General features: G+C 37.6%; 2 protein-coding genes and 1 long non-coding RNA gene across 3 annotated transcripts; 1 reads left to right on the top strand and 2 right to left on the bottom strand.

Annotated features, from left to right (window-relative positions):
* Window positions 1-11,297: 11,297 nt before the first annotated feature.
* LOC126810190 (uncharacterized) lies at window positions 11,298-17,031 on the top strand. Its single transcript, XR_007675082.2, has 3 exons — window positions 11,298-11,400; window positions 11,710-12,201; window positions 16,836-17,031. It is a non-coding gene; the product is annotated as an uncharacterized LOC126810190 (long non-coding RNA).
* Window positions 17,032-35,658: 18,627 nt separating this feature from the next.
* On the bottom strand, window positions 35,659-40,952 carry LOC126810082 (organic cation transporter protein). Its single transcript, XM_050535040.2, has 6 exons — window positions 40,818-40,952; window positions 39,844-40,059; window positions 38,480-38,706; window positions 37,802-37,983; window positions 36,879-37,036; window positions 35,659-36,080 (listed from the first exon to the last, which is right to left on the bottom strand). The coding sequence occupies exons 1-6, from the start codon at window positions 40,907-40,909 to the stop codon at window positions 35,996-35,998; spliced, it is 960 nt and encodes a 319-aa protein (XP_050390997.2). The 5' UTR covers window positions 40,910-40,952; the 3' UTR covers window positions 35,659-35,995.
* A 10,952-nt stretch (window positions 40,953-51,904) lies between these two features.
* LOC130010650 (organic cation transporter protein-like) lies at window positions 51,905-66,006 on the bottom strand. The gene is made up of 6 exons (XM_056098420.1): window positions 65,909-66,006; window positions 64,869-65,097; window positions 64,201-64,288; window positions 62,136-62,304; window positions 60,378-60,471; window positions 51,905-51,910 (listed from the first exon to the last, which is right to left on the bottom strand). The coding sequence occupies exons 1-6, from the start codon at window positions 66,004-66,006 to the stop codon at window positions 51,905-51,907; spliced, it is 684 nt and encodes a 227-aa protein (XP_055954395.1).
* Between the last annotated feature and the right edge of the window lie 6,083 nt (window positions 66,007-72,089).

Raw genomic sequence — 72,089 nt, 5'->3', positions numbered from 1 at the left:
GAACACGTCAATGATAACAAATCTTCCAGATCCTAGTGTAGTAAAGACAAGTAAAACAAAATTTTGAACTGTAAAAAACGAAACGAAATAGGATCTGTGTTTTAATCGGATTGAGAAAAAAAAGTAAAACAACACTTTTTATGAGAAAAGTGTGAAGGTCGTGTTGTGCTTTATCCTTTATCATCAGATGGTTCTAATATGACGGATGGTCGTCTGACAAGCTTAGGTCTTGGAGCTAGTTAGATATCGATGACATTATAGAACGGTTCATCATAACACATTCACTGAGTCACAATTGTGCAAAACTCTATTTTAGGCGGGGATCACGTGGCTAAGTGGGTAAGACGCTGGCTCGCTAGTCTGGAGGTTGGGTGTTCGATCCATGCATTGGCGGAGAAAGTTCATCCAGATTTTCCGGCGTGGTTCCCCCTTGTCAGTGATGCAGGACGGAGGGCCTGACAAGGACAGATGTCTAGTCGTTCGGATGCGACGAAAAACCGAGGTCCCGTGTACATATTGGCGTGCACGTAAAAGATCCCTTGGCAGTTGGAATTCGATATAAGAGTAGGCCGTAGCGCCGCTGCCCGGGCAAAATTTCCCTCATAACACACTGTATGGCGTATGCCCGTCTTCATTAGCCCAGTTTAGGAGCAGAACAGTAGGACGTTAAACCCCATTTCATTTCATTTCTATTTTAGGCTCTTATCAAGTTAACTGTGCCCCGGCCTTTTGAAAACTGTCTCTTGTCAAAATGAATATAGAGACCCTGTTTTTCTCGCAACATTTACAAGCCTCTCCCCCCCCCCCCTCGCCCCAAACCCCACTCCCCCCAGGATACACTGTCTCGAGAACCTGACCCCCCCCCCACCTGCAAAACCTCCAGGATCCGCCCCGGTATACTATTTATTTAATTGTTGAAATATGACCATTTCATTTATAACCGACACACGACAATCCCTGGGAGAAATAAAATTGATCTAGATTGAAAGGTGCAATAAATTATCTCATTATCTTGATGTGCAAGTACTTGTCTAAACTAGTGTATTACAAATTGAATTGGATATGACAAACAGTGCGTTATATAATGGTCTCTTCCATTAGTAAATTCCTAGACCTGAAGCGGGACTAACTTTAATCTAACAGTGGCGAGTCTCGTGTCTAGGACAGACTATGCGTTACATTGCGTGAAGCAAGAGTCGCAAGGTACTTCCATTTGAAGCCAAGGTCACCGGGTGGAGACTGTGGCATTTATTCTGCAAATCAAATTGATTTTTCCATTCCCAAATACCAGGACTTGAAGTTGGACTTACTGTAGTCTAGTAGTGGTTGGTGTAGTAGCTGAGGTAGGCAGTGCTAAACATGTTTGAAGCAAGAGTTATCTGGTATTGTGACAGGACTAGAAATATATGGAACTGTAACATTTTGTTCGCAGTTTAAATTCACGGAAGTAAGTAGTATAAAAAAAATGAAGCAGGGCTAAATGTAAATGTAAAATGTCTTCCGTTCACGAATAAAGGCCCTAACTAGCTTCGACTGAAGGTAGATTTACTTTTTTTGTGACGTGCGTTGCACATTTTCCAAATAGGATAGGTTTTAATTCAAATTATTTACGGTAGACAAGATCGTTGAGATATAATATATGAAGTATGTGGATATACAACGCGTGGGCATGCACTATACTGTGCAAGTAGGCGTTACATTAGAAAGAGACAGATGGGTATTAAATGGAGCTATTAAATTGCTCAGTTTCTAGTAAACGGATGTCCGTTCGATTTCTGTTATTAAACGGGTATTATAGACGCATTATGCAAGAGCATAATCTGAGAGAGAGAGAGAGAGAGAGAGAGATGGGTTTAACGTCCACTCAACACAAACTAGGTCATTTCGGGACTAACACATGGTTCAATTTTATTTCTATAATTCGCTTCGCATAGGGGTCTTTCTCAGTGGTAGGAAACCGGAGGGGCCGGAGAAAACCCACAAGGTTGGACAGGCGAATGTACTCCTTGTCACGTACAGCCGGGGAATCGAAACCACGCCAGTTGACTCAATGACAGAACTTATGTTACAGCACGCGCGTGCTAACCATTCCGCCATCCAACCCCCAGAGCCTAATCTACCTATTGCCGGGCCATGTTTCACAAAAACTTAAATATCCTTAAAATCGCCTTAAACATAAAATTCCATCCTAATAGACGAGTTTCACAAAACGATCTTACGCATATTACTAAAATTTGGTAAATATTAATCTTAACTTAAAATGTTGGTGTTTCACAAAAAAACATTTTAGGGACAAGTTTAAATAAAATCGATTTTAATTTAGGACAGTAGCATCCCTTTCCTGATTTAAAATCATTTTATTTTGGTTTCATATGTTATATGAACTATTATATAAACATTTATTCACATGACAAGCCTGTCTCTATCAACTTCCTAGTCTCTGTTACCAAGTACCGTTATTACGGTAATTTTCAATGTATTAATTTTTCATTATCTATTTTTGAACTACTATAGCATGAACAGCCAGCTTTTTATCTAAATCTTACATAATGCATCTTAAAGTTAATACAGGTAAATACCTTATTTGATTCTCGTTTTGATTAGCCTACAAAGGTGCGGCTTGATTTGTATATAGTGAAAGAGGAGACGTTAAGTTCCGGGTTATTTTTAGTTTGAGTTGGTGAAGACGGGGTGCTACCATGCGGTCCTTACTAAGGGTAGGTTGTCATTTAAATGTATTTTTCTTTATAATACAACACAACCTTGTGGATTTAATACTGCCTGGTTTATTACATGCAACGTTTCAATTCACTTACAGGTATCTTTACAAGCAATGTTCAATACTGTTGTTTTTCTTAGTGTTTAACGTCCGCTTTCAACCCCGAGGTGATATCGTGGACAAGTTGTCTTGGTTTCGTTTTTAGTATCTGTATTGGGAAACCGGAGTACCCGGAGTAAACCCACGAGTTTGAGAAGGGGCCCTTATCTCCAAGCCACATACCCTCACACCAGGGTTCGAAACCCCGACCGCAAGACACAGGTGACCTGCCAGTTAGAGCCGGACGAACGACACTCTGACCACTACCCCCCGCCCCCCCCCCCCCCCGCTCCGTTCAATAATGAATACAACCATACATTAATATTAATGGTACATCCATGATTAATACATTTATAAATCAATCAAGATAATTAATTAAGATTTAATAACAACAACAACCCCTTTCTTTAATTGAATATGAATTAATTATCTCTCATACTGATTATAAAGGTACTGAAACCACCACCATAAAGTTAAAAATACTACATACTTATCTAGTCTTTATCTGTTTACCTAATCGTAACTAATCTATGTGCAGTTATCACCAATAATTAATGTGAAACTATTATCACTGTTTAACTTATAATCGATAATTTTAAACAAACTTAACTTAACTTATACCTAACGACATGATAAGGAATATTGAAACATAGTATGTAAATAAACCAAGAAGTATTGGTTGATAAAGATACCTGTAAGAGTATTGTTATAAATCAAGAGGTAGTAAATCTATAAAGTTATGTTATTATGAATATTATACCTCTACTTCTAAATGTCATTTAAGGATATTAATGGTGTATATTTGATACTTTAATCTTTTTCCTCAACTTGACTGATCACTTACAATTATAAACATACCAAACCCAATTACTGCACTGCTCTGTGGCTAAATGGGTGCATTCGAGATTTTTAAATGTATATTTAGACAATAAAGGACGTAGTTCCGCTTTTATTGGGGGTAGGGTGGGATAAGGTTGAATGAAAGTGATAACACTTCTTATTGGGGGTGGGATGGGGAGTTAACGTGGTTGAAGATGCGTTGTGTAGAAGTTTAATCTGCCGATTGCTGATCTTTCTTTTGGCTTCAAGTGCTATATAAACTATTATTTAAACATTTATTAACACGACAATCCCATAAACCACCCCCTAGACATTGGATGACTCCGATTTAAGTCGATTACAACGTTTCGGCCATTTAAGGATTTAATTTAAAAATGGAGAAGCGAGACTAAGTCTCGAATAACAAGTACCGTTTACGATAATCTATATATATATTTGTGACTGTCGTTTGTCTGTCTGTCTGTCTGTCTGTCTGTTCGGGGTTGGCGGCTACACTAGGTCTGCCCCGAGTCCGAAATTTGGGGTAAAAGGGGTAGCACGGACCGGGGAGTAACATAGGCTAGGTGGTGTTAGTCTACCACTTCCGGTTTCGGAGTTATGACCCCCGAGCGAAGTCTGTCTGTTCGGGGTTGGCGGCTACACTAGGTCTGTCCGAGTCTGAAATTTGAGGTATAGGGGTAGGTCGGACCGGGGAGTAACATAGGCCAGGTGGCGTTAGTCTACCACTTCCGGTTTCGGAGTTATGACCCCCGAGCGAAGCCGGTCTGTTCGGGGTTGGCGGCTACACTAGGTCTGCCCCGAGTCTGAAATTTGGGGTATAGGGGTAGCTCGGACTGGGGAGTAACATAGGCCAGGTTGCGTTAGTCTACCACTTCCAGTTTCGGAGTTATGATCCCCAAGCGAAGCCGGGTATCCTGCTAGTGTTGATATAAAATGATGATCGTTATATAAATTAGTAAAACATTACATCGCTATAAACAAAGGCCTATAGATATGAGATAAAGATAAAAACGCCCAATCAATTACAAAAAATCACATTGGAACAAACATACACGAGATCACCTCTGCCTTGTTAACTACTGATTCCAAGGCGATGCGTTAAAACCCCTAAATCGAACACAATACCTTATGAAACAGAATCCTATCCTACAATGTAATTTAGAAATAAAGTACGCTCACAATAAAAAGAATATAGGAATAGAATATCTTAGATTATCTATCTATAGATGTATTTGTGACTGTCGTTTGTCTGTCTGTCTGTTCGGGGTTGGCGGCTACACTAGGTCTGCCTCGAGTCTGAAATTTGGGGTATAGGGGTAGCTCGGACCGGGGAGTAACATAGGCCAGGTGGCGTTAGTCTACCACTTCCGGTTTCGGAGTTATGACCCCCGAGCGAAGCCGGTCTGTTCGGGGTTGGCGGCTACACTAGGTCTGCCCCGAGTCTGAAATTTGGGGTATAGGGGTAGCTCGGACCGGGGAGTAACATGGGTCAGGTGGCGTTAGTCTAACACTTCCAATTTCGGTGTTATGAGCCCCGAGCGAAGCCGGGTATCTGTCTGTTCGGTGTTGGCGGCTACACTAGGTCTGCCCAGAGTCTGAAATTTGGGGTATAGGGGAAGCTCGGACCGGGGAATAACATAGACCAGGTGGCGTTAGTCTATCACTTCCGGTTTTGGAGTTATGACCCCCGAGCGAAGCCGGTCTGTTCGGGGTTGGCGGCTACACTAGGTCTGCCCCGAGTCTGAAATTTGGGGTATAGGGGTAGCTCGGACCGGGGAGTAACATAGGCCAGGTGGCGTTAGTCTACCACTTCCGGTTTCGGAGTTATGACCCCCGAGCGAAGCCGGGGATCCTGCTAGTCTTACATAAAATATCTTGAATAATTATTAATGTATCTAAAAATCTGACATACTCTATCTTGAATAATAATACCTGTGTTTATTGTATCTTGAATAATTATACCTGTGTTTATTGTATCTTGAATAATTATACCTGTGTTTATTGCATCTTGAATAATTATACCTATGTTTATTGCATCTTGAATAATTATACCTGTGTTTATTGCATCTTGAATAATTATACCTGTGTTTATTGCATCTTGAATAATTATACCTGTGTTTATTGTAGATGTTGATAACTGTAGTGTTCTTTATTATAACTTTATCACTACATACAATACAGAAAGCTACTTTTATTTGGTTACTACGGATTCATAGTCGCCGTGATATCTCCTTTGAAGCCAGGTATGATTATAATGTCTTTCTTCTAAACGGTAGATAATATTTTAATATTCGGATATTATTCCATGTGCTCTCTCTCCCTGTTCAGCATTCAGCTTCCTCATGTTTTACCAGTCAAGAGAGAGAGAGAAATGGAGTTTAACGTACAATCGACACAAACTAGGTCATTTGTAGCAATACACGTCGTAAAGCGATGCCACCAAATTGTTTACTACATTCGACGTCCGATATATTCTCTTGTAATGCATCTTGTTAGCCTTGTTATGTCCAAGCCATAAAATTCTTATATTCGTTTAACGTTATTATGCATTATAGCATAAATCTCCCAATATTATTACACATTTCGGGTATAACATAGGGGTGTATAGCGATGGGAAGAAACCGGAAAAACAGACGTCGTTTCGTGTCGGACCCTAGATTCAAATTATCGACAGTGAGTTTTGTTATATTGTGGTCCCCATTATATTTTTTCCAGTATGTTTCTTCCATTATATCCTTTTTTTTTTTGATGTTTTAAACTTTTACAGCTATGTTGCTGTTGGCAGTTCAATATTACTCCCATATATTTGGTCAGTGTTTCAAATGTACTGGAATATTCCATTTCTAACGAAGGTCGAAGGAAGTCAGCTTCCTCCATTAAAATACCTTCTACTGGTAAGACATGTTTTATATCCTTCTATATCGTTCGGAACCTGAAGGATTCGTGATCTCAGTTCCTATGTTGTTGGCTCTGAAAGTTCATCGGGATTCTCCCGCGTGATTTCCCCCCCCCCCCCGTGTCAGCGGTACAGGACGGAGGTCAAGAACAGCGTCTTAGCGCCGCTCTCTGACCAAATATGGATAGGGGGAGTGGTCTTAGCGCCGCTCTCTGACCAAATATGGATAGGGGGGAGTGGTCAAGTGGTTTAACGTGTGCGCGTGAAATGAAATCACAAGATCTGTCATTAAGTCAAGTGGCGTGGTTTCGATTTCCCTCTAGTAGACTACATGGTGTACGTCATACAGAAAAAAAGTACATTAAAGTTGCAATTTCATATTTTTAAGTTGTATTTTTAAAATGTATTAAAATAAAGCCTTAAAATAGATGGTATCTATAAACAGTCCTACCTTGTTAAAGAATAATTAATCCTATAATTCACTATTGCCAGTTGAGAAATTGACAAAAATATCATTTTCAACTTAATTCAAACGTTTGAAGATAGGTACTCCATGGTGGAGAATAGAAAACAAGAGAGGTAATTGGGGGTAATTGTGTTACTATTTCCGGTGTTAATGAGTTTTAAGTGTGAGAATGACACCTAAGATCGTATAATAGTGAGTTAACAACCTATTGAGCAAAAGACATAGAAATAATTATGTTTTGACTTTCTTAGAAAATATGAAATTGTAACGTTAAAGCCCATTTTGTTTTATTTCGTGACCCGATTTTCAAGCCAACAATATAATATGCATTTTGTAATATGTAGCTAAAGAACTGGACGTTCTTGCTTGATAGTTCCAAAACAGATAATTCAAAATTTATATATTGAAAATTCCATTCAAATTACTTTATTCTGGAGCGATGTTATCACTGTTTGAAGTTTTGATATTGATTGTTATTAACGTAACAATGTTACTTGTTAATCGAGAATGGCTTCTCCATTTTTAAATTAAATCATTAAATGGCGATGGTATTTCAAAATATTTACATCTATGCCATTCGATGATCTATAGAGTTGATTATGGGCTTGTCGTGTTAATAAATGTCTAAATAATAATTTATATAAAATTTGAAACCCAAAACAAAATTAGCTCTTACATAATGCACCTTTAGCTATCGTTTGTTATTGTGTCGGCCATTTTAGTCAATTAAATAATACCGAATATTCTACTCATAATACTTAGTTGTATATCAAATAATTATTTATTATAAATATTTATTGTATTTGTCATCGTCTACAGGGAATTATTGCTGCCATTATTGAAAGTGCTTCTGTCGTTGCTTTTACAACGGTCGTGGCCACGTCACTTCCGGTTTACGTGCTGCTTCCTGTCATGGGTGGTATTCTGTCGGTGTCTTTGTTATCCGATGCCATTGTTCGTGGAACTAAGGTAAGAATGGGTTTGTTAAACATACATTATGCAGCTCTTTATCTTATCTCTCATAAAGTATCTTTAAACATCTTGACCAAGTTGACGTTGGAAAGAATAAAATTTGTATAGATTCGTGACGCAAGGATGTCATATTCTTGATTGCAATTTGTGACCAATTTTAACGATTTAAACAATGTTCTAAATTATTCTCGCTGTAATAGTTTAAAAATAGATAATGAAAAATAAAATGAATAATTTTAAATTTTAGTCAAATTACATTATTCTGAGCTAATGTTTAATGTTTGTACAAGAATAGCGTAGTCGCAGATGTCATTGCTATGATATTAAACATTTATCACGGATTAAATGGCGCGGGATGACTAACCCACTTAATAGCACATCCATCTGATGTCTAGAGACTTGATTATTGGTATTGTCATGTGAATAAATGTCTAAATAATAATTTATAATGTACCATTTGAAGCAAGAAAACAAAAACAAAACGACCTGCAATATGCAGATTTAGCTCTGACATAATGCGTCTTTAATATGTAAGTAATAGACGGAAAAACATTCCTATCCTTTCAGACCAGTCACAATAAAAAAGTCCAACCAAAAGCAGATTCATCCCCAAATTATTAAACAAGCGTTTTTGCCGTCGGAATTAATTCGTTAAACCCCATTTCTAGTCTTTACTATAGGAAGATAAACCGAAGCTCCGTAAAAGAGCAAGCCCTTGGTAGTTAGAATTCGATATTAGAGTAGGTCGTAATGCAGCTGTCTGGGCAAAATTGTCCTCAATAGTACACTGTATGATGTATGTCTGCCTTCATTAGCCCGTGTCGGAGCAGAGCAGTAGGACGTTAAGTTCATATGCATCTATTGATTTATTTCTGCTGAAAATCATTCTTATCCATGAATATGTAACCTGGTTATCTTTTGTTTTAATTGTCCATATTAGCATTAGTGTTTTTTCCCCATTGTTTCAGGATATCAGCGTCTGCAGTCAAGCGACTTGTAGGCAGATGTACATCATTGGCGGTGTTTTAGCTGTTGTTGCTCCTGCTGGTACTGCCCTCGTACTTTGTCTGTTCAATCAAATCACTTGGTTACAAGCCTTGATCGTGTGTGTCTCGCTTGCTGCCATGGCAACCGTGTGGTCACCACGGCTACAGACACGAACTCTAATGACAACGGACGGTGTGAAAAGAATCCATGTCATCTACGGAATCCTGAAGATAATTGGTATAATAATATTCCTGGTTCTTAAGATATATATTATGAAAGATTCTGGGGAAGCAACAGAAGACATATTGATTAAATTCCAAAACAAGTGGACAGGTGCTTTCACTTGGACAATAATGACTCCCCTGATTTCCAACATATTGGCAGGACTAGCAGCAGAAGGATTTCTGTATCTTAGTATTACATATTGTGTACCCTTGGTGGGTATTTTAGCGTCCATGTTCTTAGCTACACCCATGTGTATAGTTTTGTGCATCACTGTTCTTTCACCAATGGTGTACCACGTTGACGAGCTTAAGGACTTCGGGGACTCCACCTCTTTTATCATCGTAGCTTCTATCTCGGCATTAACGTGGACTGTACCTTTTGTCCTAAAAATCTGTCAGTTGATTAAACGAAACCCGAATTATCTATTCATGCCGTATGAAACCCTATTTTTGTCCTATGGGTGGAACAATCTGTTTTTTGACCAGAAACTTCTCTTATCCTACAAAGCTGATGTCTTCAATTCAGTCGCCAGCGAGAAAGTTACAGGCCAAACTAAGAATAGTAGCTCAATATATGTGTGTACCACAATGTACCGCGAAGATGATTACGAAGTGGAACGACTGCTTCATAGTTTGCAAGGTTTATCCCAATCGACGAAACTCAAACTTGAAGACGTACACATTGAGGCGAACATTTTTATGGATAACGGTTGCAGTGGTAGGGATTTGAAAGAGTTTGCGCAGCAGCTGGTCAGTCTGCTGATTACAAGGTTTAGCATGAATCTTGTCGATTGTTCATGTTTTGAGACACCTTATGGACTGCAATTGGGGTATATTCTAGATGGAGGAATGCCTTTATTTATGCATTTTAAGGATCCCGAGAAAGTAAAGTCGAAAAAACGTTGGAGTCAATGCATGTATATGAACTACGTGTTGAAGTACAGAAGCCTAATCAACAATAATAACGGGAAGTTCGGGGACATCGTCTCATCGAACTCTGGACTTCGGGAGACTAAGATTGATTTTCCGAACGACATTCTAAACTCAGGCGATAAAATAAGTGGTACCAACATCTCTCCTCATTTGAAAAATATTGGATACCTCGAAGATGATGACGAAGGGTTTGTTTCGCGGAACTTAACTCCACCACTAAGTCATTGTAATTCAGTAGCTACACTAAAATCTTGTTACGTCAACGATGTGATTGAGAGATCGGATACGATGGCGAGTTCGGCTGCTATTAAAGTGGAAGCTGCAGTTGATGAATATCCTGGTATTATCAATATCAGTTATCTCTTTGATGAAGTTGATGATAGGCCTGCCACTGATGACTCTAATCCCGACGTACATAAGTTTAAAATACATGGATCAAACGATCTGTGGTCATCGCCAACCGGGTGCGATGATATACCCATTCAAATGAATGCTGAAGTCTACAATGACCATACATATATCCTGGCAACTGATGCAGACATGGATTTCAAGGATGATGCCGTGCTAGAACTGTTACGGATGTGTAATGATGACCAAAGGATTGGTGGTGCTTGTGGCCGAACTCACCCAGATGGCAAGCACCGAAGTCCCATAGTATGGCATCAAATATTTGAATATGCTAAAGGTAAGTAGACAAACAATAAAGTTATTCATATGGCTGGGGAACTATTTATAGTTTCTGGTAGCATTTGTTTGCAGCATGGAATATCTGATCATTTCGGACAAACCTTATACTACCTATTACAGGTCATTTTGTTGTTTCAATAAGTTATCAATTAAGCAATTATTCAACTCTCTTGACCTCTTGATGGTCGTGATATTGAATGGATTAAAGATTTAATTATAAAATGACTATCTTGTCAAAGCTTCAAATACCGATAACTTCGCTCAGAATAACGTTATTTGACTGACATTTCCAACATATTCACTTTTCATTATCTATTTTTAAACTTTTATAGCGCGAGCTGTCAGCTCTTTACTTAAAACTTACATTATGCATCTTTAACAGTTTTGTAGACTTTTCGGCTGAGTGGTTTCTATATTTCAGATTTCTGGATAATTAAGAATTCTCAGAATGTTATTGGTTCTGTGATGTGTGCTCCGGGATGTTTTAGTTTATATCGAGCCAGTGCTATCAAACAAGTTATGGATGAATACTCGAGTCCAACACTGACCCCATTGTCAGTTTACTATAAAGATACTGGTAAGAAACTAGACGAAGGGATCTTTCCCGTTTTAATTTTGTCTTCATTGACTCCTGAAAGCGTGTGGGACTACCGTCCTGCGGTATCACAAGGCGCCCAAAAGAATGTGAAATTGGGCAGAACAAGAGAACTAGCAAGCAGACACTGTTTGTTACACTATAACCACCAAAACCTGTTGCCAAATTTTGTATGTGTAAACGAACATGAAGATACCTAAAACTCGGAATGAAAGGCACAGACCACAAGACCCGTTCTAATATTGCTTGACAAGTGCACCTTTTATTAGATTTCTATTTATTTTGCTTCAGGTGAGGACCGATGGATGTCAACATTGTTGATGAACCGTGGGTGGAGACTGCGAAACTCAGCTTTCGCCGACAATACCACCTACTGCCCAGACAACATAGAGGAGTTTTTAAAACAACGCCGTCGATGGCTTCTTTCAGACATAGCAAATACATTGCATGTTGCCCAAAATCTGATCCCATTGATGAGGAACAACGACTGCTTCACAGCTGCATACGTCTTATACCTAATAAACTTGTTTATCCTCAATATCGTGAACCCTGGTACAACTATAGTAATGATTGCAGGTGCCCTTGAGGTTTCATTCGATATTCCCTACATCGCTACAGCAATTCCGCTGACTATCATGGTTTTCATCTATGCCATAATCTGTACGCAGGCTAGCAGTAGCACACAGACTAAGCTGACGACTGTTGTGGGTGCGTTGATGGGCTGTATATTTGCATCGGCAGCTGCTACTGGGTCATATTGGATAGTGGTTGATATGGTGCACGGTGAGTTGATAGCAGGGTTTACATTTAATTTCTTTGAACATATAGAAATACGTAAGACGAACGAACACATTATTCGAATTTAATGCCTAGGTCACATTGGTCATTTTTTGGCTTGGGGATGTACTACCGATGGTAATTGATGGGCCGATATGCTACCACGCAAGAGACTGGAATCTCCCAGTAAGAATATTCACCCGCTGATGTTGATTATCGGCGAAGGTACTCCGAAACTGTCCCGATTATTGGGAGCCATCCCCGATGATTCACGACAATTGTTCGGGGGACATCCCCAGAAGCTTTATGACCATAGCCGAAGCATCAGTAACTGTTCACCAGACCATCCCCGATTCCTAATAAGTGCCATTTTTCATGGAACTACTCCATTTTTTCGACAAATACATCGGGAGCCATATGACATAATCAAGGGTCATAACTCTATAAGTTATTCTTGTAATATATAGTTATTAATCGCAATAGCCGAAACGTAGATCAGAAATACAGAAATGACGACAATTCTGGGACAATGTGTGTATAGATTGCCGTAGGCTACTATGATTAAAGAATAAAATTCTTTTGATTATATTTTAATCCCAAATGGGATTTCAAATATTCCCTTTCCTTAAAGATACATTATGGGAGATTTTTATAGAGAGTTGGCCATTCTTGCTATAACAGTTCAAAAGTAGACGATGAAAGAAGAATATATTGAAAATTTCAGTCAAATTACTTTATTCTGAACAAAGTTACCATCCTTGTAATATTTGACTAGAAATGGTAGTCAAATATATCTTCACCTTGGCCGATCGTTTTATTGACAGGCGTTAACTCCACCTACATAATATCGATTATCAAGTTACGTTTTCAATGGCTTGAGACGGGATTGCAGTTCAATTCGTATCACATTTATTTTTACTACAAATTAAAAATAAGACTTTTATTATATAGATAAGAAGCGAAAGTTTGAAAGGAATGGACCAAATCAATGAGGCATAATTATAGCCGACTTCTTGTTAGCCTGCGTGTACTCTTGTACTGTAACGTGACTACGTGACTCCCGAAGCAGACAAATAGGAAACACTACAGTGATCCAATGGGGCTGCAATTCAACTGGGGTGATGTTAGCTGCGATGTTTATCAATTTTTCTGTAAACGCAAGTGACAAAAGAGCGTATAATACCAACATCCAAACTCTCATTTTAACCACAACTGAACATTATATCAAGGCCGTATATATCGAACTTTCAATCAAATTGACTGACATGAGGCATCGCTTAACAGCGGCCTCGCTTCGTACACTCTATCATTTAGCCTCGATCTAACTGATGACGTCAACGTAACGGTTAATAATCTCCGCATGGGGCGCCATTTTTGATTTAATCAATCAGTGAAATCCTATTTAAATCCAAGCTGTAGCCGAGCCATCCGTGGGTCTACAGAGTTGATTTTGGGCTTGTTGTTTAAATAAAGATCTAATTTATAATTTCTATAACATCTGAAGCCTAAATTAAGACTTGCAATAATCAGATTTAGCTCTTGCATAATGTATGTTTAAGACAAATTTACTGTGGGAGGTACAATAGTGTGAGGTATAGATTGTCGTCTACATAGTTTTTGTATTACAGTGGTAGAAATAAGCAACTTTTACAATGTTTTAAAATATCTCATCTTAGAAACAAACAAATAATCAATGTTGCCGAAGACTATCAATAAAATAAAACGAAGTACGAACAATCCAAACCATTAGGCAAAATTCGAATTCCTAAAAACACGGTATAGGCAAAATAGTGTAATAAGGCAAAATAGTGTAATCAGCATATGGACTGTTCACCGTGTACAAAATACACGATAAACAGTGGTAACAGGTGTCCGGAAGAGTAAGCTTACCCTAGAATAATAGCCGACAGAGACATGTTATATTTACCAATCAAGTCAATATGACGCCCATAAAACTTTTTAAAGGTTTTAATAAGTTTAGTTCGCAAGTATCCCTATAGTTGAAGCTTAGATGACAAATGCCTCGATCTACTTAAAGAATCAGAATAAAATGAACAATCTCTCGCGTAACGAATTAGTTGAGACACAAACACTCCATAAGCTGGTGATATTGGAATGTTACTACTAATAAATGGAAAATTAACAATCGGAAAGTCAAAGTCATCACGTTTATCGTACAATTTAACACTAAGTTTATGGCAATCGAGATGCAGATCCAAGTAGGAAGCGTAATTGTCACCGTCAGTAGTTGAACAGGTTATTTTCCTAAAATAATTTTTGAGAATCTGATTATATTAACAGGTTTATAAATAAATACATTCCTGATGACTGCGCACCTCGTAGACAGAGTTACCGTTATTGGAAATGAAATGAAATGAAATGGAGTTTAACGTCCTACTGTTCTGCTCCTATACTGGGCTAATGAAGACGGGCATACGCCATACAGTGTGCTATGAGGGAAATTTTGCCCGGGCAGCGGCACTATCGCCTACTCTTATATCGAATTCCAACTGCCAAGGGATCTTTTACGTGCATTCTAATGTATACACGGTTTTTCGTCTCATCCGAAGGACTAGACAGCTGTCCTTGTCAGGCCCTCCGTTCTGCACCACTGACAAGGGGAAACCACGTCGGAAAATCCAGATGAACTTTCTCGGCCAATGCAGGGATCGAACACCCGACCTCCAGGCTAGCGAGCCAGTGTCTTAACCAACTAGCCACCGTGGCCCCCAACCGTTATTGGAAACTAATTCGGTTATGAATTAGATTTAAAACATAGGCGAGACGGTCCGCATTTCAAAAAACGCGATCTTGTCGATAAGTATAACCAGTATTGGTTAAACGCCGCGACTGAGTGTTTACCCCTATTAACGAGGTGACGTCAGGGCTGTCGGTAATTTTTCACAGATGATTAGCAGCACTGCTAATCAAAAAGTCCAATTTTGCCAAATTTGATTAGCAAATTTAAAAATTGATTAGCAGTTTTTCAGTTTCAACATAAAACACCTAAATAACAAGATTATTTTAATTTTAATTGATAACAAATGATTAGATTTCATTTTTAAGATTTTTTTTAGAATTTTAGCACTTCTACAGGTAGCTGTGAACATTTCCGAATGAGTGTAGACTTTTGGTTAGGCCTTATGTCTGGGCAGTGACTTCTTATTTCTTCGTTAGAAAACAATTTCGTCTGCTTTTTATCGTGTGTTATTATTTTGTTCAATCGTAAGCACGCGGTATTTTACGAATAATCTCGATTAACTAGACGCACGCGATATAAACAATAATAGTTTACGGGAATTCTTACTTTGATTTCTCATTTTACAATACGTTTACACATATTTATTTTTTATATTTTATTTACAATACGTGGGGGATACATTGAATTTAATTTTTTTCAAATTGAATACTGATATAATTACTCGAAATTGACATGTCTCGCAACGTGAGTGGTACTACTTGATTCCCTATTTCCGGTTTAATAGTCCCGATTCATAGAGTTATGTCCCTGTATTATATAGCATTGTTATATAGTATAATGAATTGAGTCTGGGTAGTTCGAGAAGAAAATGTCACACGGAGAATTCCGTTTTGTTTATAAAATTTATTTGATATTTTATATACGTTGAAAGCGTTGAGAAATGTGGATAAATCTTTGTGTCAATATCCAAAATGACAGGCATGTTAATGATTCGCAGTTACTGCGAATCAAAAACGTTAGATTTTAATTTTTGATTAGCAACGGACAAAATATGTATCGCAAATTGCGCTGCGATACTGGTTGTCGGCAGCCCTGGGTGACGTACTTGAATATAATCGTTTATTTACATATCGTCGATGATTTTATTTTTCCCCAGTGGGACCTAGGCATAAGCTCGGGGATAGAAAGCGAGGTACAATTATTGGGCTTAGTGTTAGAAAGTGAGTGTATACTTGATGTAATTTGATTTAAACAATATTTAATTCATTAAATTTACCGAATTTATATGATAAATAAAGGATAGGATAACAAGCTTTCAACTTATATACAACCGCTTCCTTAGTGTAATTTAAACAAGAGGTCAGTTGCGTACAGCTGTCTTAGACATTCGGGAATGTTTAATTATTGCTCGCTCAGAATATCCTCTCTTTTAGCCCCTTTTATGGAACTGGGTGAGAGTTTTTTCCTATTTTTACGACATTTTGTTTTTTAAAAATTCAACTCACTCCCGGAAGACCAATGGGCTAGGGAAAAATATACGGGCCTGAATGCGTACTTAATACCGACTTCGTCTGAAGTAATTTCTTCTTTTGGTTGGTGTAATATATATGACACAATAGGAGGAACCACACAACAGCGCTTCGTGATTCTAAAAGATTGCAAATGACTTTTAAGTAATTTTTCTATCGGTTATCAGATTTGAACCATTGTAATTAACATAAAACTATTAATGTCGTAACATAACAGACAGCTAAGTTGATAACGGTATGAGTAATCTTATTAACACGATGCAGTCAATAAAGCTAGTAAATGTTATCCATAAATATGTCTATTATTATATATTGCTTTCACAAAATATCTTTTAAAGATATTATTAATTTCACAGTTAAATCAATGAGTCGTTTATTTTTTATTATTATTTTTTTTTGTGTTCTTTCAGATGTTTCTGTTGGTCATTTCCAATTGCACGAATATTATATCATTTTATTGATCGTTGGAAGTTTAATTTATTCAGCCCTTCTCCATCCAATTGAGAGTTATTTGATAGTTTATGCATTAGCCTACGTGTTCATATTTCCGGCTACGCACGTGCTTCTACCAATCTATAGTGTTGCCAATATCATTGACCAGAGCTGGGGAACGAGGGAGAAGGCAAGTTTTTTTTTTCTTACGACTGATAAACCGTGTCCATACTATCTCTAGCCCGATTCTACTGGGACAAAACCGCGCAATCCCTTGTCGGACTCTTTTGAGTACGGTTTATCTATTCTGACTTCACTGGTGCACTCGGGCTAGACAACACCCGATTACTAGGTTAAAACTGAATTCCGATTACAAAACTACGGAAATAATCAAATAAAAACAATTAACGCCCTAAATAATCGCCTATTTAAGTAGATATAATGATACGTATCCTTAGCCCCAAATTTTATTTTATGTTGTCAAAGTGTAACCGTATTTTGAATAATATTTCTATTATAGACAAAGGCGAAGATACCTAAGATTTCCTGTTTTCGAGGTTTAAAGCGAAAGCGTAAAAATAAGAAAGTGAAGACGCGAGACACAGGTAAATTTATTAATGGTTTATATATATACAGTATTCATATAAACAAAGAATTGTTTTTTGTATTTTGTTTCTGACTCCATACCTATTTTGACAGCATCTTGAATTTTTTTTCAGAATCATGATTCGGTTCCCAAAACTGGATTAACTCTTCCTGTTTTCTTACGGTCAAATATATATTCTTGCAATTGTTTTTCCCGGTTATATAATCATTAGGGCAGTAAACCCCATTTCATTCAATTTCTTTTAGGGTCTTATGCTGAGATTTCCGAGGTTATCAAATTCCTCGCTCGTGATATAACTGAATGCAGCGAAGAGGGCCGAATGGAAAATGTGTTCTGGGAAGATTTAAAGCGACGGCTCATCGGAAAAGACATTAACAAGGGATTGGAGGCTGTTGAATTGTCGGATCGTTTACGGTTTTTAAGGAACATGAATCTTGCCGGCTTGTTAACCGTTAACGCTCTATGGTTAATTCTGTTGTCGTTTATATATAAAGGTTTTGGCGAACAGACTTCCAGGTTAGACGTTTACGGTGTGATCGTCGGCGTTCTATACGGAATTACACTTAGTGTTCAAGTAGTGGGATTAACTATTTGTAGGGTCAATCAAGTGTTGAGACGAATTGCTCGATATGTTTACGGTGGTGAGAAAACCATGTGGGTCAATAGTAGAAATACATGTACATAGAATTTGACGATAGCAAAGATCCGTGGATTAACACGTACAACCATTGGATTGACACGCACAACCATTGGAGTGACACGCACCACCATGGATACAAATTGTTTAGTAAAGAAAACGCTGATCAGATTCATAACGACAGTGTCAGGTATCTACTGAAAACTATATTGTTTGAATAAAAACAAAACAAAACACAAAGACAAAATAGAGTGTCAAAACTTAAATAGTTTAAAGATAGAGGCTAAGAGAGAGGTTTTAATTTTATTTCAATAATTTGCTTGCGCGTAGGGGTCTTTAGCAGTGGGAGGAAACCAGGGGACCCGGAGAAAACCCACGAGGTTGGACAGGCGACCCTACTCCTTGTCACGCACAACCGGAGATTCAAAACCTAGCCAGTTGACTCAATGACAGGCCTTATGATACAGTGCGCGCATAACCATTCGGCCATTCACCCCCCCCCACCCCAACTCAGGATAGGAATACCCATGTATTAAGCCTGTTTCCATAGAAACGGTCCCATTACATTTGCATTAGACCGACATTTTCGCCGACGAAAACGCGTACTTTAAATAGATTAACAAAACAATCCTATATTGTGAATCAGTGAGTGCGACAACATGGCGTTATACATTCTCGTCAAGCCTTGGGATGTACAGATGTGTTGCAGGATCATGCAAACTTTTGAAACAGAGCAACCATTCAAGTTAAATTTTAATGAGGTGTATTATTTTGAGTAGTATATATAGTCAGGACAGGTTCTCCAATCATTGATTATTATAAAAACAACAGTTCTCGAAGGAATAAAATAAATTTGTGTCAGTCAGATAATCATTCCCAATGTCACAAAACTGTTTTAATAAATGAAACGTGCATTACAATTTCTGGAGCAAGTTGGCCTGTTGTAATGTTCTCACCTTAGTATCCTTCACCTAGCAATACAGTTCCTGATCAAGTTCCGGCGGAGAGGATGATGACAATACAATGCCAGTTTTGGGTGTTCCCGCCCTCCACCGGGTTTCAGACGTCGATTAGCTAGAACTTTGTCCATAGCAAGCTGACATAAATACAGTAGCCTGTTTAAGCACCGATTCTATTGGAACGTCTACTAATCGGACGGGTGAGAGAGAATAAATACAATCCAGCTCTCACCACTTCCAAAGCTGTTCATATCCAGTAAGAGCATGAGCTGGCAGGATTTCAATCTTTATTGACATGTGTTTCTTCGTATGTCAACGGTTGTTCTTTGATTGGTGATTTCATTGTAACGCAGTTCTTGCCAGCTTGTTATGTACAGAGCTCTTGCAAATCGATGCCCGAAACACACCAGAGGTTATAGGTATCCAAAACGTTAATGTATCCAAAACGTTAATGTATCCAAACCGTGTAGTCTTGCTCCAGCGAATGATGCATTTGCAAGGAACGTAAAAGGGTGTCATCACCAAGCTATTGTGTGGTGTTCACTGGAAGGCCATAATCCGTTGGAACGTTCTCCTGAACTGTGCTGCTGGGCTAAGGATATTAAACTGAGAACATTACAACCGACCAACATACTCCGGCGCCTGTCGTGTTGCTCATCAGATGTGGATACGAGAGTGACACCCCATGTAGTAGGCTTCCTTTGTAGCTGAAGCAGGGGTGGCTTAAAATGTACAGTATTTCCCGCCTGTGGCTCCCCAGTCTGCAGCCGGAAACACGACTGAAGGATTGAACTTAATATTACCTAATTTTGATCATGGATATTTTCGTGTTTTGGGGGTAGCATTTGCTAGTTAAAACTGTTAAAAAAACAGCGTGCCCCCCCCCCCCTTTCAGATCGTCTCATGTGCCCCGGGGTCCCTGATAGGCATGTTAGTGGTGTTATCGTATCACCCATATGCCCCCGTGTCCAGAAATATGTCTCTAGATATAGTTTGGTTCGGTGATATAATCGCCCCCAACCGACGCTAACGAGTTAAAGGGCCATATTGTCTGGCATGTTTCATTTTACTATCATCTAATCCACCCACAACATATTGAACAATTTCAGTGTATTCCTTGGACCCAACAACATACGGTTAGACACCCTAGACTAAATACTATAGGAGTTATAGGGAGTTATTTGAAACGGCGGCCGTTTTGGACGCCATTTTGAATTTCTCAAAACACCCAAGGGTGACCGAGGTTCACCCGACATATTCTGAAAGAGGACACCCTAGGCTACTAAAATCAATCATAAAAAACGTAATATTCAATTTCCAGGTTCAGTCATAGTTCGCTGGACTATTTCCATTTCCCGTTTGTATGTGACAAGACGTATGGTTGTCTGGCCAACCGCTTTGGTTTTCTCCAGGCCCTCGGAGGTCCCACTACTATAGGCCCCAAGCGTGTTATTGAAATACCCCCCCCCCCCACTCTCTCTCTCTCTCTCCCTCTGAAATGACCTACGTTTGCGTCGAGTGAACGTTAAACCCGACAACCTCTCTCTCTTTTTCTCTCTCTCTCTCTCTCTCTGAAATGGCCTACGTTTGCGTCGAGTGGACGTTAAACCCAATCTCTCTCACTCTTTGAAACTTATGGGTTTTTTAATTGGATGTAAAAACTGTTATATCAGATTAATGACCACGTGTTCTACTGCACAAGTCGTGGGTTATAGTAATCATAATATAGATCTATAGCAATGATAACTTCTTCACGAACTAAGGCCCCGAGTTCACAAAGCATTCTCAGACTTAAGTTAAAAATTTACTAAAAATTGTTTACCTTATTTTAACTAAAATATAGCCCTTTATAAAACTTTTGTTGTTTTAATGTATCAAATACACCAATAAGAAACTATGTGCAAATTTTTGTGCTTCTGGATCGAAGATATTTCTCATAAACAGTGATTGAAAGTTGAGTAAATTCTAAACTTAAGCCTGAGAATGCTTTGTGAACTTGGGGCCGGGTTAAAGTGCGGCCGTTATGATGACCTTGACGCCATCAAACTGGACGTGGTATATTCATTTAAAAGTTGTTATATATCTATTATAAAACTGGCCACTGTTGACGCCATCGAATTGTTTGTGATATATTCGTATTTAAAATCTGTTATGTTATTTAGAAGACTCGCCACTTATAAAAAAATACATATCACTTTTATCCTTATTTTGTGGCACGATATTAATTAATTGTATCGCCTATAACAGTATAAAGGTCTGTTTACTGAAAATTGAGTATTCAGACTATCACCAGACTATACAGGTAAGGCCAGCCATTATAAACGGTATAAAGGTATGTTTACTAACAATGGAGTATTCAGATTCACACCACCTATACAGGTAAGGCCAGTCATTATAAACGGTATAAAGGTATGTTTACTAAGAATGGGGGATTCAGACTCTCACGACCTATACAGGTAACGCCAGCCATTATAAATGGTATAAAGGTATGTTTACTAAGAATTTAGTATTAAGATTCTCAACACCTATACAGGTAAGGCCAACCATTATTTAATGTCTCACACAAGCTTTAAAGAGGCGTTTACACGATACAATCAATTCATACAACCGTCGAATCCAACATATCGTAAGTGTGATTACACGATACAATCGTTGTATGGCAAGATGATACCAAAGGCACGTGCGCCTGCTGCATCATAAAATGATGTCGTTTAAAGAAGAATGTTTAAAAAAAGGAGCATGAACGTTTTGGAACCCGTGGCATTAAAACTACACGAAGAAGGAGACGAGAAGTGTCGCCTTTACGTCTATTGCTGCTATTTTATTTAGTTACTAAGAAGGAACAATTGTTGCCATATAACACATAGAACCTTGTATCGTGTAAACAGTCGTCCAATATGTTGCCTCCGACGGTTGGATGAATTGGTTGTATCGTGTAAACGTCGCTTTATTTAGGGCGTCATTTGGGGAATTGTTAATCCATTGCAAACTTCTGTGAAAGAATATCAGTCCAACAATAGATCAGTTTTGTTCAGTATTTACAGAATTTTCGGAACATTCTGAAGACGATACAAACTGGATATGGCCAAAACGGCCACAATTCACGTTTATCACAATGAAGCAAAATATATATCTCTGGGGACTTGTTCACAAAAAAATAAAGTAAATTATTGTAAGGATGTGGCTTTTGCACTGCTCACATGACAAATACTTAACCGGTCGTTTGATTTCTGTATGACAGTTATAAACATTCTATATGTATATGGTCGTTGTCACCAAAGGTTGTCTGGGGTAATGATCGTTCGTAGAGAGAGAAATGGAGTTTAACATCAACTCGACACAAACTAGGTCATTTCGGGACTAACATGTGCTTCAATTTTATTTCAATAATTTGCTTGCGCGTAGGGGTCTTTAGCAGCGGGAGGAAACAGGAGGACCCGTTGAAAACCCACGAGGTTGGACTGGCGACCCTACTTCTTGTCACGTACAATTGGGAAATCAGAATCACGACAGTTGACTCAATGACAGACCTTATGATACAGCGCACACGCGCTAACCATTCGGCTATCTACCCCCACCCCCACCCCCAAATGAAATGAAATGGGGTTTAACGTCCTACATGAGGGACATTTTGCCCGAACAGCGCCGCTACGGCCCACTTTTATATCGAATTCCAACTGCCAAGGGATCTTTTACGTGCATACCCATGTTTACGCGGGACATCGGGTTTTCGTCCTATCTTTATCAGGCCCTCTGTCCTACACCACTAACAAAGGGAAAGCAGGTCCGTTTCGTCTATAACCCTCATTAACAAGCCTGGCCATCTTTAAATTTCGCTGAAATTCTTTCATGGGCCTCTTTTTAATCCAAGCCTGGAGATTATCTGATATCCTGTTTTTCGCTTCTTAATAAAATATTTGATAATCCATAGCGGGGAGTAAACCATGGAAAATTTAATATTTTCTTGAAAATGGAAAAGACACACAAAAGGTTTAAATTTTATTTTATTTCTATTTTAGAAGATTTTTTGATTAAAACTATAAGTTCGTCTATTTAAAGAAGCGTCCGGTCTTTATTACCTGGTGGGGGGGGGGGCGAATGGTAGCACGAGCGCACTGTATCGGAAGGGTTATCATTGGGTCAACTGGGTGTGGTTTCGATTCCCCAGTTGTACTTGACAAGGAGTAGGGTCGCATGTCCAACATCGTGGATTTTCTCTGGATCCTCCGGTTTCCTCCCGCGGAAATGAAATTGAAATAAAATTGAACCATGTGTTAGTTCTGAAATGACCAAGTTTCTGTCGAGTGGACGTTAACCCCAATGTATCTCTCTCTCTCTCTTATTAATATACTATTCAAAAAAAGTAGGGGATATTTGATTTTTAAGTGTTATTAAAGTCACCTAATGAAACTGACGAAGAAACAAATGACAAAATGAAATGAAGTTCACATTCATCGATTTATTCCAAATGATCGTTAGACTAAGTAAGGCACAGACTGACCATTATAAGGGTAAAATGATACCCGGGGTCAAACAGCAAAGTTACCACAGCATCACAACCAAGTCAGTAACGGGTAAATCCTCCTCTGTTTGCCAAACAAGCATTGATCCGACGTGGCATACTCCTAATGAGACGTCTAAGGTCATTTTGGTACAGATTGTCACATTCCTGTTGCAACGCAGCAGCAAGTTCTTGGACATTGGCAGGACGTTGTTGACGTTGACGTAACCTCTGTCCAAGCATGTCCCAGACATGCTCGATGGGGGAGAGGTCGGGACTCAGTGCTGGCCAAGGTAATGTGGTGATGTTCTGTTGTTGGAGGTAACCTGTAACGATCCTGGCCCTGTGTCATCTTGCGTTGTCATCCTGGAAGATGAAACGGCGGCCATGACGTCGTGCGAACGGCACAACATGGACTGCCAAGATGTTGTCCCGGTAGTACTGGCCTGTAACACGCCCTGCAACAACATGTAAAGCCGTTCTTCCAGCAACAGTGATGCCTCCCCACACCATAACAGAACCACCCCCAAATCGATCATGTCTGATGACGTTAACGTCTTGGAAGCGCTCGTTTCGACGACGCCACACCCTCCTACGTCTGTCCAAAAAATCAACAGTGAACCTTGACTCATCTGAAAACATCACATTGCTCCAGCGTCGATTATCCCAGTGTTGACGATCCCTACACCAACGACGTCTTGCCTGAATGTGATGATCTCTCAAACAAGAGATCACGCGAGGACGTCGGGCGCGAAGGTGACCCCTATGCAGTCGATTCCGAATCGTCTGGCCACTCACTCTCACACCAGTGTCTGTTTGAAGACGAGCGCTGATCTGATTTGCTGTGATGACACGATTTCTCAAGGCCAAGGTACGGATAAATCGATCCTGGGCTTGAGTTGTCGCCCTTGGTCGACCTGAGCGTGGTCTGTCCTGTACAGATTGTGTATCACGGTATCTGGACCATAGCCTGCTTATGACAGACTGAGAAACATTCATCGTCCGCGCCACAACCGCCTGTGTTGTGCCGATCTGTAGCATGCCAAGGGCACGTAACCTTTCATTTTGGGTAAGCCGACGCATATCAAAATTTGTTTTCTGGTCACTAAAACAATTAAACTGATGTTTCCACCCTGGAATTCAATGCCACAATGACTGTATCATTCAAAGTCAGAGTCGTGCAAATCTTGGGTTGGACCCCCATGATGATCCCAAGCATCACATGCATTCCATGCGGTAGCTATTGGTGCGTTTGGGCGTCACATGTAACTGGTAATGTTTCTTCTGTTAGGTTCTATAGTGACTTTTTTCGTAGTCATTTGCATATTTTAGTATTATGCCCCCAAAATCAAATATCCCCTACTTTTTTTGAATAGTATATATAGAATGAAGTGTGTTGTCTGTATCAATTTATAAAACGAAGTGTGTTGTCTATTTTAACTTATATTTATAGAATGGAGCGTGTGTTGATTATTATCTTATCTGTTTTCTTGTTAGTCGAACAAGATGTGGATGGTGGTTGGTGGAGGAGAGCAAGAAAACGTCGAGGTGGTAAACGAGACACATCCGTTGATGTTGATGATCAACCATTATCAGCAGATGACATTGCTTCAATCTTTGGTGTAGATCTTGATGTGGCTGAAGAAATTGTTGCTGAATTTGACACAGACTGTAAGTTTATTTATTAAATAAAGGTTACCATACACACCCTAGGAGATATTTTGATGCCCCACTTATCAAGTAGAAAACTTGAATTTTAGTAGCATGAATCACAAAATATGACGACTCAAAGCAAACTTTAAGGAAGCATTATGCAAGCGCTCAAAATCCTCATTGCAGGTCCTTTTCTGCCTTCACATGTTATATAATGTTAGAAAATAGGATGGTTGGCGCTATATAATCGGATGGTTGACGCTATATAATCGGTTAAAATGAACGTCGCTCTATAAAGGACTAACAACAAGGCTGTATGGCTTGACAATCACTTATAACTTCACCCAGAGAGAGAGAGAGAGAGAGAGAGAGAGAGAAATTGGGTTTAACGTCCATTCGACACAAACTAGGTCATTTCGGGACTAACATATGGTTTAATTTTATTTACATAATTCGCTTGCGTGTATGGGTCTTTAGCAGTGGGAGGAAACCGGAGGACCCGGAGAAAACCCACGAGGTTGGACAGGCGACCCTACTCCTTGCCACGTACAACCGGGGATTCGAAACCACGCCAGTCGACTCAATGACAGACTTTATGATACAGCGCGCGCACGCTAACCATTCAGCCATCCAACCCCCCCCCCCCCCCAACTTCACCCAGAATAAAGTAATTGTACTAAAATGTTCATTATCTCGTTTTGAATTATTATAGCAAGAACAGTAAGCATTTATTTAAATCGTACATAATGGATCTTCAATGAACGAATATTTCATAGCACATGATTTTGTCAGGTAAACTTAAATCGCATCTGACGAAAATATTATTGATGTCACATTGATCGTCATTTTTTATTTATTAATCATGTTCGAATATATCTCATTTCTCTATATTGCAGATGACGACTTGCTGAGTGAAGAAGAACTTCCAATCTGGTTGACCGTATAAACGAGTTACTGACCCATTTAAGTTGAACTGAAGCAAATTATCGTAATTGTCCTAATTGTAAGACCTTGTGACGGCCTACACAAACTATTCTCAAGTTTAAGTACCAGTGACTGCCTACACAAACTATTCTCAAGTTTAAATACCAGTGACGGCCTACACAAACTATTCTCAAGTTTAAGTACCAGTGACTGCCTACACAAACTATTCTCAAGTTTAAGTCCCAGTGACGGCCTTCACAAACTATTCTCAAGTTTAAATACCAGTGACGGCCTACACAAACTATTCTCAGTGACGGCCTTCACAAACTATTCTCAAGTTTAAGACTCCCGATCCAGCCTCTATAACATTTGTCCCCAGTATAAGATGCACTATGATGCCGCAATATAAGATCGCCAATATCTGAACATACTGCAAAACATTATAAAATAAAATAGTATCGAAATATTTCCTGGTTTTAAGACCGCGGCCTATTCCTAACTTTAAGACTCCCAGTCTGTCCTCTATAAATATATAATTTTTCCGCAGTATACGGCGCACTTTGGTACCCCAAAATAAAATCGCCATACATATTGTAAGACATTAGAAAATAAAATAGTATCGAAAGATTTCCTGGATACCTCTTCGTTTTCTCTTAATTTCCAAAACATGAAAGCAGCTCTTGGCGTGAACGGTAGAATTATGTTGGTAAGATTTTAATTTAAAGCGTTTCCGTCAAATAGAAGTCGACAGAGTAGATGAACACAAAGATTTTAAACTAAGACTCGGCGGCATTTGGAAATTAAATCTCATTGTATTCCATAGAAGATAATGAAATCAAAAGATATGGGGTTTAACGTCCTACTGTTCTGCATCGACTGGGCTAATGAAGACGGGCATACGCCATACAGTGTACGTTGAGGGTGATTTTGCCCGGACAGCGGCACTACGGCCTACTCTTATATCAAATTCCAACTGTTAAGGGTTCTTTTACGCACAGGCATATTGGTACGTTGGACCTCGGTTTTGCTTCCCATCCGAACGACTAGATAGCTGTCCTGTCAGGCCCTTCGCCCTGCACCACTGACAAGGAGAAACCACGTCGGACAACTATGGGTTGTGCCGTGCCAGGCCCTCTGTCCTGCATCACTAACAAGGGTAAACACCGCTTGAAAATCCCAGTGAATTTTCCCGGTCAACACAGGGATCGAACACGTGACCTGCAGCATACCAACACATGGTGTGGTCCATTAGAACATGGATGTAATAGTCTACCAATAATCTGAGATAAAATCCTTTGTCGACCTCTTTATTTACTAAACTCGGTTGGCTTACCCTTACACAGAGGATTCTTTACAATAAAATTGTCTTATCATTCAAAATTATTACATTTAATACTCCACTTTATCTAAATTTCCATTTTATTGAAAAATCTCTTGTTTCCAAAACGGATATCTTGCTCCGTTCACAGACCAGTAAATCTCTTTTTCTTCAAAAATGCAAAACGGAATCCATGAAACGTACTTTTCATTATTCTGCATGTCTTTTATGGAACAATCTGCCTTTTGATATAAAGATGTGTAAAAATGTTGAAAATTTTAAGATTAAACTGAAAACTCATCTATTTTGCACACTGTAGGAACCATAATATTCAACTGATGACATACTTATTATTTTTAACTTGCAACTGCATTCTATTTTATTTTGTGTGTAATTATAGTGTTCTTCCTATATTCTACTTGTATAATGTATATGTTTTGTAGTTTGGGAGTGACTTATCAAACTTCCCACTTTAAATGCTATTGCATTTCTAATGATTTTAAATTTATCCTGATATTACATGTATATATGTCTTTGTAGTTTAGGAGGGACCTATGGAAGATTAGTTTTTTTTTTGCAAACTAAATATGTTGCCTCATTAAATAAAGTTTTTATTATTATTATTATTATTATTATTGGATTCTTGATTAAATAGCAAATAACCACTTTAAGTACATATCAGCGTTGATATATTTTGTCCGCTCGACAAAAACTAGGTCATTGGTACAATAAAGTCCACTATACACAAACTAGGTTATTTAGGGACTAACATATGGTAAGTTTTATTTTAATAATTCGCTTGTGCTTAGGGATGTACAACTTTAAACCAGGTGGACCAAGGGAAAACCTACGAGTTAGGCAAATGGCACAAGCTGGGGATCGAAACCAAGCCACATGACTCAATGTCCGACCTTATGATCTAAAGACAGTAAGACTCATGTAAGTACCATTTTCTGATTCAGTTTAAAAACGAGTAGACGGAAGTATCGTTTTACGGACAACACATGGGTTCAATCACAGACCTTATGATCTGAAGTCTACGCATTGTGCGGTATTTGTCGCGAGCGGTCGATGAATTCCTAGATAACCATCAAGAGAATATCGGTCAGTTACACCTAAAATACAAACCTACAACAAAACGCACAAAAAAATCCGCAATTACGAAATGGGCCGCTGTGGCTCAATGAATAATATGTTAGCTCGCTAAAATCGGAGCCGTCGGAGAGTTGATTATAGTCTTGTCATGTCCATAAATATCTAATTAATAAGAATACGAAAATCAGTGGTTGTTTTACAAATGAGAAATTTATCATATTAGATTTGTAAATTGTAACTTTGTTTAATTGTCTTTTAATATAATGATAAAATGTCTTTCAGAAAATCTAAATATTACATTTACATTTCATCGGAAACATACAACGAAAAACAAATATCGAACAATACATTTCCAAATACAAATCTCTAAATACCAAATTAATTTTAGTATACAAATATTGATTTTAAAATACAAATGTTAATTTTAGTATACAAATGTTGAAATACGACAGCAGATGAAAAAAACCTAAATAAAGAGCTGTTGAGCCGTCCATACATATGATCATATGTACAATTTATATTACTACGAAAATATCACATTTTCACTTATAAATCTGAATAATTTTAACTATTCCAGGAAAACATCATAAATTAACCTTCTGTTTTATTTTCTACATATTACACACATCCGCCTGTCATATCTTTTCCTGTTCATATTAACACAAAAAATACCACATTTTCTCTTTTAACTGCTCATCTTTTCTACACAACTAAATGCTAAATATCTGTACAATAACTTGTTTTAAAAACAGAGCCACAACTGGACAACAATTCATACCAACACTGGTCTACGTCTAAAACAATATCTAGACGACCTCTTCTTTGTATAGATGTAATATTGGCACCAAGCACGTCCCAAAAAGGATTTACCCAGTCCCACCCTAATGCTAGGTAAACCATTCGCTCTTTTCTGTCCCATTCTTGGCATCTTGGCTGAAATGGTGAAATTATTAGATTTAATGTTTTATTTTTAAACGGGGAAAAATTGTTTTGATTTATCTCGTGTGCAACAGTAATAAGTTCTAGAGAAATAAATGTTCTGTTTTAGCCATCTAATGGTTTCGATTTATCTCTTGTGCAAGGGTGATAAGTTCTAATAGACCTGGGGGATTGGATGGCCGAATGGTTAGCGTGTACGTGCTGTATCATAAAGCCTGTCATTGAGTCAACTGGCGTGGCTTCGAATCCCCGGTTGTACGTGACAAGGGTAGGGTCGCCTGTCAAACCTCGAGGGTTTTCTCCGGGTCCCCCGGTTTCCTCCCACTGCTAAAGAACCCTACGCGCAAGCGAATTATTGAAATAAAATTGAACCATATGTTAGTCCCTAAATTACCTAGTTTGTGTCGAGTGGACGTTAAATCCCATTTCTCTCTCTCTCTCTCTCTCTCTCTCTCTCTCTCTCTCTCTCTCTCTCTCTCTAGACCAGTTTAGACGACTTAACAACGTTCGGTTATAGTCATCCTACGGAAACCAATAGCTCACCAATAATTGCACCAGAATTATTCGGGTCTAAAATTTACTCACCTTTGTTTTGACCAAGTATTGCAGTATACATTAACATTAAAGACATAAAACATAAGAATAATGTTAATTTATCCATATTGTACCTATATTAATTAAACTGTATTATTTCAACAGTGATATTAACCGAGGAGAAATGAATAATAATAACACAATTCCGCCCCAGGAGGATTTATACTAGCCATAAATGTTTATATTTAGTAACAGACTTACGTCAATATTACATGGGGAATTACCCAGAATTTAAATGTTGTGGATATTGAAGAACAGGTGTTAAAGGACATAAACCTCTAACTTAATATTTTCCATAAAATTCAAAATTAACAACACGAATTAGAATTCAACATCGGCCCATTTTAATCAATATCTTGCCCTGAAAATATGAGATCCTAATATTGAATAATCAGGACACCACGAACATTCCTTAATGAGTACACGAGTCGTGTATTTTGTGGTAACATACAAAGAAAAATATACCCTGCAAGACAATGCAGGAGTAATTAGTGATGGCCCATTCATAAACTACAAAAAAAAAAGAATAAAAAGGCCTGTAGAATTGACGAAGTCGACTTAAATGAGTGTTCTCGTATTTCAACAATATTTGGGGTTTTTTACAATCTGAATATAAATCACTTTATCTACATTCATATTACATTAATATCTGGCTTGGACATTACATTAATATTTGGTTTTATATACATTAAGTCTATTATAAGGTTTCATAGAATAGAGTCATGCGTCCTTTAACAAAAGATGCTGCAGTCTCATTTGATATCAACTAAGATCGTGACAGAATAAAATAGCTGTTACCTAAACGAAACATCCTGATTGTATAAACTATAAAACAGATGACGCAGAGAGACCTAAACTAGATCATTTCGGGAATAAAATTTATTTGAATATTTCCACATGAGCGTAAGGGTCTTTAAAGGTGTGAGGAAACGCATGGGCGTCACACATGGGGAGTCCGGACCCCCCCCCCCCACCCAATTGTTTTTCTGTGGGGATCTGAATATACTTGGATCCTCCCAAAATTTACATGAAATGAAATGGGGTTTAACGTCCTACTGTTCTGCTCCTATGCTGGGCTAATGAAGACGGGCCTACGACATACAGTGTGTTATGAGGGAAATTCTGCCCGGGCAGCGGCACTATCGCCTACTCTTGTATCGAATTCCAACTGCCAATGGATTTTTTACGTGCATTCCAATGTATACACGGGACCTCGGTTTTTCGTCTCATCCGAAAGACTAGACAGCTGTCCTTGTCAGGCCCTCCGTCCTGCATCACTGACAAGGGGGAACCACGCCGGAAAATCTGGATGAACTTTGTCGGCCAATGCAGGGATCGAACACCCGACCTCCCGGCTAGCGAGCCAGCGTGTTACCCACTTAGCCACGTGATCCCCAAAATTTACATAGTAGGCGCTAACTCCTATTTATTTACAACAATTATTAGGATTAGTTAAGATTCTATCTGTATAAAACCTGTACATATCCTAATATGTAGGTGTGATGTTTTAGTTTAACCCCGTAAAATATGCCAAAGCAGTGTTTACAGAAAACTGAAACTTTAAAAAAAAATTATGGGGGTGTCCCCCTCATCCCCAGTGTGAGGGTGACCCTCCCACACTTCGGCGTCACAGATTTTCAACATTTCATATAATTTCATTTGTGGCCCCTCCCCCACCCCCAATATATATTTCACGGCTACGCCTCTGAGGACCCGTAGATAACACACGAGGTTGGACAGGCGACCCTAGACTTATCACATACAAGCAGACCACCTATACACCCTTACAGCTGACGTAACATAACCATTAACAATACTATGTATATATAAGATGGAGCAAGGTATACATGGTTATCTATTTGTAAAATAAGTCCATCCTACCATGGCCCTAACGCTGACACATTTTCCATACATTTGTAAACGAGGTAAAAAGTAATCTTACAAATTTAGCATAGTCGGGTTTTATGTATCGTGTATAAAGGTGGAGCCCCCCCCCCCCCATTCACTCCCTTCATCCACCCCCTTCATCCCTTACACCTAAAGTTAGACTCTTTCTTCGCATAATTTACTTAAAGGGGCATAAAGAGCGGACAGTTAACGCTATAATAGTTCAAAATAGATAATGAAAACAAAATATGCTGAAAAGTTAAAAGTTCATTCACCCTGGACCCAAGATATTAGCGATTTAATTTTAAGCTAGTCTCGGTCGTCATTACGAACGTTGGTATGATAACAAAGTCTCGGTCATCCATTTTTATGTTAAATTATCCATCACAAAATGTATTCAAATCCATTAAATAACGCGGAATAACGATGCATTGAGAGTTGATTATGGATTTGTCATGTTAATATATGCCTATTTAATAGTTTATATAACATTTAAACATGCATTATGCAAGAGCTAAATCTGCCTATTTCAGGTCTTTCTTAAGGCCTGAAATGTTATCTAAATTATTAATTAGACATTAATTAACCTATCCAGGTCATAATCAACTCTGGATGGCAGCGCAAGCCTGCGATCTTTAGTGGATTGTAAGCCGATTTACTGCATAACTTTCCTTCTCGATTAAATGGATAATCGAGACTATGCTGTTTATCGTACTGACTTTAGTAATGATGACCGAGGCTTATGGGAATTTCAGTCGCTTAGTTCTCGGTTCATAGTGGATCAATTTGAATGAAATTTTCACCAAATTGCCTTTACATTATCTAGTTTTTAACTACTATAGTGAGAACTGCCAACTCGTTACCGAATCTCCCATAATGTATCTTTAATATATAAAGATTCCAGGGGAAACACTGGCGATGTCACGTTTTCTGACTTTTGAGTAAATGGAAATTTCCAGTTTAAACACTCATTTATTCATGCATTTAGTGAGAGCATTAATTAAGCTGGTGCACACTCCCGTAGCATTCCTATAGTGTATTTTGGGCATTTTATTTGACTGACCATGGTTTGGACATCACCTTTTTTTCCCTTTTATGCCTTTTAAAAAACCCTCCGTAGAGAGAGGCACGTCCAGTTGTTCCATACAATATTTATGGAGAAAAAAGAAGGGACCAAGGGGTAAAATCAGGGGAAATAATCGAACAAAAGCATAAATGTGGACATCATCAGTTTTCCCCTGTGGTCTTCATATGTCTATTTAATAGTTTATATAACATTTAAGATCTAAAGGAAGACCTGCTATGGGCAGATTTAGATCTTGAATAGTGCATATTTAACTCTGTTAAAAGGAAAAATATTGCAACGATACCATTGATATTTAAGGTGTCTCTTCTTTGCGACTAAATGGAATAACCCTTGAATTCGATAAAAGTGTCAAAACGTTATTAACTTGTGGACGCCACATGTATACGGCATTACAAAAGCTATTCTGCGTTTGCTATATGAGACACATGAGGGCTCAGTGAGGTCCCGGTATTTACGGAGATTTTCCGGCGTAGTTCTACCTTCCCAGTGGTGTAGGACGGGAGCCTGGCAACGGACAACGTAAAGTCGTTCGGCTGTGAAAAAAACCTAAGTCTTGTGTACACATTGGTATGCAGGTAAAAGAACCCTTAACAGCTGGAAATCGAAATAAGACCTCAAGTTATTCCGGGCATAGAATATATCCCAAAGATCAAAGAGGTTTACCGTTATAGGTTTATAATGTTGAGAAATTGCTGACTAATAGGTAGGTTAATTTTAGTCCCAATGATATATTGTTGAGTATTCCTACAGTAAACATGTGGATCGTGTTTTACCGGAGATAAAATACCACCCTGCGTTTCCTGACTAACAGTAACATGTATTTAACTCAAACTGCACGCAGCGATCCATCTACGTCATACGTCATTATGATCACTGCCCCAATTAGCCGCCATTTAAAACGCTCACGTGATCATTTTGGGGCGGGACTTATCGACGGGACTACAGCTTTGTGTAAACAACAGAGTAAAAATAACCCAAGAACGCACGTGTTTTATGTAAACACGTGTCTTTAGCAAAATGTCAACTTCTGCCAATCCGGTAAAAGCGATATATAATATGCACTAGTGGGTAATATTGCAATAAATTCTTTGCCATTGTAAACTATCTTTAGAGTTTCAATCTGTTTATCTTTCAAAACAAGGTTAGATACTCCTAAATTTGTCTTCGCAAACAAAACCGCCTCTGTGAAATTACCTTTTATGGGCGCCGCCATATTGAATAATTAGAGGACTATTTTGTGATTCGGCTTTGATTAGTTTGACATCTTTCATACACACAGCGGTTAAATTAACATATTTAATTTCATTCAATACTTCTAAAAATTACTAAAAGCAAACTCAGTGTTTTCGACTAAAATCGTCGATGTAGGAATTACAATGTCGGGTAATTAGCTTAGTGCCTGTTCTCAGACGTAGCTAGCTGTAGACAGGCAGCCTAAGTGTGGGATGGTATTTAACTGGGATAAAAATAGCACCCTGCGTTTCCTAACTAACTGTAACATGTATTTATATCATCACATTCGATACATTTTAATGGGTAATGTCTAAGATTGTTTACCAAAATATAAATTGAAATGAAATGGGGTTTAACGTCCCAGTGGACGAATGAAGACATGAATATGGTCGGTATACACTGTACTATGAGGGACATTTACCCGGACAGCGGCGCTACGGTCTACTCTTTCGAATTCCAATGTGTACACACAGGACCACGGTTTTTCTTCCAATTCGAGCGAAAAGACAATGTTCCTTGCCAAACACAACTGACAAGGGGGAACACCCGAGGAACTTTCTGGGCCAACACCAAGGTCGATACCGAGACATCCACGTTTGCGAGCCAGTTCCTTTAATCACTCTACAACCCGGGCTCCCATTTAATAAAATAAACATTAAATCTAATACTTTCACAATTTCAGACAAGATACCAAGAATAAGATAGACAATAGAAAAGGGGGACATGGTCAGTGAGCTCATCCTTCATCGGAAACGTTGAATGTAGATATTAATGGGCCAGAGAGAAGAAATATACCAACTATTGTTTTACACGTAGAATACAATGGGGATGAATGTTTGCGCTTTCTGTCTCTTTCAAACATGACATTATATTTACCATTTGTCAGACGTTACCATGTTTATAGTGATAAAAGCATAACTTTTTTTGTCAATATGATCATATAATTCCAAAATTCGGCCGGTCTGATAGAAGGCAACTACGAGCTGGAACCTGTTCTTGAATTATGGACTCGTACTGCAGCGATTTTACATTACCCTCGTTACAAGGTCAATAATATTACCCTGGCGTTACAAGAACAATAATATTACCCTGGCGTTACAAGAACAAGAATATTGCCCTCGCGTTACAAAAACAATAATATTACCCTCGCTTGACAAAATCAATAATATTACCCTCGCGTTACAAGAACAATAATATTACCCTTGCGTTACAAGAACAATAATATTACCCTTACGTTACAAGACCAATAATATTACCCTTATGTTACAAGACCAATAATATTACATTGGTTTAATAACGTAAAATAAACATAATAAAAATTAATACAAAAAAGCATTATTTAAGAGCTAAATCTTCATAGTGCGGGTAGTTTTCTAGATTCAAATGTTATTTACATTTACGCCATCGGATGGTCTTGATATTGAATGACTTAGACCACTTTAGCCATTAAATGATTTAACGATAATCGAGACTTCATTCAGTATCGTAACAATTGTACTTGACAATTAAGACTATCTTGTGAAAACTTCAAACACTCATAGAACTTTTATAGAACTGTCCAAATAGAACATTCTTGACAAATAGTCTCAATTTTAATTTTGTTTTAAATATATTCTTATATTTTTCATGTATGGAGGGAGAACAGTGGTAAAAGGTCTTAAAATGCACTTGTCACAAACCAGCGCCCTAAAGAAAGATAGGGTGTCAAATAACAAGCGATGCATCGCCATTTACTTCAGTTCCTAACATACTGGCAGCTAATTCCTTTTCATCAACAGCATCACCAGATCTGTAATAATACATAAAATGACTTAACTAAACTTCAAATGTCTAGCAAAATAACATTTATAAAATTATACTTCACCGAAATAACATTTATAAAATTAAACTTAAAATTTAAATGTCTACTAAAATGCAAGCATGACTGAATCGCCACTGTCTCAGAATTGTGACGTCATATCAAAAAATGGAAGTCTATCTCTCGATGCGCAATTTTCCAAGGAAGCTAGGACTGTAAAGAAAGTTATGTAGAAATTATAAAAGTTTGACTAAAGGAAGCAAGGATATGATCAGTTGTCATTTGCTCCCGTTTTATGGAGTTTTACCGTCCACCATTAGGGAGGTGGGGGTGGATGGCCGAATGATCGCGCTTGTGCGCTGTATCATAAGGTCTGTCATTGAGTCAACTGGCGTGGTTTCGATTCCCCGGTTGTCAGGTTGTCCGTGACAAGGAGTAGGGTTACCTGTCCAACCTCTTGGGGTTTTTTTTTATCAAAAAATAAAATTGAACCATATCTCTCCGTCCACCATTTTGAGCATTTACAATCATCTGAACTGAGAAAAGTTAATTTGTTACAAAAATACTCATAGATAAATCAAATGGACTGAAAATACAATATTGTTGAAAACGTTGCCGCGCACTTCCCGTTCTTTCATCCGAACAACAAAATGTTAAAGATCTTCTCGTTGGCTAGAATGACAAACGATCCACCGCGGACATGAATTTCATTCAATATTGCCACACGTTAAGAGAAGGGGTGAGTTGGGAGGGGGGCTATCTGTAAGGAAATAATATTGGCAAGCTCACCCGTCTCCTAATCGTTCAGCATCTTCAACAGTATCTGGTAGATTCTGATGAAATGTTTCTGGCAGCAGAAATAAGGTCAACACCAGAGCAATTATACACACAATACAGAATAAAATGAATGGCGAAACCTCTTCAAATCTACCTGGCATTAAACTACCCTGAAAGGATAAAAACAAAACTAATAGTGAGGCAGATAACTGTAACATGAAAATTACTTGTGTTTCGCATTGAATAACACAAAACTGTTGCCTGTTATGCGTTCATACGTCCACAAATAGGGGGTTTGGGTAACGCTGAATATCTATAGGTCCTCTCATGACCGCAATGCTTTAAACCAAAATAGGGGGTTTGGGTACCGCAATACTTTAAACCAAATTTGAAAAAAAAAAAATAATAGTTTACAAGATTATCGGAATAAGGAGACGCGGCTCTGGAACAAAAGGACGAGGAACGCGAGGTGTGAATAAGATTCGTCCTCTCATGGTTCACACCAAAATTGAAACAATCTGTTTATAACTGTAGCTTGTATCGGGTTCACAGGGTTTTCGTTATTGGTTTGGCCACAATGTTTCAACCCAAATTGAGTGCGCTGGGTAACTCTGGAACAGAACGTTGGATATCGATAGAATTGGTCCTCTCATTGTCCTCGCTTTCACGAGGTTTTCGACAAAGGGAAAGTCGCACAAAGCTGAATATTTGATCAAAATGCTTCACATTAAATTTTAAAACTGCAGCCTCTATCGCGTTCACGGGTTTAATATCGATATGTTTCTGTCTCTCAATACTTTACGGATGGGCAGGGGCGAAGACACAATACGCACATATGGTTTATAAAAAAAAATCTTTAAGTTTGATGCGGTGTCGTGGTTTCATTCCCCACACCACACCCAGCCGGTTTTCCGACCTTGAATATTGTAGCTTACTAAAAGTTTTAAATAAGGTGCAACCACTGATCCGATTCTTGCTGAAGCAGAACTTGTACCAGTACCAACATTTCTTAATTCGGTTGGGAATAGTTCACTTGTCCATAACCAGCATAAGGCAAAAGCGCCGTTAATTCCACATTGACCCAAGAGAGTAAAACACGTAATAAGCCACTTGACATCTGAAAACAAAACCAACCAGAAATTGTTTTCCATCATCTTATAGTAAACCGAATTCCACTGCTTCAGAAAAGCTTGAACAAAGATGCCAGAAGGGAAATGAAATGAAATGAGGTTTAATGCCCTATTTTTCAGCTCCGACTGGTCAAATGAAAACGGGGTGTCAGAATTGTGTCCTTGGCCAGGACAAAGGGGCGTCTATCTTTCTATTGGCTATCTGCTTAACGTGCGTGTCTATTTAGTTATGGGTAGGGCCATGTCACTCCTCTTTATAGGAGTTTCTTGAAACCGGAAGAGGTATAACTCCGAAACCGGAAGCGGTAATGCAGAACCATCAAACCTAAGTCACTCCCGTGCTCGAGTTGCTTTTATACCCCACATTCCATCCTCCGAGCTGCACTAGTATAGCCGTCAACCCAGAACAAACAAACAACAGTTAGTAATATATATAAGTTAGAAGGTTGACATGATATAGTTAGTAAATACTTCGGATCATACCTGGTGGTGTGTATAATATAATTAATATTACAGCTATTAAAGCTATACTCCCCAGTAGAAAACAGCCACACAGAAGTCTTTTTCGTCCTAACCGTTCTACCGTTAATAAAACTACTATAACACAAACGGCTTCCACAATCGTTGCTAGAACAAGATTCAGGTATATGTCTCCAACTAACGACTCTAAATTTAACATAATTCCAAAATAAGTGACACTTGTTGCAAACCTGCAAAAAAACATGATCAATTTTAGTAACCCGTTGCGGGTGATTGACGTTGTTCTTTGACAGACCTTCTACCATGCGCCACTGAAAAGGTGTGGATTATCTAATCTCTATCATCTCAAGCGCGAGAGACTCTTCACCTATCTTTGATGGAAATTACCCGACCTCTTCTCACAATGGTTTTGTTAATTCAGCTTCACTCGGCCTATGTTTTGCTCTACTTTAAAATAAACTGGTTCTGAAAATTAATACTGAAATTATTGGAATTGATATTCTTTTGTGTTTTCTCAACGTTAAAATGTAATCTGTAAGCTGTAGAGATGTTGCCAGTGGCAGAGCATCGTTTTCATGTACCTCTTCTTCATGCAAACGGATCTATTTGATATGTCTAATCTCCCCGGTAACAGATCATCTATTTGATTTGTCTATTCTCCCGGTAACAGATCATCTATTTGATTGGTCTATTCTCCCGGTAACAGATCATCTATTTGATTTGTCTATTCTCCCGGTAACAGATCATCTATTTGATTTGTCTATTCTCCCGGTAACAGATCATCTATTTGATTTGTCTATTCTCCCGGTAACAGATCATCTATTTGATTTGTCTATTCTCCCGGTAACAGATCATCTATTTGATATGTCTAATCTCCCCGGTAACAGATCATCTATTTGATTTGTCTATTCTCCTGGTAACAGACCATCTATTTGACATGTCTTTTCTACCTGGTACCAGATCATCTATTTGATGTGGCTATTCCACCTGGTACCAGACCATCTATTTGATGTGTCTATTCTCCCTGGTAACAGACCATCTATTTGATGTGTCTTTTCTACCTGGTACCAGATCATCTATTTGATGTGGCTATTCCACCTGGTACCAGATCATCTATTTGATGTGTCTATTCTCCCGGTAACAGACCATCTATTTGACATGTCTTTTCTACCTGGTACCAGATCATCTATTTGATGTGGCTATTCCACCTGGTACCAGACCATCTATTTGATGTGTCTATTCTCCCTGGTAACAGACCATCTATTTGATGTGTCTATTCTACCTTGTACCAGACCATCTATTTGATGTGCCTCTTCTACCCGGACATTTATGTATTTTCTAAATTGATAAGGACAGCGATAACTTACCACATGAAATAAATAACAAAAGTTCTTAGACACCGTTTCTTAGTTGAACACAGTTTCCAGAATTTAGCAGTAGTGATATTTGCTGGAACTTTTATTGTATTAATAACTGCTTCACTTATTATTTTCTTGTTGACTTCAGCAACTTTGGTTATTATTTTCCTGGCCTTGACCTTATAACCTTTAGTTAATAACCAACGTGGACTTTCTGGAATTATTCTGTAAAATGAGTATATATTGCAGTCATGATTAATTTTATTCTACAATGTTTTTGTATTCGGTTCTATGTGGTTAGGTAACCAAACCATTAGATACGCAGAACTCACAAATCCAAAACTATCATTAGCGAGAGAGAGAGAGAGAGAGAGAGAGAGAGAGAGGGGGGGGGCGGTTAACGTCCACCCTGACCCAAACTAGGTCATTTCGGGACTAACACATGTCACGTAAAAGCAGGGAATGGAAACCATGCCAGTTGACTCAATGACAGACCTTATGATTCAACGCGCACGTGCTAACCATTAATTTTGTTACACAGGACAGTCGTATTCCTTTTTAGACTTCTTAGTAATACAGAATGTTTGTTACTGTGGTGTATTTTTACAATCAGATTAAAACACAGATCCTATTTCGTTTCGTTTTTTATAGTTCAAAATTAAGTTTACTTGTCTTTACTGCCCGCGTTCTGGATGATGTGAGAGATTAGCCAATGAAACGGCCTGTTTTTGGCGTGAGTTGCACGAAACTGTGGGTAACCTAATAGAAACATCAACGCGGATTGGGTAATCAAATGTCTGACGCCATAGGGTCAAAAGGCGCTCTTACGCTCGTATGACCTATGACGCGACCTCCAGCTACAACTGGTCAGATCCTCATGTAGTAGAGGTCATCGAAGGTATTAAAAAACGAAACGAAATATAGATCTGTATAAAATCACATGAATGGTATTATTTTACAGAAAACACTTAAAAGTAACTTACAGAAAAAAGAACAAGAGATGCGTTGAAAAGATAGCAGCAGTAAGATGTAAATATCGCCAATTTCTGATGAGATAGCCAAATAATGAAATCATGAACAAACCAAGACACCATGTTAAGTTAGATATTACACCAGTGTATCGTCTTTTAGATGGACCAACAAATTCTACCCCTATAAAGATAACAAATATATACATGCAAAATCGTTCTTTACTTGAAATAGTATAAATCGACTAAACCGGACATGACGTCATCGCAGCCATCTTGGAATTATGACAGATACCAGAAAGTTCAAGTCTTTGGTGTAAGTAGTCATCTATACAGTCCCAAATACATTTCTGGGCCAACAGTGCCACACAGTGTCCTATGAGGCCAGCACCGGGGGGATTTGCTTGCGGGCGAAAAGGTCACTCAAAAGTGCGTTATTTCGTCCCTTGAGCTTGGCCTATGATGTCCGCTAGTAAAGTAATAAAATATAGGTTTTAAAAGATCAAGACTGTTTAATCTTTGGGTTACATTAGGCCGTAGATAAAAAACATAGTGAATTTACATAAAAGGTACATTAGGCCCAATCAGATTTATCTATAAAAACAAATCATGAACAAACCAAGACACCATGTTAAGTTAGATATTACACCAGTGTATCGTCTTTTAGATGGACCAACTAATTCTACCCCTATAAAGATAACAAATATATACATGCAAAATCGTTCTTACTTGAAATACTATATGCACTGGACATGACGTGATCACCGCCATCTTGGAATTATGACGAATACTCGAACGTTCAAGTCTATGGTGTAAGTAGTCATCTATCCAGTCCTAAATACATTTCTGCACCAACAGTGCTATACAGTGTCCTGTGAGGGGAATTGTGTCTGGCCAGCGGTGCCTACTCTTATTTCGAATTCACACTTTCTAGGCCAGCGCCGGGAGGGATTTGCGAGTGCGAAAAATTCACTCAAAAGTGCATTATTTGTTTATTGATCAAGACTGCTTATTTCGAGTTACATTAGGCCGTCGATAAAAAAAAATATTGAAATTGCATAAAAGGTACATCAGGAACAATCCGATTTGTCTATTAAACAAATCATTTACAGAATGTAAAATATAAATCAGAGTAAATTTAAACCTACCAATTATATAGCAAGTAAGAGCCTGTCCACTTATAGAAAGTCCAAGAAAAAACCTTAATACTAATAGTACTATGTAATTAGGTGACCAAACCATCAGATACGCACAAATTACAAACACATAGTTCGATACTACCATTAACGGTTTACGACCAAATCTGAAAATAAGTCGAGCTTATAGAAATATATGGTCATTTGGTAATGATTAAATATATTCAAAATGAACTAATTTCAAAATGAACTAATTTCAAAATTAACTAATTTCCAATCTCGTTATTTTTTTATATTTACTATAATAATATTATAAGATATTCAATTTGAAATGAGCCTCGGTTTCGAACAATAGTAGCTGAGTGCTTTCCTTGGGCCTCCATCGCAGTTAGAATACGTTGGGATCAATCTATCACAGACCGACGATGTTTCAAACTTCGCTACAATTACCCGGGTTTCCAAATCCACTCCAATTTTAGATCACAACATATATATAATATAGATCACAACAAATATATAATCGATATATTTTGTCATTTGCAGATGGGTCTATTAAAAAAATAAACAGAGAGAGAGAGAGAGAGAGAGAGAGAGAGAGATATTGGATTTAACGTCCACTCGACACAAAGCATGTCATTTCGGCACTAACATATTGCTCAATTTTATTTCAATAATTCGCTTGCGCGTATGGGTCTTTAGCAGTGGGAGGAAACCGGAGGACTGGGAGAAAACCCAAGACGTTGGACAGGCGGCCCTACTCCTTGTCACGTACAACCGGGGATTCGAAACCTTGCCAGTCGACTCAATGACAGGGCTTATGATACAGCGCGCATATGCTAACCATCCGGCCACCCAATCCCCCCCACCAAAAAAATAAAAAAAACAGACACACTCGTGTAGAGCCCACGTGAGCTGATTGCATATTTAACAAGATCAACAATCAACTAGGTTAAGGCTATTTATATTTTTCAGTGGGTGGGAGATGAAGTTTGAAAAGTAACCAAATCAAAACTCATCTTTTTTAATTTACCATAAGAATTTAAGATAGTTTTTCTAGAGAGCTTTTCTTCTGAAAATAGAATTATATAAACTTACAGATCAGCTACATTACCCAGAAGGCCATATCCAAGTAGTAAACCCAGAAATAGAATCATTACAGCATTACTCTCCAGTACAGCATTATCACAAACCATATCAAACTGTTTCAATATAAACAAACATTATCACAAACCATATCAAACTGTTTCAATATAAACAAACATTATCACAAACCATATCAAACTGTTTCAAAATAAATAAACATGCATTATCACAAACCATATCAAATTGTTTCAATATAAACAAACATTATCACAAACCAGATCAAACTGTTTCATAATAAATAATACCCCTTAAACATACATTATACAAGACCTAATTCTGCAGGGTTTTTTAAATTATTAATTAGACATTATTTAACTTATCCAGACAATAATCAACTTTCGATGCCATCGTTAGCCTGTTATATATAGTGGATTTGAATATTATGTCATTTCGGGAATAAAGTATGATCTAGCGCATACGGATATTTGGAGCACCATTTGACTCAATGGTAGATCTTAGGATCTAAAGGGCGTGCGTTCAACTTTAATGCTAGTGATAAATCACACCCTCAGTGTCAAAGGTCAGGGTATATTATCGACATGCGTATTACCTCAGTGACAAATGACGTGATAAACTATCGACATGATTATCACCTCAGTAACAAGTAACATGATAAACTATCGACATGCGCATTACCTCAGTGACAAATGTTGATGTAAAGATGGAGGTATCATATACCCAGGAACTACACTTGTATTCTAATGATGTCACATTACCATATTTATCAACTGTAGTATTACGTATAAGACAGCTAGAGGATTGTGGTATAGATTGATTTATTAGGTAACCATGGTAATCGTTTTGTTGATGGTAGGTGTCGTTTTTATATCCTGGTATTGCACATCTGTAAAATATAAACATTCCCCTTACTCAATTATTAAAATAAAAATCTTGATTCCATAAAACAAGTAGTTATGTAAACATTCTTAAAGCACAGTCCAGTTTAATCCAATCTAAATAAAATACAAATCTATATTTCGTTTCGTTTATATATACTTTCGATGGCCTTCACTGCTTAATGATCTGACCCTCTGTAGTGGGAGGTCGTGTCAGCAGTCATACGAGCGTCGTTTTTTCCCCATGTAAGCAGTCGTCAAATACACGTGCAGCAAACGAATTCTGTAAAATCGAGTAACGACGACATCAAATGAACTCGCCAAATGGACGGCGATATCATGTACCCATGAAATTCTAAGTATACTCTGTCTTTCGCCCGATTCCCGCCATTACCGTCGTGGTGTAAGCCGAATCCGATAAAGCGGAAACATCAGGTTGATTAACTTAACGATCGCAGACATAGACATATTATAGACATCAACATTATCGTGATGGCGACTTAACGATCGCAGACATAGACATATTCTAGACATCAATATACATTGTAATCGTGATGGCGACTTAACGATCGCAGACATAGACATATTATAGACATCAATATTATCGTGATGGCGACTTCGGAATTTTTTAAATGCAGACTTTTAAAAAGTCTGTAGGCAAATCCCTATTTCATGCAACGTGCCCAAAAGTCATCATAAAATGAGAATGCTCTGGCATAACTCAAAGCAGGGAAGCATATACCCATTCCGATCTACATGTTTTTTGTTTATTTTAAAATATTAATTTACATGTACCTGTGTGATGGCGTTGCCATGGTAAATATTGAAATCAGTAGAAACAGTCCAGATGTAATTGGCTGCATACATGTCACGGCAAATATTCGTTTCTGATACCACCCAAACTCTCCTATCTTCTTCAACAAATCATCATACATCATCTTGAGTATTCTGTCAACACAAGCAACAAGACAACTAAATACAATATGCACGGATATTGGGTCCCCATGCATAATATATTGTAATAAACAGGTGACTATTATTATGAACCCCTAAGCCCTCTCATAACAGAAGTGTATATGACCTATATTGAAGAATCTGTCCTAAAGTCTACGCCTAACCGACCTATAACATGGATTAGAAAAGTTGATGACATATTTGCCATTTTAGAACCAGGTCAGAATCCACAGCACCTTCTTGAACACCTCAATAGCATCCACCCTCGAATGAAATTTACTGTAGAATTAGAAAAAGACAACCAATTATCTCTCCTAGATGTATTAGTAATCAACTCCGCAGATAACCTAAAAACAACTGTTTACCGCAAGCCAACCCACACGGACCAATACATACATAATAGTTCTAACCATCCAACCAAAGTCAAAACTGGAATCATAAGTACCTTAACAAGACGCGCAAAATTAGTATGTCCTGATGATCTACTCGACGCTGAACTACAGCACATCAACCACGTCCGTACAGAATATAACAACTACCTTGTCAACACAGTTAAAACAACCATGAAGAAAACTCTCACGCATACATGCATAACACCCGATGCCATTACAAGAAATCGCCCGGTATTTATCACCATCCCATTTATAGGACCAGCTAGCCACCATATTAAAAGAATTTTAACAGAGCAAATCGGCACAGAGGTAGTATTCAGCAGCGGAACCACACTTAAAACTATGTTAAAAGCTGGTGGTAGGATACAAAAACCAAGAGATGATCCAAAGGGTGTTGTATACAAGATAAATTGTGAGTGCGGTGGGGCGTATATTGGAGAAACATCCCGAACGATTTCAGTGAGAACAAAAGAACATCACACGGCAGTTATAAAACAAGAATATAATTAATCAGCAATAACAGAACACATCTACTAAAACCCAAAGCATAAAATCAAATGGGAGAACACAGAAATACTAGCCAGAAATTTATCAACATGGAAAAATAGAATTCTACGAGAGGCGCTAGAAATTCAAAAACATAAGCCAAAATTCAATAGGGACTCGGGACATTTTCTCCCTAATCTTTGGGTGGATTTATTTAATCCCTATTAATGTGTGTTTTTTATCAGGGTATGTTATCCTCTCCCTAGTTTTCGATTTCTTGCCTGTGCGGTTAACCCTTTCATCTTGTAGTTATGGTTTCACCCGCTAATTAGTGTTTAATTGTCATCTATATATTACTATCTCTCATCTCGTTAATCTCTTATAATTATTAGTTTGATCTGCTAAATTCAAATAATTTCTAATCAATACATTACAGTCTTTCATCTTGTTAATCCTTTGTAATTGTTTATCCATATTATTACTTCTTGTTAATTCTTAATTAATGATTAATCTGTTACATGGTTTCCAATTTGTTAACTATATATTCCACCACATTTTTGTTATATGTTAGGTGGAAGTGGACGTAAAACCCCAGAAACGAACGAGCGAAATGTTATATATCATCATTTGCTTGATAACGATATCTGTATGTGTATTGAAACGTAGCATGTTAATAAATTCAGAAGTAGTATATCCATATAAGTGTTTGTAAGCAGTTTTGACTTTCACGTCCAAACGACTCAATATTTTGAGCTGAAACTTTGAGACAAGGTAAATGCAACATTCCTCTATATTTTGGCGCTTAAATTTCATACTTACTCAGACTTTTATTTTTGAGACTCTGTTCAAATCGGGATAGTTCGTTTAACAACTCTCAATGCCATCTGAGCTCGAGATTTCCAAGGCATTTATACACGATCAGTGGTTAATAATTCAATTTAAAAAATGGATAATCGAGACTATTCTAACTATTATTGCAAGAACTATCAGCCACTATGAGGGGTTGGATGGCTGAATGGTTAGCGTGCACGCGCTGTATCATTGAGTCGACTGGCGTGGTTTCGAATCCCCGGTTTCACATGACAAGGAGTTGGGTTCGGTTTCCTCCCACTGCTAAAGACCCCTACGCGCAAGCCAATTATTGAAATAAAATTAAACCATATGTTAGTCCCGAAATGACCTAGTTTGTATCGAGTGGACGTTAAACTCCATTTCTCTCTCTTCTCTATCAGCCATTATCTAATTCTTATATAATTTTTCGTTAAAGAAAAAGGTAAAAACAAAAAAAAGATAACCATTCTGTTGTACTTTAAGCCTACACCCATCTAGTAGCCCAGTTCGTAATATCCTTTCTTTCGTACCCCCCTCCACCCCCTCCTTCCCCCAATCAAAAGCAAAAACACAATAGAAACAAACAAAAAATATCTGACCTACCTATGCTGTTTTTAAAGTCAAGAAACCATTGAAAGATTCACTTTATTTGATGACCTTGACGACCAAAGAGTTATATTGCTGTTGTATATAAACATGTGCAGTGGGGTATAACGCGAGATAATCGTTATCTTGTTGAATTGCGCAGTTGGGTGGTCGAATAGTTTAACGCATGGCTTCGATTCCTCGCGCGATAAGCAGCGGGGTTGACTGCCCAACCTATTGGTTTTTCTTGGTGTCCCTCCCATGTTAGAAGTATATCTACTTGTGTCGAGTGGACGTTAACAACCCCCCACACACACACACACAAACCCCACACCCTCTCTCTCTCTCTCTCTCTCTCTCTGGTTCATGATAATACAGAAGATTATGTCTGTAGTAAATATAACATAATATTACGTGTATAAATAGCTATTAAATCGGGTTATTTTACTTATATATACTTCTAGTACAAAGGGTTAAGGCGTGCGATCTAGACCATAAGGTCTGTTATTGGGTCACGTGGCGAGGGAGGGTTTCGATTCCCTGCTCCTGTCTGCCCAACGTCGGGGGTTTTCTCTGGGTCCGCGACTGACATAGTTTGTGTCAAGAGGACGTTCACCCTACCCCCCCCCCACCTCCAGCACACAACGTAAGATAAAGATTACAGCAGTTACGATCAATATTAATAAATACATACACAATTAGCAGTAACAGTTGATGAACTTCTGCGAAGGTGAGTCATTTCCCGGATCCGAATCTATTCCAACATGATTTACAACTTGTTCGTCAGCCGGTGCTTATTTTATAACTATTTCAAGATCACGTAGTAGTGTCGCCTGTCCAACCTCGTGGGTTTTCTCCGGGGCCTCCGGTTTCCTCCCACTGCTAAAGACCCCTACGCGCAAGCGAATTATGTAAATAAAATTAAACCATTGTTAGTCCCGAAATGACCTAGTTTGTGTCGAGTGGACGTTAAACCCCATTTCTCTCTCTCTCTCTCAAGATCACGTGACATGGGTCTGTCATGTGACGTCGTTAAAGCCAGAGAATAGGTCTACATAGTTCATCCGTTCCAGGAGGGATTGAATTCATGATATTAATGCCTTATTATTAACGTCACAAGTTGTGTAAGTTATTCATGTATCTGCATTTTGCCCAGACATTGGCACTAAGGTCTACTCTTAGTTCAAGGGTTCTTTTACGTGCACACCAATGAGTACATGGTAGCGCGGTTTTGGAAGCAAATCCACAGGCGACCCTATTCCTTGTCACGTACAAGCGGGGAATCGAAACTACGCCAGTTGACTCAATGAAAGACCTTCTGATCCAATATGCACCTTTGACCATTCGGCCACCCAATCCGCCTCGATTTAAATAAATTCGTTGTCTATGCTTTACTTCCATCAATAATATTTACCGTATTTTAAATAAATTAATTTGAAAAAAAGTAGGTACAACTAGATACGAAATCCAGTTGATGTATTCCCGTTGCTTCTAGCTTTTTCTACTTGTCTCATTATTTAATACCGTGGTCGGTAAATATTTGTCAACCCAACTGGGCAAGGAATAGCCACCAGCTTTCTTGGATTGGTGACATAACAAGCATGCAAAGTTTCATGAGCTCGAATTGGTTGAAATGGGGTTTAACGTCCTACTGTTCTGCTCCGAATTGGCTAATGAAGACAGACATACACCATACAGTGTGCAATGAGGGAAATTTTGCCCGGCCAGCTGCGCTACGGGCTACTCTCACATCGTATTTCAACTGACAAGGATCTTTTACGTGCATGCCAATGTGTACACGATACCTCGGTTTTTCACTGAGCCATCGTGGCTCCCTAATGAAATGATCGCAGGCCAGAAAATTTACATGTCAGAAAATTAACTGAATCTAAAATATTGATTAATCATTAGTCCGACTGATGCAGAACTTTAGGACATTAACTTTATTCCATATCATTTATTTCTTTTTGTGAACATTTTTAAAACACATATGATTCTTCATTCATATGATTATATATAAATCATTCAGGTTACAATAGGAGATCATATCAATATAATCAACTATAAAAACTAAATATAAAATCATTTTGTAATAACATATATATTAAAAAAGTAATCAGGATAAACCAACCATTAAAACAATAATTAAATTTTGTATACTTAAAGCGGTATTTTTGAAGAGGTAAATCTGCTTATTGCAGGTCTTTCTTTAGGTCTTCAATGTTATATAAATTATTATTTAGTCATTTATTAACTTACCAAGACCATTATCAACTCTTAGGGCCATCGGATACTCGAGAGATAAATTTGCTTCCTTAGACATTTATTAACTTACCAAGACCATTATCAACTCTTAACGCCATCGGATACTCGAGATTTTCAACAGATTTAAATACAACTGACAGTTAATGATATAATTAAAAAAATTAAATACAATTCAAAATTGTCACTAGTCCATCCTTTTGTCAATTTTGTTTATGAAATCTTTTAAATTTTGGATATGAAGAGTAGAATAGGCATATTAATAATATTATCATGTTGTTGGTCACTTTTTGAAATAATTTTGGTGATATGGACACAAATCGCTGTTGTCTGGTCATGTCGAAGATTATATGACCGCCATCGTAGAATCTAATCGAGTTTAGTTTCTAATATTGTGCTCCATGTTAACGCGTGTGCGTTGTTTATGAGACATGTCATTGAGTCAAGTGGAGAACGATCGCCTGTCCAACCTTGCGAGTATTCCCCGGGTCCTCTGGTTTTCTTCCACTGCAAACGACCCCCTTATTGTTAAATTCTTGAATCATATATTTCGATAATGTCCTCCTCTCTCTCTCTCTCTCTCTCACTCTCTCTCTCTGTGGCGTGTTGAGTTTTTTGATTCCCCGGGCCAACTCTGACTGCATGTCCCTAAGACTCATGTAGAGGGTGGGTCTTGTATTCAGAAATTAGAGTCTGATATATGGAAACATGAAATAACCTATTTATTCACATTAAATATCAATCAGACACATTTCAAATGTCAGATAACCTATCTTCATTTCACCGTCCCCATCCAACAAGTTACTGTAAGATAATATATATACTACACAAATACTTCCTGATTCTCAACTATTTCTTACCTTGTCATGATGGTTATTTTGTGTCAGTACTTTCCAAATCAAAATCAAAACTGAATTAACTCAAGCACAGAAACCGTAACAGTAACGATTCGGGTGAAATCTAATATTAAACGTAACCTTTAACAAAATTCACTGACGAACACAAACAGTAAAAAAATTATTAAACGTAATTTTCACAGCTTCAACAAAATATTATATTATACATATCAATTGAATTCACTGAAACACACCATAACAGTACAAATCTAATAGAGTTATTATTTTCACCACTTCAACATATGTTTTTAAAATATTATGACATTATTATGACAAGGCATGATCAAGTGATATAGGTTAAACACAACTTAATGTTACTAGAACAAGAATGCCTGATATATTATTATTGTGGTGATGAAATCTCATTATTAACGAGTGTCATACACTAGGTAGGTTATGTTACTGACTTACCTTTCTAGAGTACCCGTGGGGTAACGTTTAACGTCCTCTAGACACAAACTAGGTCATTCCGGGGCTAACACATGGTTCCATTTTATTTCAACAATTCGCTTGTATTGCACGTAGGGGTCTTTACGCTGTGGGGGAAAATCGGAGGACCCAGAGAATAAAGACGGGGATAATCTTAAAAGGGAGAAAAAAACTGCGGTTAACGTTAAACATACAATTTGCAAGAGCTAAATCTGCCTATTGAAGGTCTTTCTTTTGGCCGGTTATTATACAGTTATTAATTAGATATTAATTAACTTATCCAAACCATAATCAACTCTCGATGTCATCTTATGTGTCGGATTTTCACTGGATTTGAATTCGATCTGCTGCTCATTGATGATTAAATCCACAAATGTATAATCGAGACTATGTTTTTTATCTCCCATAATCTATCTTTAAACAAGATAACGCTTTTAAAAGCAGTACAAAATACTTGTTCATCCAGACGTGTACTTACATTAATCTGGAATTGCACCCATGAGAATGTTACTCCGAACCCCAGATAAGAACATCGGCAAATAGTGGGTTGTTTGATTTGATATTATTCACAGTTCACACTATGTGTTGGTAAATATTCATGATCGGGGGCGGGTATAACAGAATAAAGATAGTTACATTTTTACAAGTATACTGCTTCCAATTTCCGTATGTAACATTTCCGAAAGTCAACATATGTTTCATTAAAACGTCTCTTGTTGCCTTATCCATTGAGAGACATGTTTTACGATGTACCAATATGGGATTTGCGTGTCAATTGTTTCAAGAAATAGCTGGGAAGAGGACCAAGGCTATGATTATATCTGGGGTTACCAGACATCAATATGCCACGTCACTGACCCAGTTTATTTCCATGGCATCTAATTAATCCAAAATCTTATTTCCAATCCAGACAGCCCCCCACCCCCCACCCCATATGCATTAATAATATTAGTAATTTTAAAACCTTTTTATTACCTAAAGTTTGAAATAATGTTTTGAAATTACTAATTAGTAATTTCAAAAAATTATTATTACCCAATTAGGAATTTCAAAACATTATTATTACCTAGTTAGTAATTTCAAAAACTTTTTATTAATATATTAGTAATTTCAAAACATTATTAGTACTAAATTAGTAATTTTAAAACATTATTAGTACTATATAAATAATTTTTAAACATTATTAGTACTATATTATTCTTGTTTAAAAATTTTTTTAAACATTATTAGTAATTATTAATATTTAAACATTATTAGTACTAAATTATTAATTTTTAAACATTTTTAGTACTATATTAGTAATTTTTAAACGCTATTATTACCTATTTAGTAATTTGAAAACATTAGTATTACTATATTTATAATTTAACCATGCTTGAATCAATAGAACAAATCATCTTCTTATGTAGATCGGATTGCTTCGGATGCCTTACCTTTCCAGTTTTAGATTCCAGACTTTAGAATTTCTGTCTCCTGTGCGCGCTCTCTCTTTACCCCTTCCTGTTCTCTAGCGACAACTTTACGTTCGCAAACCCCCTCCACAACTATCAGAAAATCGCGTCATTTACCATATTACTTTCAGTATATTAAAATTCATCTATACAATATAATATATTTAATATAAAAATGCACCATTAATTTTTTTCTTTGTCAGTGTAGTTTTTAATGTGAGTACGAGACATTAAGTACTGGTATATTAAGCAATGTGTTGCGCCTGACAATTTAATGTACGCTTGGAACATTTCTCGTACGATTATTTGAAATAATGGTACGCCAACATCAAATTATGACGTCACATCTGTATTTTACACTCATATATATGACTTCTGATTATAATTTCAAAGAATTTATGTTTTTGTTAAAAATATTTTACGATAGATAAATTCATAGGAGTTCCGACTTACTTTCAGGTTCCAGGCTAATATTCTATTATGTGATTTTTTGTTTTGTTTTTGTTTTTGTAACGTGTTAACATGTGTTTCATGTAAATCTGCAGCTATGGGGTATGCTATGTTACGTCTTAGTGTTCATTGCCACAATGACTTAAAAGAGTATTTGATCCAGCTCCTAACCAGATTGTACGTGACAAGGAGTAGGGTCGCCTGTCCAACCTCGTGGGTTTTGTCCGGGTCCTCCGGTTTCCTCCCACTGCTAAAGACCCCTACGCGCAAGCAAATTATTGCAATAAAATTAAACCATATGTTAGTCCCGAAATGACCTAGTTTGTGTTAAACTCCATTGCTCTCTCTCTCTCTCTCTCTCTCTCTCTCTCTCTCTCTCTCTATCTCTCTCTCTCATTCTCTTTTTTTTTACAGCTCAGGGATCAGGTTGCTCAGGGGCCAGTTGCTCAGAAATCGATTATTTTAAAGATCCGTTAAACTGTAATGGGTCATTATCTTGGTAACGTGTTGTTTATTAATGGTCCATTGGTCATGACTGAATTTTAAAATTTTAAATACAATGTGTATGTATATCAATATGTATATTAAATTTTGAACAAAAAAAACAAGAAACGAAATATGATCTGTATTTTAATCAGATTGTAAGGGCCAATATATATCTAACAATGACAAGCGATGTTAAGATAGCTCACTGACCAATTGAATGTACAATGACAAGCGATTTTAAGATGGTCCACTGACCAATTGAATGTACAATGACAAGCGATTTTAAGATGGTCCACTGACAAATTGAATGTACACCAATCAAATTGAATGTACACCAATCAAATACCTAGTATGTCGTTATTTGGTCCACTGCGCATTTTCATATACAAAAGTAAAAGTATCTTTCTGTCGGGAACTTTACAAGAAGGTGAATTCTCGAGAGTGGTAAGACCACACTCACCTGTAAGTACGGTTACTAGACCAAACAAATAGGTAGGTGACAGTTTCTTATTTCTTCTTCATTATTTTTCTTGGGGGGAAGTCGGAGCAGTGGTACAATAAGTATAGGGGTGGGAAATGAAGGAAAGGATTTAACTAACCTAACTAATAGATGGGTGTAGGGGGGTCGTATGAAAGGTTTAACTAACCCAATTAATATATGGTTGTAGGGGTTGGGGTATGAAAGAAAGGGTATAACTAACCCAACTAATAGATGGGGGTAGGGAGTGGGGTATGATTTAACTAACCTAACTAATAGATGGGTGTAGGGGGGTCGTATGAAAGGTTTAACTAACCCAATTAATATATGGTTGTAGGGGTTGGGGTATGAAAGGGTATAACTAACCCAACTAATAGATGGGGGTAGAGGGTGAGGTATGAAAGAAAGGGATATTACTAACTAGACTAATAGATGGGGGTAGGGAGTGAGGTATGAAAGAAAGGGATATTACTAACTGGACTAATAGATGGGGGTAGGGAGTGAGGTATGAAAGAAAGGATTTAACTAATCGAACTGGGGTAGGAGGTCAGATATAAAAGAATGAATATAACTAACCCAACTAATAGATGGTTGTAGGAGGTGAGGTATGAAAGAAAGGGTTTACCTGAAGTAATAGATAAGGATATGGGGTATATAAACAAGGGAATGATTGTAGGGGCGTGGAGTAAGAAAGAATGAATGACTGTAGGGTGTGTATGGATGAGGCGGGGGTAAGAAAGAAAGGATGGCTGTAGGGGGTGGAGAACGAAAGAATGGATATGACTAATAACTAATAGATAAGTTTTACGCTTTAAAACTGTTTTAAAAGTCTAGTGTTTTTTAATACTTCTTGATTCAGTAATCAGTACCCTGTCACTTTTAATTATTCATAAACTATGGCGGGGTATCAGGTTCAAAATGCGATCTGCAGTAGAAAGTAGAAAATAAAAAGCAAAAGAGAAAATTCTTATTCAAAATGGACATTTTCATGTTGGAAACATATACCGCTCGTGCTTTTCAACCTAATACGTCCACCTTTTCAACTTTAAGTCGTAAATATTCTACTTTCAACAACAGAATTTCTACTTTCAATAATCAACTTTTGACATTCGACTTTCAACTTCAGATTTTCTACTCGAGATTTTCTCCACGCATATTACGGAAATAAATTTGATCACGTGACTATTTCTGCATGTCATTAAAATACGGTATTTTTCCAGAAAAATAAACGATCCCAGGGAAAGATAACTCTAGTTGTAAGACTAAGATAAGATGGACTCAGACTAGCAATTATTTGCCCATTGTAATCAGTTTGGGTTCCAGCCTCGAGGACCTCTGTAAACTTTGCTGTTTGGTGATGACTTCATTTCCGACCTTGAAAAGGACGCCCTTGTGTTTATCATGGCCTCTCATATTTGAAGATAACATAAATGGCTTGTGTGTTGACGTTAGTGCATATCTCATGGTAAGGAAAGTTGTAGGCACCATCGCCATTGTAAATCATTTGACAGGCCAGAGTGAACAGGGAGACCTATGATTGGTCAGCAATGTAGCAGATTCCATACTGGGGGGAGGGGGATGAAAAAACTGTTGCAGTGTTACATAATCAGATTATTTCAACTTACTTATCCTGTGGAAATACAACTATAAAGGAGATATTTTATAATTCATGGGCACTGAATGTTTCAACATCTTAGATTTGACGACAATTTGGCACTTGAAACTATGTTAACAGAGAAAAACTGTGTGGTTTTCGATGAAAGTGTTAAAAGTCTAATATTGCATCATGATTACTGTTTTAAAGTATTTTCGTGTTTGATTTATATTGAATTCATCTCATCTTTTTGAAGAATGCATTTATGTTCAAAAATAAAAATGTTCTGTGGAATTCAAAATTCATTTTCTTTTAAATTATCAGATTCCAAACTGGGGGGGGGGGGATGAAAAAGCTGTTGTAGTGTTACATAATCAGATTATTCAATTTACTTATCCTATGGAAATACGAAGATATTTTAAAATTGATAGGCACTGCATGTTTCAACATCTTAGATTTGACCACAATTTGACTCTTGAAACTACGTTAACAGAGAAAAACTGTGTGGTTTTCGATGAAAGTGTTAAAAAGTCTAATATTGCATCATGATTACAGTTTTAAAGTATTTTCGTGTTTGCTTTATATTGAATTCATCTAATCCTTTTGAAGAATGCATTTATGTTCAAAAATAAAAATGTTCTGTTTAATTCAAAATTCATGTGCTTTTAAATTTCTGTCTGAAATTCCGAAGTTTTCTGATGTATTATAGTGTTTGCAGAATGCCGCACAGCTCATCTGAAAATGCATAGATTTTCATATTCTTTGGCCAGGGCATTGCATATATGTTTGTTTATTAGATAACAACAGACTTGTTTAAACTGCCAGTTATAAATAGACAATTTTTCCCACTATTTTTTTTCTCCTCTCTTCCTGCATTTTTGGGTTGACTTTTTGGTCTAGAATTGGAGAAAAGGGATAAAATTTGAAATTTCATAGCAGTTTTGGGTAATACTGATGATATTACAGCGGAGGGATAGGAGATGTAAAGTGTCTTTCTGCTGAGCAATCACTGTGTCGGAAGTGAGATTTTCACCCCAGTCAACTTCAAATCCCCGTAGCAAAAAATCTAAACGGTCAACCCCCTACAAATTTATGATGAGGATATTGCCAAATGTGGTCCCCATTGTGCCTATAAAGATTGGAACCAACGGAATGTTGAGCAAACAGCTACAGCCTGTGATGTTACAGCCATTTAACATTGAAGTCAATGGGCAAATAATTGCTAGTCTGACTCCATCTTATCTTAGTCTTACAACTAGAGTTATCTTTCCCTGGGATCGTTTATTTTTAAATACCGTATTTTAATGACATGCAGAAATAGTCACGTGGTCAAATTTATTTCTGTAATATGCATGGAGAAAATCTCGAGAAGAAAATCTGAAGTTGAAAGTCGAATGTCAAAAGTTGATTATTGAAAGTAGAAATTCTGTTGTTGTAAGTAGAATATTTGCGACTTAAAGTTGAAAAGGTGGACGTATTAGGTTGAAAAGCACGAGCGGTATATGTTTCCCACACGAAAATGTCCATTTTGGATAAGAATTTTCTCTTTTGCTTTTTATTTTCTACTTTCTACTGCAGATCGCATTTTGAACCTGATACCCCGCATAATTAACTGTTCATTAGACCCGGTAATATTTATTACCTTACACTTCATTTCAACTGAATACTGGTCAGAAAAATACCCTTACGTTACAAGACCAATAATATTACCCTCGCGTTACAAAATCAATAATATTACCCTGTCGTTACAAGATCAATAATATTACCCTGGCGTTAGAAGATCAATAATATTGCATTGGTTTAATAACGTAAAATAAACATAATAAAAATTAATAAAAATGCATTATTTAAGAGCTAAATCTTCATAGTGCAGGTATATTCAAATGTTAGTTACATATACGCCATCGGATGGTCTTGATATTGAATGACTTAGATCACTTTAGAAATTAAATGATTTAACGATAATCGAGACTACAATCATTATCGTAGCAATTGTACTTGACAATTAAGACTATCTTGTCAAAATTTGAAACACTCATAACTTTGTTCTGTATAAATGTGACATTTTAATTTTGTTTTAAATATATTATTCTTATATTTTTCATGTATGGCGACCAATGGTAAAATGTTTTAAGTTCATATTTTAGATGAAACTTGTCACAAACCAGCGCCCTAAGAAAGATATTGTGTCAAATAACAAGCGATACATCGCCTTTTACTTCAGTTCCTAACATACTGGCAGCTAATTCCTTTTCATCAACAGCATCACTAGATCTGTAATAAAACATAAAATAACAACTTCAAATGTTCAGCAAAATAACATTTATAAAATTAAACTTCACCGAAATAACATTTATAAAATTAAACTTAAAATTTAAATGTCTACTATAAACCAAGCATGGGTTAAACACCACTGTCTCAGAATTGTGACGTCATATCAAAAAATGGAAGTCTGTCTCTTGATGCGCAATTTTCCAAGGAACCTAGGACTGTAAAGAAAGTTATGTAGAAATTATAAAAGTTTGACTGAAGGAAGCAAGGATATGATCCGTTGTCACTTGCTCCCGTTTTATGGAGTTTTACCGTCCACCATTAGGATGGCCGAATGATCGCGCGTGTGCGCTGTATCATAAGGTCTGTCATTGATTCAAATGGCGTGGTTGCCTGTCCAACCTCGTGGGTTTTCTCCGGGTCCTCCGGTTTCCTCCCACTGCTAAAGACCCCAACGCGCAAGCGAATTATAGAAATAATATTGAACCATATCTCTCCGTCCACCATTTTGAGAATTTTCAATCATCTAATCTGAGGAAAGTTAATTTGTTACAAAAATACTCATAGATAACTTAAACGGACTGAAAATACAATACTGTTCTTTCATCCGAACAGCAAAATGTTAAAGATCTTCTGGTTGGCTAGAATGACATACCATCCACTGCGTTCATTCAGTGTGGACAAACGTTTAGAGAAGGGGTGTGGGAAACTTATCTGTAAGGAAATAATATTGCCACACGTTTAGAGAAGGGGTGAGTTGGGAGGGGGGCTATCTGTAAGGAAACAATACTGGCAAGCTCACCCGTCTCCTAATCGTTCAGCATCTTCAACAGTATCTGGTAGATTCTGATGAAATGTTTCTGGCAGCAGAAATAAGATCAACACCAGAGCAATTATACACACAATACAGAATAAAATGAATGGCGAAACCTCTTCAAATCTACCTGGCATTAAACTACCCTGTAACATGAAAATTACTTGTGATTCGCATTGAATTGCGATCATAAAAATAGGGATGGAGGGGGTGTGTGGATGGCCGAATGGTTAGCACGTGCGCGGTGTATCATAAGACCTGTTATTGAGTCAACTGGCGTGGTTTCGAATCCCCGGTTGTACGTGACAAGGAATAGGGTCGCCTGTCCAACCTCGTGGGTTTTCTCCGGGTCCTCCGGTTTCCTCCCACTGCTAAAAAGACCCCTACGCGCAAGCGAACTATCGAAATAAAATTAAACCATATGTTGTTCCGGAAATGACCTAGTTTGTGTTGTGTGGACGTTAAACCCCGTCTCTCTCTCTCCCTCTCTCTCTCTCTCTCAAAATAGGGGGTTTGGGTAACGCTGATTATCTATAGGTCCTCTCATGACCGCAATGCTTTATCTATATGTCATCTATATGAACGTTGGTTGTCGATAGGATTTCTCCTCTCATTATTCGAAAAGACGTTTTCGACAATGGGAGATAACTCCATAACAGAAAGTCGCGCAAAGCTGAATATAAATCGGGTTCGTCCTCTCTTGATCAAAATGCTTCACACTAAATTTTAAAACTACATCCTCTATCGCGTTCACGGGTTTCTTTGCAAAGGTGTGGTAACTCCGGAACGGAAAGTCGCTTAGTATCGATAGGTTTCATTCTCTCATGTCCCCAATGCTTCACGGATTGGCAAGGGGCCTCGACATAATACGCCCATATGGTTTATAAGTTTGGTGCGGTGTCGGGGTTTCATTCCCACTCGTCACCCGGCCTTGAATATTGTAGCTTACTTAAAGTTTTAAATAAGGTGCAACCACTGATCCGATTCTTGCTGAAGCAGAACTTGTACCATTACCAACATTTCTTAATTCAGTTGGGAATAGTTCACTTGTCCATAACCAGCATACGGCAAAAGCGCCGTTAATTCCACATTGACCCAAGAGAGTAAAACACGTCATCAGCCACTTGAGATCTGAAGAAAAAAAACAACCCAAAACTTTCTTCTATAGTCTGACAGTTAGCCGAATTCCACAGCTTCAGAGAAGCCAGAACAAAGATGCCAGAAGTGAACTGAAATGCGGGTAAATGTCCTACTTTTCTGCTCCGACTGGGCTGATGAAAACGGGAAGTCAGAACTGTGTCCTTGACCAGGACAATGGAGCAGCTATCATTCTATTGGCTATCGGCTTTAAATCAAGATTTGTGTAATCGCCATAACCTAAGCTCTAAAAAGACAATACCTTAATTGCTAAGGACAACGGTCTCTGGCCTATGTCGGGCAGGTTCTGTGAAATAACGTGCCTATGGTAAAGCCATGTTCCGCTTCGTTATACGAGTTAAGTGAAATCGGAATTAGTATAAATCCGAAACCGGAACTGGTAATTCAACACCGCCAGGCCTATGTCACTTCCCGACTGGAGCAAATTTTATATCCCAAATTTCAGCCTTGCCCCATCCATAGTGTAGCCCTAGTGTAGCCGTCAACACCAAACAGATAAACGACATGCACAAATAAATATAGTTAGTAAATTGATGTGTAGATCTCTTGTATTGAGGGGGGATGGGTGGCCGAATGGTTAGCACGTGCGTGGTGTATCATAAGGCTTGTCATTGAGTCAACTTGCGTGGTTTCGATTCAACGGTCGTACTTGACAAGGAGAAGGGTCGCCTGTTCAACCTCGTGGGTTTTCTCCCATATAATATTCCCGAAATGACCTAGTTTGTGTCGAGTGGACGTTAAACCCCATGTCTCTATCTCTCTCTTGTATTGTATGATATAGTTAGTAAATGTTGTACTGTGATCCTACCAGATGGTGCGTATAATATAATTAGTATTACAGCTATTAAAGCTATACTACCCAGTAGAAAGCAGCCACACAGAAGTCTTTTTCGGCCTAACCGTTCCACTGTTAATAAAACTACCATATAACAACTGGCTTCCACAATCGTTGCTAGAACAAGATTCAGGTATATATCTCCAACTAACGACTCTAAATTTAACATAATTCCAAAATAACTGACACTTACTGCAAACCTGTAAACATGATCAATTTTAGTAACCCGTTGCGGATGATTGACAGTGTTTCTTGACAGACCTTCCACCATGCGCCACTAACAAGGCGTGGATTATCTGACCCGTATCATCAAAAGCGCAAGAGACTTCTCACCTATCTTTGATGGAAATCACCCGACCTCTTCTCACAATGGTTTTGTTAATTCAGCTTCACCCGGCCTGTATTTTGCTCTACTTTAAAATAAACTGGTTCTGAAAATTAATACTGAAATTATTGGAATTGATGTTCTTTTGTGTTTTCCCAACCTTAAAATGTAATCTGTAAGCTGTAAGCTGTAGAGATGTTGTCAGTGACAGAGCATCGTTTTCATGTATCTCTTCAACCGGCAAACGGATCTATTCGATGTGTCTATTCTACCTGGTACCAGGCCATCTATTTGATGCGTCTATTTTGCTTGGTGACAGATCATCTATTTGATGTGTCTATTCTACCCGGTACCAGATCATCTATTTGATGTGTCTATTCTACCCGGTACCAGACCATCTATTTGTTCTGCCTATTCTACCTGGTACCAGACCATCTATTTGACATGTCTTTTCTACCTGGTACCAGATCATCTATTTGATGTGACTATTCTCCCTGGTACCAGACCATCTATTTAATGTGTCTATTCAACCCGGTACCAGATTATCTATTTGATGTGTCTATTCAACCCGGTACCAGATTATCTATTTAATGTGTCTATTCAACCCGGTACCAGATTATCTATTTGATGTGTCTATTCACCCGGTAACAGATCCTCTATTTGATGTGTCTATTCTACCCGGACATTTATAAGTTTTCTAAATTAATAAGAACAGCGATAACTTACCACATGAAATAAATAACAAAAGTTCTTAGACACCGTTTCTTAGTTGAACACAGTTTCCAGAATTTAGCAGTAGTAATATTTGCTGGAACGTTTATTGTGGCAATAACTGTTTCACTTATTATTGTCTTGTTAACTTCAGAAACTTTTGTTATTATTGTCCTGGCCTTGACCTTATAACCTTTAGTCAATAACCAACGTGGACTTTCTGGAATTATTCTGTAAAATGAGTATATATATTTCAGCCGTGAATAATTTTGTTACACAGGACAGTCGTATTCCTTTTTAGACTTTTTTGTAATACAGAATGTTTGTTACTGTGGTGTATTTTTACAATCAGATTAAAACACAGATCCTAGTCGTATTCCTTTTTAGACTTTTTTGTAATACAGAATGTTTGTTACTGTGGTGTATTTTTACAATCAGATTAAAACACAGATCCTATTTCGTTTCGTTTTTTATAGTTCAAAATTAAGTTTACTTGTCTTTACTGCCCGCGTTCTGGATGATGTGAGAGATTAGCCAATGAAACGGCCTGTTTTTGACGTGAGTTGCACGGAACTGTGGGTAACCTAATAGAAACATCAACGCGGATTGGGTAATCAAATGTCTGACGCCATAGGGTCAAAAGGCGCTCTTACGCTCGTATGACCTATGACGCGACCTCCAGCTACAACTGGTCAGATCCTCATGTAGTAGAGGTCATCGAAGGTATTAAAAAACGAAACGAAATATAGATCTGTATAAAATCACATGAATGGTATTATTTTACAGAAAACACTTAAAAGTGTAACTTACAGAAAAAAGAACAAGAGATGCGTTGAAAAGATAGCAGCAGTAAGATGTAAATATCGCCAATTTCTGATGAGATAGCCAAATAATGAAATCATGAACAAACCAAGACACCATGTTAAGTTAGATATTACATCAGTGTATCGTCTTTTAGATGGACCAACAAATTCTACCCCTATAAAGATAACAAATATATACATGCAAAATCGTTCTTTACTTGAAATTCTATATGCACCGGACATGACGTCTTGGAATTATGACAGATACCAGAAAGTTCAAGTCTATAATAATTTATAAAATCACATTTATAGTATTTAATTTATTAAAAACACTTCTAACTTACACAAAAAAGAACAAGAGATGTGTTGAAAAGATGGCCGCAGTGAGATGTAAATATCGCCAATTTCTGATGAGATAGCCAAATAATGAAATCATGAACAAACCAAGACACCATGTTAAGTTAGATATTACATCAGTGTATCGTCTTTTAGATGGACCAACTAATTCTACCCCTATAAAGATAACAAATATATACATGCAAAATCGTTCTTACTTGAAATACTATATGCACTGGACATGACGTGATCACCGCCATCTTGGAATTATGACGAATACTCGAACGTTCAAGTCTATGGTGTAAGTAGTCATCTATCCAGTCCTAAATACATTTCTGCACCAACAGTGCTATACAGTGTCCTGTGAGGGGAATTGTGTCTGGTCAGCGGTGCCTACTCTTATTTCGAATTCACACTTTCTAGGCCAGCGCCGGGAGGGATTTGCGAGTGCGAAAAATTCACTCAAAAGTGCATTATTTGTTTATTGATCAAGACTGCTTATTTCGAGTTACATTAGGCCGTCGATAAAAAAAAATATTGAAATTGCATAAAAGGTACATCAGGAACAATCCGATTTGTCTATTAAACAAATCATTTACAGAATGTAAAATATAAATCAGAGTAAATTTAAACCTACCAATTATATAGCAAGTAAGAGCCTGTCCACTTATAGAAAGTCCAAGAAAAAACCTTAATACTAATAGTACTATGTAATTAGGTGACCAAACCATCAGATACGCACAAATTACAAACACATAGTTCGATACTACCATTAACGGTTTACGACCAAATCTGAAAATAAGTCGAGCTTATAGAAATATATGGTCATTTGGTAATGATTAAATATATTCAAAATTAACTAATTTCAAAATTAACTAATTTCAAAATTAACTAATTTCCAATCTCGTTATTTTTTTATATTTACTATAATAATATTATAAGATATTCAATTTGAAATGAGCCTCGGTTTCGAACAATAGTAGCTGAGTGCTTTCCTTGGGCCTCCATCGCAGTTAGAATACGTTGGGATCAATCTATCACAGACCGACGATGTTTCAAACTTCGCTACAATTACCCGGGTTTCCAAATCCACTCCAATTTTAGATCACAACATATATATAATATAGATCACAACAAATATATAATCGATATATTTTGTCATTTGCAGATGGGTCTATTAAAAAAATAAACAGAGAGAGAGAGAGAGAGAGAGAGAGAGAGAGATATTGGATTTAACGTCCACTCGACACAAAGCATGTCATTTCGGCACTAACATATTGCTCAATTTTATTTCAATAATTCGCTTGCGCGTATGGGTCTTTAGCAGTGGGAGGAAACCGGAGGACTGGGAGAAAACCCAAGACGTTGGACAGGCGGCCCTACTCCTTGTCACGTACAACCGGGGATTCGAAACCTTGCCAGTCGACTCAATGACAGGGCTTATGATACAGCGCGCATATGCTAACCATCCGGCCACCCAATCCCCCCCACCAAAAAAATAAAAAAAACAGACACACTCGTGTAGAGCCCACGTGAGCTGATTGCATATTTAACAAGATCAACAATCAACTAGGTTAAGGCTATTTATATTTTTCAGTGGGTGGGAGATGAAGTTTGAAAAGTAACCAAATCAAAACTCATCTTTTTTAATTTACCATAAGAATTTAAGATAGTTTTTCTAGAGAGCTTTTCTTCTGAAAATAGAATTATATAAACTTACAGATCAGCTACATTACCCAGAAGGCCATATCCAAGTAGTAAACCCAGAAATAGAATCATTACAGCATTACTCTCCAGTACAGCATTATCACAAACCATATCAAACTGTTTCAATATAAACAAACATTATCACAAACCATATCAAACTGTTTCAATATAAACAAACATTATCACAAACCATATCAAACTGTTTCAAAATAAATAAACATGCATTATCACAAACCATATCAAATTGTTTCAATATAAACAAACATTATCACAAACCAGATCAAACTGTTTCATAATAAATAATACCCCTTAAACATACATTATACAAGACCTAATTCTGCAGGTTTTTTTAAATTATTAATTAGACATTATTTAACTTATCCAGACAATAATCAACTTTCGATGCCATCGTTAGCCTGTTATATATAGTGGATTTGAATATTATGTCATTTCGGGAATAAAGTATGATCTAGCGCATACGGATATTTGGAGCACCATTTGACTCAATGGTAGATCTTAGGATCTAAAGGGCGTGCGTTCAACTTTAATGCTAGTGATAAATCACACCCTCAGTGTCAAAGGTCAGGGTATATTATCGACATGCGTATTACCTCAGTGACAAATGACGTGATAAACTATCGACATGATTATCACCTCAGTAACAAGTAACATGATAAACTATCGACATGCGCATTACCTCAGTGACAAATGTTGATGTAAAGATGGAGGTATCATATACCCAGGAACTACACTTGTATTCTAATGATGTCACATTACCATATTTATCAACTGTAGTATTACGTATAAGACAGCTAGAGGATTGTGGTATAGATTGATTTATTAGGTAACCATGGTAATCGTTTTGTTGATGGTAGGTGTCGTTTTTATATCCTGGTATTGCACATCTGTAAAATATAAACATTCCCCTTACTCAATTATTAAAATAAAAATCTTGATTCCATAAAACAAGTAGTTATGTAAACATTCTTAAAGCACAGTCCAGTTTAATCCAATCTAAATAAAATACAAATCTATATTTCGTTTCGTTTATATATACTTTCGATGGCCTTCACTGCTTAATGATCTGACCCTCTGTAGTGGGAGGTCGTGTCAGCAGTCATACGAGCGTCGTTTTTTCCCCATGTAAGCAGTCGTCAAATACACGTGCAGCAAACGAATTCTGTAAAATCGAGTAACGACGACATCAAATGAACTCGCCAAATGGACGGCGATATCATGTACCCATGAAATTCTAAGTATACTCTGTCTTTCGCCCGATTCCCGCCATTACCGTCGTGGTGTAAGCCGAATCCGATAAAGCGGAAACATCAGGTTGATTAACTTAACGATCGCAGACATAGACATATTATAGACATCAACATTATCGTGATGGCGACTTAACGATCGCAGACATAGACATATTCTATACATCAATATACATTGTAATCGTGATGGCGACTTAACGATCGCAGACATAGACATATTACAGACATCAATATTATCGTGATGGCGACTTCGGAATTTTTTAAATGCAGACTTTTAAAAAGTCTGTAGGCAAATCCCTATTTCATGCAACGTGCCCAAAAGTCATCATAAAATGAGAATGCTCTGGCATAACTCAAAGCAGGGAAGCATATACCCATTCCGATCTACATGTTTTTTGTTTATTTTAAAATATTAATTTACATGTACCTGTGTGATGGCGTTGCCATGGTAAATATTGAAATCAGTAGAAACAGTCCAGATGTAATTGGCTGCATACATGTCACGGCAAATATTCGTTTCTGATACCACCCAAACTCTCCTATCTTCTTCAACAAATCATCATACATCATCTTGAGTATTCTGTCAACACAAGCAACAAGACAACTAAATACAATATGCACGGATATTGGGTCCACATCCATAATATATTGTAATAAACAGGTGACTATTATTATGAACCCCTAAGCCCTCTCATAACAGAAGTGTATATGACCTATATTGAAGAATCTGTCCTAAAGTCTACGCCTAACCGACCTATAACATGGATTAGAAAAGTTGATGACATATTTGCCATTTTAGAACCAGGTCAGAATCCACAGCACCTTCTTGAACACCTCAATAGCATCCACCCTCGAATGAAATTTACTGTAGAATTAGAAAAAGACAACCAATTATCTCTCCTAGATGTAGTAGTAATCAACTCCGCAGATAACCTAAAAACCACTGTTCACCGCAAGCCAACCCACACGGACCAATACATACATAATAGTTCTAACCATACAACCAAAGTCAAAACTGGAATCATAAGTACCTTAACAAGACGCGCAAAATTAGTATGTCCTGATGATCTACTCGACGCTGAACTACAGCACATCAACCACGTCCTTACAGAATATAACAACTACCTTGTCAACACAGTTAAAACAACCATGAAGAAAACTCTCACGCATACATGCATAACACCCGATGCCATTACAAGAAATCGCCCGGTATTTATCACCATCCCATTTATAGGACCAGCTAGCCACCATATTAAAAGAATTTTAACAGAGCAAATCGGCACAGAGGTAGTATTCAGCAGCGGAACCACACTTAAAACTATGTTAAAAGCTGGTGGTAGGATACAAAAACCAAGAGATGACCCAAAGGGTGTTGTATACAAGATAAATTGTGAGTGCGATGCGGCGTATATTGGCGAAACATCCCGACCGATTTCAGTGAGAACAAAAGAACATCACACGGCAGTTATAAACATGAAAATAATAAATCAGCAATAGCAGAACACATCTACTAAAACCCAAAGCATAAAATCAAATGGGAGAACACAGAAATACTAGCCAGAAATTTATCAACATGGAAAAATAGAATTCTACGAGAGGCGCTAGAAATTCAAAAACATAAGCCAAAATTCAATAGGGACTCGGGACATTTTCTCCCTAATCTTTAGGTGGATTTATTTAATCCCTATTAATGTCTGTTTTTTATCAGTGTATGGTATCCTCTCCCTAGTTTTCGATTTCTTGCCTGTGCGGTTAACCCTTTCATCTTGTAGTTATGGTTTCACCCGCTAATTAGTGTTTAATTGTCAGCTATATATTACTATCTATCATCTCGTTAATCTCTTATAATTATTAGTTTGATCTGCTAAATTCAAATAATTTCTAATCAATACATTACAGTCTTTCATCTTGTTAATCCTTTGTAATTGTTTATCCATATTATTAGTTCTTGTTAATTCTTAATTAATGATTAATCTGTTACATGGTTTCCAATTTGTTAACTATATATTCCACCACATTGTTGTTATATGTTAGGTGGAAGTGGACGTAAAACCCCAGAAACGAACGAACGAAATGTTATATATCATCATTTGCTTGATAACGATACCTGTATGAGTATCGAAACGTAGCATGTTAATAAATTCAGAAGTAGTATATCCATATAAGTGTTTTTAAGCAGTTTTGACTTTCACGTCCAAACGACTCCATATTTTGAGCTGAAACTTTGAGACAAGGTAAATGCAACATTCCTCTATATTTTGGCGCTTAAATTTCATACTTTTATTTTTGAGACTCTGTTCAAATCGTCCGTTTAACAACTCTCAATGCCATCTGAGCTCGAGATTTCCAAGGCATTTATACACGATCAGTGGTTAATAATTCAATTTAAAAAATGGATAATCGAGACTATTCTATCTATTATTGCAAGAACTATCAGGCATTATGAGGGGTTGGATGGCTGAATGGTTAGCGTACACGCGCTGTATCATTGACTGGCGTGGTTTCGAATCCCCGGTTTCACGTGACAAGGAGTTGGGTCCGGTTTCCTCCCACTGCTAAAGACCCCTACGCGCAAGCCAATTATTGAAATAAAATTAAACCATATGTTAGTCCCGAAATGACCTAGTTTGTATCGAGTGGACGTTAAACTCCATTTCTCTCTCTTCTCTATCAGCCATTATCTAATTCTTACATAATTTTTCGTTAAAGAAATAGGTAAAAACAAAAAAAAGATAACCATTCTGTTGTACTTTAAGCCTACACCCATCTAGTAGCCCAGTTCGTAATATCCTTTCTTTCGTACCCCCCTCCCCCCCTCCTTCCCCCAATCAAAAGCAAAAACACAATAGAAACAAAAAAAAAATATCTGACCTACCTATGCTATTTTTAAAGTCAAGAAACCATTGAAAGATTCACTTTATTTGATGACCTTGACGACCAAAGAGTTATATTGCTGTTGTATATAAACATGTGCAGTGGGGTATAACGCGAGATAATCGTTATCTTGTTGAATTGCGCAGTTGGGTGGTCGAATAGTTTAACGCCTGGCTTCGATTCTTCGCGCGATAAGCAGCGGGGTTGACTGCCCAAGCTATTGGGTTTTCTTGGTGTCCCTCCCATGTTAGAAGTATATCTACTTGTGTCGAGTGGACGTTAACAACACCCCCCCCCCCCCACACACACACACACACACAAACCCCACACCCACTCTCTCTCTCTCTCTCTCTCTCTCTCTCTCTCTCTCTGGTTCATGATAATACAGAAGATTATGTCTGTAGTAAATATAACATAATATTACGTGTATAAATAGCTATTAAATCGGGTTATTTTACTTATATATACTTCTAGTACAAAGGGTTAAGGCGTGCGATCTAGATAATAAGGTCTGTTATTGGGTCACGTGGCGAGGGAGGGTTTCGATTCCCTGCTCCTGTCTGCCCAACGTCGGGGGTTTTCTCTGGGTCCGCGACTGACATAGTTTGTGTCAAGAGGACGTTCACCCTACCCCCCCCCCACCTCCAGCACACAACGTAAGATAAAGATTACAGCAGTTACGATCAATATTAATAAATACATACACAATTAGCAGTAACAGTTGATGAACTTCTGCGAAGGTGAGTCATTTCCCGGATCCGAATCTATTCCAACATGATTTACAACTTGTTCGTCAGCCGGTGCTTATTTTATAACTATTTCAAGATCACGTAGTAGTGTCGCCTGTCCAACCTCGTGGGTTTTCTCCGGGGGCCTCCGGTTTCCTCCCACTGCTAAAGACCCCTACGCGCAAGCGAATTATGTAAATAAAATTAAACCATTGTTAGTCCCGAAATGACCTAGTTTGTGTCGAGTGGACGTTAAACCCCATTTCTCTCTCTCTCAAGATCACGTGACATGGGTCTGTCATGTGACGTCGTTAAAGCCAGAGAATAGGTCTACATAGTTCATCCGTTCCAGGAGGGATTGAATTCATGATATTAATGCCTTATTATTAACGTCACAAGTTGTGTAAGTTATTCATGTATCTGCATTTTGCCCAGACATTGGCACTAAGGTCTACTCTTAGTTCGAATTCCAACTTTCAAGGGTTCTTTTACGTGCACACCAATGAGTACATGGTAGCTCGGTTTTGGAAGCAAATCCACAGGCGACCCTATTCCTTGTCACGTACAAGCGGGGAATCGAAACTACGCCAGTTGACTCAATGAAAGACCTTCTGATCCAATATGCACCTTTGACCATTCGGCCACCCAATCCGCCTCGATTTAAATAAATTCGTTGTCTATGCTTTACTTCCATCAATAATATTTACCGTATTTTAAATAAATTAATTTGAAAAAAAGTAGGTACAACTAGATACGAAATCCAGTTGATGTATTCCCGTTGCTTCTAGCTTTTTCTACTTGTCTCATTATTTAATACCGTGGTCGGTAAATATTTGTCAACCCAACTGGGCAAGGAATAGCCACCAGCTTTCTTGGATTGGTGACATAACAAGCATGCAAAGTTTCATGAGCTCGAATTGGTTGAAATGGGGTTTAACGTCCTACTGTTCTGCTCCGAATTGGCTAATGAAGACAGGCATACACCATACAGTGTGCAATGAGGGAAATTTTGCCCGGCCAGCTGCGCTACGGGCTACTCTCACATCGTATTTCAACTGACAAGGATCTTTTACGTGCATGCCAATGTGTACACGATACCTCGGTTTTTCACTGAGCCATCGTGGCTCCCTAATGAAATGATCGCAGGCCAGAAAATTTACATGTCAGAAAATTAACTGAATCTAAAATATTGATTAATCATTAGTCCGACTGATGCAGAACTTTAGGACATTAACTTTATTCCATATCATTTATTTCTTTTTGTGAACATTTTTAAAACACATATGATTCTTCATTCATATGATTATATATAAATCATTCAGGTTACAATAGGAGATCATATCAATATAATCAACTATAAAAACTAAATATAAAATCATTTTGTAATAACATATATATTAAAAAAGTAATCAGGATAAACCAACCATTAAAACAATAATTAAATTTTGTATACTTAAAGCGGTATTTTTGAAGAGGTAAATCTGCTTATTGCAGGTCTTTCTTTAGGTCTTCAATGTTATATAAATTATTATTTAGTCATTTATTAACTTACCAAGACCATTATCAACTCTTAGGGCCATCGGATACTCGAGAGATAAATTTGCTTCCTTAGACATTTATTAACTTACCAAGACCATTATCAACTCTTAACGCCATCGGATACTCGAGATTTTCAACAGATTTAAATACAATTGACAGTTAATGATATAATTAAAAAAATTAAATACAATTCAAAATTGTCACTAGTCCATCCTTTTGTCAATTTTGTTTATGAAATCTTTTAAATTTTGGATATGAAGAGTAGAATAGGCATATTAATAATATTATCATGTTGTTGGTCACTTTTTGAAATAATTTTGGTGATATGGACACAAATCGCTGTTGTCTGGTCATGTCGAAGATTATATGACCGCCATCGTAGAATCTAATCGAGTTTAGTTTCTAATATTGTGCTCCATGTTAACGCGTGCGCGTTGTTTATGAGACATGTCATTGAGTCAAGTGGAGAACGATCGCCTGTCCAACCTTGCGAGTATTCCCCGGGACCTCTGGTTTTCTTCCACTGCAAACGACCCCCTTATTGTTAAATTCTTGAATCATATATTTCGATAATGTCCTCCTCTCTCTCTCTCTCTCTCTCACTCTCTCTCTCTCTGTGGCGTGTAGAGTTTTTTGATTCCCCGGGCCAACTCTGACTGCATGTCCCTAAGACTCATGTAGAGGGTGGGTCTTGTATTCAGAAATTAGAGTCTGATATATGGAAACATGAAATAACCTATTTATTCACATTAAATATCAATCAGACACATTTCAAATGTCAGATAACCTATTTTCATTTCACCGTCCCCATCCAACAAGTTACTGTAAGATAATATATATACTACACAAATACTTCCTGATTCTCAACTATTTCTTACCTTGTCATGATGGTTATTTTGTGTCAGTACTTTCCAAATCAAAATCAAAACTGAATTAACTCAAGCACAGAAGCCGTAACAGTAACGATTCGGGTGAAATCTAATATTAAACGTAACCTTTAACAAAATTCACTGACGAACACAAACAGTAAAAAAATTATTAAACGTAATTTTCACAGCTTCAACAAAATATTATATTATACATATCAATTGAATTCACTGAAACACACCATAACAGTACAAATCTAATAGAGTTATTATTTTCACCACTTCAACATATGTTTTTAAAATATTATGACATTATTATGACAAGGCATGATCAAGTGATATAGGTTAAACACAACTTAATGTTACTAGAACAAGAATGCCTGATATATTATTATTGTGGTGATGAAATCTCATTATTAACGAGTGTCATACACTAGGTAGGTTATGTTACTGACTTACCTTTCTAGAGTACCCGTGGGGTAACGTTTAACGTCCTCTAGACACAAACTAGGTCATTCCGGGGCTAACACATGGTTCCATTTTATTTCAACAATTCGCTTGTATTGCACGTAGGGGTCTTTACGCTGTGGGGGAAAATCGGAGGACCCAGAGAATAAAGACGGGGATAATCTTAAAAGGGAGAAAA

The sequence above is a fragment of the Patella vulgata genome, chromosome 2, assembly GCF_932274485.2.
Source record: "Patella vulgata chromosome 2, xgPatVulg1.2, whole genome shotgun sequence".
Classification (NCBI taxonomy): Eukaryota; Metazoa; Mollusca; class Gastropoda; family Patellidae; genus Patella; species Patella vulgata.
This window is presented reverse-complemented; position numbering and strand designations above follow the sequence as displayed.

What these genes read in the sequence shown, in the direction of transcription:
- LOC126810082 (XM_050535040.2), bottom strand. Translation starts at nt 40,909, where the DNA reads ATGATTTCATTATTTGGCTATCTCATCAGAAATTGGCGATATTTACAT. An exon ending in CACCTTATTTAAAACTTTTA is followed by an intron (nt 37,037 to 37,801) that starts GTAAGCTACAAT and finishes TTATCCTTTCAG; the next exon opens with GGTAGTTTAATGCCAGGTAG. An exon ending in GCTGAACGATTAGGAGACGG is followed by an intron (nt 36,081 to 36,878) that starts GTGAGCTTGCCA and finishes GTATTATTACAG; the next exon opens with ATCTGGTGATGCTGTTGATG.
- LOC130010650 (XM_056098420.1), bottom strand. Translation starts at nt 66,006, where the DNA reads ATGATGTATGATGATTTGTTGAAGAAGATAGGAGAGTTTGGGTGGTAT. An exon ending in CAGCCAATTACATCTGGACT is followed by an intron (nt 65,098 to 65,908) that starts GTTTCTACTGAT and finishes TAATTGAGTAAG; the next exon opens with GGGAATGTTTATATTTTACA. An exon ending in CATCAACATTTGTCACTGAG is followed by an intron (nt 64,289 to 64,868) that starts GTAATGCGCATG and finishes ATATTGAAACAG; the next exon opens with TTTGATATGGTTTGTGATAA.